Raw genomic sequence first — 69,420 nt, 5'->3', positions numbered from 1 at the left:
CAGCCTGGGCATGAGTTTTTGTTCACAAAGACCCTAAGCTGTGTTTGTGCCAGGAGTTAACGGAGTCTGCGCCTTTACCTGATGGGGTAGAGGTGGCTGGAGAAGAAGGTGAAGGAATGCGATGTTCAAGCCTTGTTGCTGATGTTCTCTGATTTCAGGATGTTAGCTGGCTGCTCCTGCTCCCCTGGGCTCCAAAGCTTTCTTAAATTGTCTTCAAAGAGGAAACAAAAATCCCTGCCTGGTACAATATTTTTGAGTCCCCAAAGCACATTTACTTCCATGATCTCATTTGATCCCTCAGCTGCCCTCCCTGTGAGCAGAGGAGGGCTCTCTCCTACTTGGCTGATGTAAAACTGAGGCTCAGAAAAGGCAAGTGACTTAAGGCCAGAGTAAGTGTGTGACCATGCTGAAGCTGGAACCCAGGTCTCCTGGCTCCCTGTCTAGTACTCTTATCACCTGGCTGCTGTTTGAGGCATGTAATAGAATGTTCTCTTTGCTGTGAATGACCGAGGACTTTTAAGCAAACAACTCTAGGCCCATAACAAAATAAAAGATGCTCAACCTCATTAGGATTCAGAGAAATGCAAATTAAGACCAGTGCCTGATACCGTTTTACACCCACTAGATTGGCAAAAAGGAGCCCTCGTGGCGCAGGGGTTAAGAGCTCAGCTGCTAACCAAAGGTGGGCAGTTTGAATCCACCAGTCACTCCTTGGAAACCCTATGGGGCAGTTCTACTCTGTCCTATAGGGTCACTATGAGTAGGAATTGACTGAACGGCAATGAGTTTGGTTTTCAGATTAGCAAAAAGGAGCCCTGGTGGCACAGTGGTTGAGCGCTCGGCTGCGAACCAAAAGGTTGGCAGTTCAAACCCACCAGCTGCTCCAAGGGAAAAAGATGTGGCAGTCTGCTTCCAAAAAGATTGCAGCCTTGGAAACCCTATGGGGCAGTTCTACTATGTCCTATAGGGTCGCTATGAGTCAGAATTGACTTGATAGCACGGGGCTAGATTAGCAAAAAATTAAGGAGCCTGACAATACCAAGTGTTGGCAAGGATATCAATCAATGGGATGCTTATAGACTGCTGGGGAATGTTTATGGGAATAACTGATTTGAAAAACAATTAACATTATCTTGTAAAGTCATTCACTTTCCCTACAACCTATCAATTCCACTTCTGCTAGTGTATACTCCCAGGCGTATATATACCATTGCACACTATTTGGACCATGTTATTGTTGTTAACTGCTGTCAAGCCGGCCCCTGACTTATGGCAACCCCAGGTTTACAGGATAGAACTGCTCATAGGGTTTTCTTGGCTGTAATCTTTATGGAAGCAGTTCACCAGGCCTTTCCTTCATGGAGCCACTGGGTAGATTCAAACCACCAACCTTTAGGTTAGCAGCAAATCACAAACTACTTGCAATATCCAGGCTCCTACTTGGACCATACTGGTTGTTAAATTTTTGAAATTTTTTTAAATTAAAAATTCTGTTGTTGTTAGTTTCCTTCAAGTCCAGTCGATTCTGACTCACGGTGACCACGTGTGTACTGAGTAGAACTGTTCCATAGGGTTTTTAATGCTGTGACCTTTTGAAAGCAGATCACCAGGGCTATCTTCTGAGGCGCCTCTGGGTGGGTTTGAACCACCAACACTTCGTAGTACTCAAGCGCTTAACCGTTTGCACCACCCAGGGACTCCATTGAAATACTTCATGCCAGTTGGTAAATAGCTACTACTCCGAGCCCTCATGTGGTCCCCTCTGCCCTGGCTGCCCCAGCCCCTCCTCTGGGGATGTTCCTCCCTAATGTCCAGCAATTAAAATGTTAATGCCTGACCTCTCAGAGTACCTTCAGGGCCATGATCAAGCTCCCCCCAACCCCCCCTCCCCCACATTCGTTCTGAATGGTCGTTGCCTTGCCTTTCAGATTGTTTTTTTTTTTGTGCACACCCAAGAGAAACTCTTGCTCACATGCACCAAGAAAAATGCACAAGTTTATTCATAGCACCAATGTTCTTAATAAAAACCACCAGCACAACGATAGCCACAATAACAAAACAACTATAAATAACCCTGTGTCCATGGACAGGAGATGCCTAACACCTGGAAGATGCTCAGTAAACAGAGAATCTGAGAAAATGAATCAGGCAAGCGATCTGAGTTTCTGGACCTGGCCTTGTTGCCTGCTTATCTCCTTCCTCGTTCCTGAAGTCCAGGCCCCACGGCCATTTCTTCCCCGAGTCTCCTTACCTCCTGACCTCCTGATTTTGCACCTGATTTGTGAGACATCTCCGAGAAGCCCCTCCAAATCTTTAAACACATAGAAGGAGACTCTACTCATTTTTTTATTAATTCATTCCTTCTTCGTATCTTTATTAAGCACTTACTATGTGCAAGGCACTGAGTGGAGCTTGGAAGAAACAGCAGTGACCAGACATGTCCTTATATTCTGGAGCTCACAACCTGCTCTGGGTGACCCAACCCTAAAATTAGGTTCCCCAGAGCAGCCAGGTGCTGAAGTGAAGACCACGTGCCTGGCTCAGTGGCTCTTCAGAGCAAAAGTGGTAAATCAAGGTGGCTGGGGCTGTAGCCACCTGGTTGGGTGTTTTGTCCCCATATGCCTCCCGTCACCTTTTGCCTGGGGAGGAATTTGTTTTTGCTCTGGGAAGAGAGGTATAGCTGAGGGTAGTTCAGTGTGCTCATTTATTTGTTTGGTTTCCTTAATTTAATCTCTTTTACAAATAAAAATAAAGATTGTATGTTTGCCTAAAGAGTGACAGGCCCCTCCTGAGAAGCTATTATGACACTTTCCAGAATTAGAATCACACGGCTACTGCCTAGCGGCTTCTGTGCCTGGAGCAAGGTCGGGGGGAGGGGGGCGCTAGGTGGGATGAGAAGCCTGACTATGTGATATTGGAAAAGTCATTTCACCTCCTCAGGCCTCATTTCCCTCCTTTGTAAAATGAGAGGGTTAAACACACTTACAGACACAACTGTCACGCTCATTATCTCATTTTGCGTTCATAATACCCTGCGTTGTTGTTGTTGTTAGTTGCCATCAAGCCGGCTCCCCACTCACGGCAACCCCATGTGTTACAGAGGACTACTGAGCTCCTTAGGGTTTTCTTGGCTGTAATCATTACAGAAGCGGTTTACCAGGCCTTTCTTCCGTGGAACCACTGGGTGGGTTCAAACTGCCAACCTTTAGGGTAGCAGCAGATCGCAAATAGCTCGTGCCACTTGGCTCCTTCAATACCCTGCAAGGGAGGCGTTTTGATTCCTATTTTATAGATGGGGAAATTGAAGCAGAAGAGACAGAAGAGTCCAGGTGACCCAACTAAGAGGCAGAGTTAAGACCCGAACCCAGGTTCCTAGCCCTTGCCTAGCGTCCTTCAGCCACACCAGGGTTTCTATGCCTGTACAACAATATGCAGATGCCTTTAAAAAGTTCTCACTCATCTGAAGAATATGTCCAGGAATCGTAGGGTTCTGTAGATCCAAACCTAAGGCTCTGCTCAGTTTGATCTAAAGCACAATCTTGGTTTGTTCAGGGTGCTGTGAAGTCATAGACTTTGCCCTGGGCCAATGTGATCATAAATACAAACACCAACATGGGTGCAGAAGTCACGTGGCCATGCTGTAAGGCAGACATTCAGATGATCCAAAAATAGAATTTTTAATGTTTTGGATTATCATTGAAATGAAGTCTTAAAGAACTTGGGGGAAACTCCCCCCACCCTCTAATCTGAGATTCTTCCATGCTGCCTCCACATTGCCTGGAAGCCCCTCCCAGTTCTAACAGTCTTTGAGTTTCCCTGGTAACCATCTGCTGGTGGAAATGACAATTAAGCTGTTCAGCTGCCTGGTTCAGTTAGTTCCCCATTACGGCTCTGCACCAGGATCAAGAAGGCCTGAATTTACCCACCTGCAGCAATATGCCGAAGAAAGAGAGAAACTCCCAAGGCTGGGAAGAATCTCAAAAAACAGAATAGAAAAAGCATAAACCTGGATGAATATCATTTATCCATCCACCACCCCCACCCACTAATCTATCCATTCTTCAAACATTCACTCCTGCCTGTTATGTTCTGGGTCCTGAATTTGGGGAAGAGAAGATGAGGTTAAAAGAGGAAGAAAAGCAAGGTTTACCATACTGTGTATGCCTGAAACGATGGACTCAAACATACCAACGATCTTGAAGAATGGCGCAGGACATTTCATTATGTTTTAATAGGGTTGCCATGAGTCAGAACCGACTCATCGGTAACTAACAACAACAACTACAGTATGTACAACGTGCTACTGTCAATAATAAGGAGTCCCTGGGTGGTGCAAACAGTTAACGCTCTCAGCTGCCAACTGAAAGGTTGAAAGTTCGAGTCCATCCAGAGGCACCTTGGAAGAAAGGCCTGGTGATCTACTTCCAAAAAATCAGCCATTGAAAACTCTATGGAGCACAGCTCTATTTTAACACACATGGGGGTGTTGTGAGTTGGCAACTGGTGGTGGATCAATGATAAGCAACGTAGCACTGCTTCCTCCTGAGATGAGAACTGGTAACCTGTAGGACAGGGTGAGGAGACTTACTCTTCTCTATATCCTTTTTGTACCTTCACAATTTTGCATCATGCCTATGTATCACATAGCTATCATCTGCTATAGAATCAGTCTCCATTTCACACAGCACCTCTGACTGCCATCCAGTGCTCTGGCCACTCAAGCAGGCTGACTCCTCAGTGGTGGCAGCAAGGGGTGATTTGGGGGCAGTAGGTGGTGTGACAGTAGAAAAGGACATTATGTTTGGTAAAGCAGAGGATCAGTGAAAGGGAGAGAAACCCTCAATGAGACAGACTGACATAATGGTCTCAACAACAGACTCAAACATACTGACAATCATGAAGATGATGCAGGACCAGGCATGATTTCATTCTGTTGTACAGAAGATCACCATGAGTCAGAGCCGACTTGATGGCAACTAATGGTAACAACAACAGTAAGTGGGGTGAAGAAGGAGACGTCTTTCAGCCCTGTTGATCGTGGGCTTGTGGCCTAGTCCCACAGGCTGCTGACCCTAGATGCCTCCACTCATGCCCCAACAGGATGCTATGACCAGAACAAGCTGCTTGAAGGTAACAGGGGCCATCCCCTTGCCATGGCCTCAAGAGACCTGCTTGTGTGGGCTGATGTGTGGTCATATAGGAGTGACAGTGACCAGGCAAGTGTGCCCTTTTCTTTTCCCAGACAAATATTTGCCTTGGAGCTGTCAGGTGCTCACCCAGGCCTGCTGCACGGGTGAATGGGCGGCTTTCAGCAGCTGTGGTGTGTGGGGTGTGCGGGGCACATCCTCCATCCTCTTCAACTCTTCTGGGGGAGCACAAATGCCAGTCCACACATGTACCAGGCTTCCGGAGTCGCTGCTCATGGGCTCAGGACCTGGGGCCATGGGTGGAGGGAGGGGTCTCTCCAGAGACCTGGTCCCACTTTAAAATAGAGGTAGAATTAGGGAGGTGTCATGGATTGAATTGTGTTCCCCCAAAATCTGTCAACTTGGCTAGGTCATGATTCCCAGTAGTGTATGATTGTCCACCATTTTGTCGTCTGATGTGATTTCCCTATGTGTTGTAAATCCTATCTCTGTGATGTTGATGAGATGGGATTAGCGACAGTCATGTAAACTCAATCTACAAGATTAATCTACAATTTAAACCAATCTCTTCTGAGATACGAGAGAGAGAAGAGAGCAGAGAGACATGGGGACCTCATACCACCAAGAAAGAAGCACCGGGAGCAGAGTGTTTCCTCTCGACCTGGGGTCCCTGCACTGAGAAGCTCCTCGAACAGGGGAAGATTGATGACAAGGACCTTCACCTAGAGCCACCAGAGAGAGAAAGCCTTCCCCTGCAGCTGGTGCCTTGAATTTTGGACTTCCTAGCCTTCTAGACTGTGAGGATATAAATTTCTCTTTGTTAAAGCCATCCACTTGTGGTATTTCTGTTATGGCAGCACTAGATAACTAAGACAGGAGGCAATATTGGGACATCCATACTGACAGGTCTCAGATGACGGCTTCTCCTCAGACTGTTCTCAGAGAATCTCCCCTCCCCTTGGGGCATCAGTACTTCCTGCCACACACTGGGGACCTTCTTCCAGCCTCGCAGCATCCCTGAGGGCTTGTCCTGTAACTCTCCCTATTTTACAGGTGAAGAAGCTGAAGCCCAGAGGCGAAGTAACTGACCCCTAAGTTCTCCCAGCCTATCAATCACTCTGCCTGAATTTCAGCCCACGTTGGCCTAGCTCTAGAGGCTGTGCTCCTAACACTACACTGTAAGGCCTCCCCAGGAGGGTACTGCCCCAGCAAAATGGCCTCAGTGCACTGAGGACTGGAATCCCTGGGTGGTGCAAACAGTTAAAACACTCGGCTGCTAACCAAAGGGTTGGAGATTTTAGTTAACCAGAGGTGCCGCAGAAGAAAGTCCTGGCCAGCTACTTCCAAATAATCAGCCATTGAAAACCCTAGGGAGCACAGTTCTTTCTTCCACAGAGCCACTGGGTGGGTTCAAACCATCAACCGTTTGGTTAATAGCCAAGTGCTTAACTGTTGTGCCACGAGGCACCTACTCTGATCCATATGGGGTCTTTATGAGTAGGAACTGACTTGACAGCAACTGGTGGTACTGAAGACTGCAGAAATCCAACCACAGAGCAAGAGATTGATGCTGTCAGTTATGTTAAAATTTAAAACCTTTGTGCATCGAAAGACTCCGTAAGTAAAGTGAAAAGACCAACCACAGTGGCAGAAGTTGGTAGCAACAAAGGATTCGAGCGCCTACAAATCAATAAGAAAGACACAAACAACCCAATGGAAACAAGGGCGGGGCATACAAAAGGCAATTAATTCACAGGAGAGGAAATCCCAATGACTAGAAATATTATGAAAGATTTCACCCCCACTGATGGGAAAAAATACCGATTAAAAACAAGAATGAGAGACATTGGTACTCGTCGAAGTGGCCAAAATTCCAAAGTCTGACAATTCCCAGAATAAGCCCAGATGTGGAATGACAGAAGCTTACCACTGCCTGAGACACAGTAAAGCAATGGTGGTGAGCTCCCCTACACCCAGGACTCCTCCCCAGGGGCGCACACAGAGCCACATACGCATAAGGATGTCCAAGGCAATGTGGTTTTTGTTGTGGAAAATTGGAAATGACTCAAATACCCATCAGCGGGGGTTGGATTAGCAAATTGTGGCACATTCCTAAAATGAAATGGATTAGAGTAGTGGAAATGTATGTGCCGGAGCTATGCACTTCAACTCAGACAAATTTCCAGCAATGTTGAATGGAAAAAAGCAAGTTGCAGAAAGTTATGTACAATGTGACGTTGCTTACAAAAACTTTAAAACCCACAGAGCACTACTTTATATATTTTATAAACGTATGCACACATAGTACAACTGTAAAAACATATAGGATGATGTACACCAACTTCGGAATGGGGTAGTGACCATCTCTGGGCAGGAGGGAGAGAAATGGGATGAGAAGCTCATCGGTTTGTAATGCCTTACTTCACAATCTGGGTCATGGTAATATGGGAGCTGTATGTATTCGTCATGGAGCCCTGGTAGTGCAGTGGTTAAGCACTAGGCTGATAACCAAAAGGTTGGTGGTTCAAACCCACCAGCTGCTGAGGGAGAAAGATGTGGCAGTCTGCTTCTGTAAAGATTACAGCCTTGGAAACCCTATGGGACAGTTCTGTCCTGTAGGGTTGCTATGAGTCGGAATTGACTCAATGGCAACGGGTTTGGGTTTTTGGTTTATGTGTTTGTCCCTGTGTTTTTCATATGCTTGAACGATTTTATAATAATAAAAACAAACAGGGAGCGGACAGTTTCCCTAAGGTCAATTGTCTCCCAGGTCACTGATCACTGTTAGAAAATTCCATCTGGAATTTGCCTCCCAGCCATTGCTCCAAATTCTGTTCCTTAAAGATCTTGTGAGAAAACCCAACCATTGGTGGCATATATCCCAATTGTCTCCTGCTGTCAGCAGGCTAATTGTGCAGGTTGGCAACTGCAGAGAGGAGGTCACATCTCCCAGCCGCCCTCCGCTGTCAACCCTTCCACACTCCTCACCACCAGCTCTGGCTAGCCCTTCTGGCCTTCTCAGCAGATAGCTGCTCACACAGCCTATTCTCATCTGTAGAAACTCCTTGACAACCCCAGGGACAAAGGAGGCTCAAAGAACACCCACTACATTCATCAGTGGAGTTTTCTTTGTTGACCCTGGAGCAGGCTCCACAAAAGATGCTCCAGGGAGGAACTGAGCTGGGAATCATCTGCTATTGACCTGCTGAGTGACTTTGGGTCAGTGACACAACCTCTCTGTGCCTTGGTGTCTCCACAGGCACACTGAGGGAGGGATGTGATCTGACATGGTGGGTCCCAGACAGGGATGTATGAGAATCAACTGGAGCACTTTTAATAATGCAGTTGCAGGGGATCCACCATCAGAATTGCCTGGAATCCATGTTTCCATTAAAACCACAGGTGATCCAATGCACAGCCAGGCTTGGGATTTACTAGACGGTCATCCCAGGTTGGACACTCATGTATGTGAGAAAACTCTGTCCACATAGCCTGATTTCCTCTCTCCACCCCCAGTGCCTTCCTGTATCCTTGTTAATCATCACCCTGAATAGTTTATGCCAAGTAGGGTGCTGGGTGAGAATGAGGGAGCAGATGAGCTTCCAGAATGCAGCCCCCCTCAGCCTCCCACTCCTTAGTAACTAGAGAGAAGCTGAGAAAGAAGGTGGGGTAGGGGCAAGTACTCGAACCCCTCCAAAGGTGGAGGAGGGTCTGGTAGTGGGGGACGCGGCCCATCTGCTGAATTCCTGCCCCTCTGTCTGCCCTGAGACCCAGCGCCTCAGCCTGGAGGCAGCTCCCTGCCTCCACCCCTACCGAGGCAGGAGTCACTGCAAAGCACAGAATTCTCGAATGTCAAAGGCAAACTGATGTTTTCCCAGTCCGCAGCCATTGACCGCCGTCTTGCCACCTGTACTATTATTTAATTGGTACTTTCTTTTACATTGACTCACTGTTTTTTGCTTGACAGCCTACTTTAGCCCATCCTAAGCAATAATATCTGCGAAATAACAGGTTTGAAGTGCTAGTTATTTTTTGTCTAATACACATTAAAATAAATACATAATGATTTCAATTTTAAAATGTCCCTCTATCTCCTGAAATCACTTTGTGCGTCACCAGAGGAACACTCCACGCTTTCGGAAATGCTGGACTCGTCTGACCCTCTTGTTCTACAGAACTGGAAACTGAGGTTCAGGGAGAGTAGGGACTTGCCAAAGGTCACACCACTAGGGTTGAGCCCCGTATTCCCCAGGCACCCTGGTGATGACCTTGACCTTCTGGGAGACCTTCCTTTGGTTGTGCACTGCCCCCTCCTGGCAGGTCCTTCTGCAGCATATGTCCTGGAAGGAGCAGCCGGGTGAGGGGCGCCTTACTGCAGGACGGAGGTGACTCGGCCCAAGGAGGGAAGCCCGGGGCAGTCAGGGAAGACGCCATTGAAGAGGTGGCATTTCCACTTGGCTTTGAAAAATGAACAGGAAAGAGTCAAACTGCAAAGAGGAAAAAAGCAATTTCTCTCCAAATGGCATGAAAGGGAGTGAGATGTTCCCGGGACCATGTGTACTTAAGTGTCAGTTGCTGGTTTGGATGATAGGAGACACAGTGGGGACAGACTGGGGCAGGCTTCCAATGGCGATTGTGGAGCTGGGACTTGAGCCTGTGGTCAGTGGGTGCTGGCGAGGTTTGACAAGCAAGGGAGTGATGTGATGTCAAATACAGTGAGTGGGCAGGAGAGCAGAGAGAACAGAGAGCAGAGGCAGCCTGGAGGGAATTGTGATGTGGCAACGGTCCAGGCAAAGAAGGCCAAGGGCCTACCTCTGCCTGTAACTCACAGGGGACCTCACCAAGTTGCTTCCTGCCTCCGGGCCTGGTTCCTTACGGGTAAGAGGGGAGAGCTGGGCTGGGTGCTCTCCAAGGACCCTTCCAGTTCTAAGATACAAAACCACATAAATAAGAAATCATGCTGGTGAGACTGTGCATTGCTACAACCCTTCTGGCAAATAATGCGGCTGCAGCTATTAAGTGAAAAATGTGCATCCCCTCTGGCCCCCTTTTTATTCCATCCTGCAGAAACCAAAGCTCCAGTTTGTAAGAAGCAGCGCTATTGTACTAGAAAAAAAAACTGGAAGTGAAGAAATAATTTGAATGTCCATCAACAGGGACACTCCAGCTCCAGGACTGGTTAAGAGCACCCTGGCAGCTGGAACCTGTCCCAACCCTGCCACTCACTAGCTGCTGGCCTGGGCCTTGACCTCTCTGAGCCTCAGTTTCCTCATTTATAAACGGAGCTGGTAAATCATTTCACATGCTTTGTAGGGTGTTGCCAGGGTTAAACTGGTTAGCGCTTGTAAGCCTTGCAGCATCATAGGCCAGCTGGTTGTAAGCATCTACAAATGTGAGCTGTTGCTATTCCTCAAAAGGGCGAGGTCCGAAGCAATGTCTCTAATAGGTTATTATGTAAAAGAAAAGTGTGTCACAGAGTTGTGTGTTTAGTATGACTGTCTTTTGTAGGAAAAAAAGAAGAGAGAAATGAAAAAGGTAAAGTAGAAGGAGAAGGAGGGACTAAAACCTTATGAAGGGTGTCGATGTTTGTATGAGCAGAGCAAACACTGGATCCAACACCAGGCCACTAAGACTGGTTGGGGCAGGGGACTGGAGTGTGGGGACGTGGCTGGGAACGGACAAGAGGGAGGGAAAGATTATCAACTTTGTCTTTATATATCTCTGAATTGTTTAACTTGTTACTTCAGGTATAGGTGGTGCAAAGAGTCAAGCACTTAACTACTAACCGAAAGGTTGGCAGTTCAAACTCGCCCAGAGGCACCTCGGAAGAAAGACCTGGCAATCTACTGAAAGTTCCCAGCCTTGAAAACCTTATGCACACAGTTCTATTCTGAAATACGTGGTGTTGCCATGAGTTGGAATCAACTTGACAGCAACTGATTTTATACTGTTATAAACTTTTAAAAACTCCAGTGAGACTGAAGAAAAAAAGACTGAAGTTGTCAATCTATGAGAGAGAGGAAGAAGGAAGCTGTGAGAAACCCATTGGCTGAAGTGACTCAGCCCAGGGAAAATAGGTTACTACACTGGATGATGGAGAGCACTTTTAGGTGCAGGGGCAAGGCGAATCTTCCCACTCAGGCCTCTCTTTTGAGAGTTCCAGTGCTGGAAAGCCTTTGTCCAACTCCTCATTTAAGAGAAGGAAACACCGAGATCCAAAGAGGGCAAGAGACTGACCCAAGGTCACACAGCAGAGCCAGGCCAAAATGTAGTTTCCTGACTCCTAGCCCAGTAGCCTCTTCCCTGCATCATGCTATCTCCCACCTACCTCTGTGCAGATTCCTGTTAGGTAGAGAGGTATAAGAACCCTGCCTGCTTAGCTTTCTTCTGACTTTTTTCATTCAAAAACATTTCCTGTGTGCCCTCACTGTGCCCTGCAGGGAAATCCAAGATGACTAAGGCATGCAGCTTGCCCAAGAGGCATTCACAGTCAAGTGGTCTGGAAGCTTCTGGCTTGTACCACTAACAAAGACATCTTTTTCTAACTGGTGGAGAAATGCTCTGAGGCTGGTTATTTTTTTTAATGTACTGTTTCGTTTGCTGCTCTCTTAATTGTTGCCATGTTATATTTTATCAGTTTAATGTTTTAATTTTGTGCTTGGGCCCAGAGGCAATTCAGTGAAGGCTATGATTTGGAAAATCAAGGAAATAAAGAAATTGTCCACATAAGAGGCAGCCTCCCAGGAGCCAAGGACAAAGCTTAAGTGCCGAAAATGAGTTTTATTAGGAACAAAACAAAAACAAACAACCTGTTGCCAGACAGAGGGTATTAGACCTTTTTTTTTAATTTAATACCAGTTCTCTATTTCTTCCAAGGTCAGCCAAGGACACATGACCCAGTTTCTTCACTGCCTTCCTGAAGCTTTCCACATTCCTGCTTTCAGGACTATATAGTGAGCGCCCTCCTGGTGTGCCCTCCTCTCATCTTCAGACAAGGTCATAACCACCCAGTCGCGCGTTTGGCCAATATTTAGCCAATATTGCAGGCACTGTGCTCGAAACCAGTTTCCATTGAGTCAACTCCAACTCATGGCGACCCCATGTGTGTCAGAGTAGAAGATGCTCCATAGGATTTTCAATGACTGATTTTTCAGAAGTAGATCGCCAGGCCTTTCTTCCAAGGTGCCTCTGGGTGGACTTGAACCACTAACTTTTTGGTTAGCAGCCAAGCACGCTGATGTTTGCACCACCCAGGGCTAGGGGGTAGGGATAATGCAGCCAACACACAGATACAAGTCGGCCTTCAGAAAGGAAGTTTACCTTCCACTAAGGCATGCATTCTCAACAGGGAAGATAACACCCCATGGGGGTGAAAATTGGTTCTTAAGGGGTGAAAAAATTTTTAAGCTATTGCAATGGTTTATATGTCTTCACCTTGTTTATGATCTCAGTGAGTGGCCCATGCAGCCACTCAAGCAGAAACCTGGGCATCATCACCAATTCTAGCTGCCAGCCCTCCGTGACCTCAGTCTTTGGTTCTGGGCGTCATGGTGGCCCAGTCCACAAAGCCTTCCACTGTTGCCCTGAAAATTGACCCCATCTACCTTCAATTCCTTTCCTATCCAGCCTAGATCCTGGAGTCCAGCAATTCAGTATCTCTTTTGCTAACACTTTAGACCTCTATGCCTTTTTCTCCAGCCATTTAGCAAAACTCTAGGCCTGGAAAAGCCCCACTAAGTAAGTACCTTCCACTTGCCTGCATCTGGGCAGCTGAGCCTTGCTGAAAGAAATCACTCAGCAAGATAGGGTTCACATAAATGAATGACCACTGGCCCCAACTAGGTTGTTAACACTACCAGGCAGTTGTGTTTTTTGTGGGCAAGTTGCTTCTCAACTCTGAATGATCACTCTCCTCCTTCCTTCAAACTCCTCACCACCTCTTCTTCACTCTCAGCAGAAGACCTTGCCACCCACTTTGCAGAAAAAATAGAAGCTAAAGATGAAATCTCCCTTAGCATCCCACAGCAAACCTACATCTACATCTGCACCGTCCTCTCTTTGTTCCCTCTTTTGGTTCTGCAGAAGTCATCCCTCCTCCTCTCCAAGACCAACCCTCCGCCTACACGCCTGATCCCATCCCCTCACACACGCTGGTGAAGACTGCTCCATGATTAACTCCCCTATTTCTCACACCCTTGATTAATCTCCCCTTGATCTGCCATCGGAAACCCTGGTGGTTAAGAGCTATGGCTGCTAGCCAAAAGGTCGGCAGTTTGAATCTACCAGGCACTTCTTGGAAACCCTGTGGGGCAGTTCTACTCTGTCTTGTAGGGTCACTATGAGTCGGAATCGACTTGACGGCAATGGAGTTTGCATCTGCCATCAGTTTTAAACGGACTCCAGTCTCTTCCACCTTAAAACACACCACCCTCCAACACACACATTGACCACGTCATCTCTCTCCTCCCCTTCACACAAATACACACACACACACACACACATGCAAACAAAAGACCCACTGCCTCCTTCATCTCCCCTCCACTCATCAGACCACAGCATCGGACTCTCACTCTCATCACTCAACAGAAATGACACTCTCTCAGGTCACCAACAGAGTCCCTGGGTAGTGCAAACGATTAATGCACTTGGCGGCTAACCAAAAGGTTGGTGTTTCAAGTGCATCCAGAGGCACCTCAGAAGAAAGGCCTGGCAATCTACTTGTGAAAAATAAGCCAATGAAGCACAGCTCTACTCTGACACACATGTGGTCACCATAAGTCGGAGTCAACTCATCTGCAACTGGTTTTAAGGCCATCAGCAATCTCCATGCCTGTCATGAAATTGAGCCCATTGCTCATTCTTCACCGAGTCATCCTTCTCTTACCTCTCTGGCTGCTCATTCTCAGTCTTTGCAGGCATACCCCCCTTTTGTTGCTGTTGTTGTTAGCTGCCAAGTTGGCCCCTGACTTACAGTGATCCCACGCACAACAGAAGGAAACTCTGCCTGGTCCTGTGCCATGATTAGTTGCAGATCAAACCATTGTGATCCATAAGATTTTCATTGGCTGACTTTTGGACATAGATTGCCAGGCCTCTCTTCCTTGTCCATCTTTACTCTGGAAGCTTTGCTGACACCTGTTCAGCATCATAGCAACACACAAGCCTCCACTGCCAGACAGGTGGTGGTTGCGCATCAGGTGCATTGGCCGGGAATCGAACCTGGGTCTCCCGCATGGAAAGCAAGAGAATTCTACCACTTAACCATCAGCATGACCCCATATCTCCCTTTACACAGACCTAACGCGTGGGAGTGCCTCAAAGCTCCACCTTGGGCCACCTTGTCTTCTCTCTCCACCTTCATCTCCCTGAACAATCTTGTCCTCACCCACAACCTCAATTATCATCTCTCTGTGGACAACTTCCCACCTTCATCTCTAGCCCAGACCCCTATGCTGAGTCCAGAGCCAGGTTTCCACATTCCTACTCAGCGTCCACACTTTGGGTCTCAATGGCGTTTCAAGCTCAACATGTCTAAAGTAGAGCTTACACTTTTTGCCTCCTCCTTCACTATCTCCCCTCCATGCTCAATGCTCTCACCCCAGTCCTCTTTCAGTTTTTCCTATCTTGATGAAAGTTACTGTCCACTTGTCTGCACAGAACTCAGAGTCCATCCTGACTCCCTCTCCTTCACCCTCCCATTCCAGCACATCTCTATGATGATTTTACTTGCTGAATAACTCTAGGAACCTTCCACTGCTCTCCACTTCCACTGCCATCCCTGCATCCCCCACTTTGGCCACCATTATATCCCCTCTGGATGCCTTCCTAACTGGTCTTCCCTCATTTACTTGGATACTTACTACTCAACTCTCTACTGGGCATTTACACTGGTCACCCTTAATGTGGCCGGTCCTTAATGTGGAACCTGCCCTCTGCCCACCTTCTGCACTCCCCAAGCTACAAAGGCCTTCCCTTACCTCTCTGCTCAGCTCTACCTCCTGCCTCAGACCCTTTGCACAGGTATTTCCCTCTGCTCAGGATTCTTCCCTCCACCTTCCCCTAGACACAGTTCAGATTTCCTCACAAACACCATTTCCTCAGGGAACCATTCCCGAACCCCCAGGAAAAGGTAGAGCCCTCCTTCCTGTTAAATGCTTTCACAATAATAGGTAACACACATACAGTGTTTATTATTAGGAGTTCTAAGCATTTCTGCTTAGTATTCAATTACCCCTCATGAGAACCCTATGAGGTAGAAATTATAATTATCTCCATTTTACGGGTGAAGAAACTGAGGCACAGAGAAGTTATATCACTTGCTCAAGGTCACCTAGCTAATAAGAGGCAAAGCCAGAATTTTAGCCCAGGAGTTGTGATCCCAGTAGCTTTGAAACATTCTGCTATTCCATAAGAAAATGTTATCTTTTTCCTTCCTGCACTTAACCAGTGTTTATAACAGTGTATTTGTATGACTATTTAACATCCGTTTCCCCACTAGACTGTAAGCTCTATAGGGGTAGAGACTGTTTCACCCCCAACAACAGGTGCTCAACAAGTATTTGTTAAATGGCTGAAAGTAGATTAGTCTTCTCCCTCTTCCTCACTCAGCACACCCAGTCAGCTACCTGGGCCTTTTCATATTCCTTCCTGGAGGAGGGTTTCCTAACCCTAGGAAGTTAAGGTATGTGCTTATCCTTGTCCTGAAATTGGGTGGAAAATTCAATGTGTCTGTACACACGCAAAATTTTCTAGAGCAAGGGCTGTGGTTTATGCTGTCATCAGATTCTCAAAGGGGCCCAAGAGATTAAGACCAGCTGAATTAGATATTCCCCAGCCCAGCTCATCCTCTCCCTGCCACCCTACCCTCAACACTAAACAGCCCACATCTAGTTTTGCTCCCCACAAGTCCATCTTGCATGCTTTGGTTATGGCAGTCTTTTCACAACGAAAGCCCGTGTCACACTCTTGCATAAAGCCAGCCAGAGGCTGTCTATTGTCCTTGGAACAAAGCCTAAACTGCTGGAAGTGGAGAGATTCTTGTAGGCCCTGTCTACTTCTCCTCCTGTGTCCTTAGTTGTTCCTCTTCCCCCCAACTCTACAGCCCAGCAGCACAGAATGCAGTTGTGTGCTCTGGGTTCCCAGCCTACACGGGGGGGTTTTTCCTGCCTATACTCATGCGTTGCCCTCTTCTTGGGATGCCAATCCTCTGTACCTAGAAATTCCTACTCCACCTTTAAGATTCAGTTAAACGTCTCTTTTGGGTTGGATGCCCCTCCTCCGTGTTCCCACAGGCTGTGCCTGTCCCTGACAATTGCACATAAAGCATCGAACTATAGTTGCTTGGTTACCGACTGTCTCTCTGACCCCTGCAAGCTTTGAGGGCTGCCGCCACGTCTTATTCGTCTTTTTATTCCCCTAGCTTAGCCCAAGGTACGGTACTTAATAAGGATTTGTTCAATAAGTAAATTAATTAATGAATAAACTAATGACAAACAGTGCCTGGTTCGTGGATCCTAAAAAAAAATGCGTGAAAAGAGTCAGTGAGCGGGCAACTGGAAGTTTGGGTCTAGAAAAGATGCAGACTAGGGCGTTCAGAGATGAATAAAACCCAGTTGCAGCGGTCAGACAAATCGCTTCAAGGAAGAAGTCTAAATAAAGGATTCCGAAGGAGTCATTCATATCATGGCTGGCCCAGGGGGCGGGGCCAGGTCAAATCCCTCCCATCCCCCCCTCCAATGGGAGATCTTGTTGACCTCTAAGCCTCCGCCCCTTTCGCCCGCCAGGACCGGAGCCGCCGCTCAAGGATAAAAGACTACATTTCCCGGAGTGCCGTGTGGCCGTGGCGAAGGAGGAGCCGGAAGTGGGGCGCGCGAGGTCTAAGGGCACGAGGGAAGTGGCGGGCGGGGACGGGGAGGGGGGCGTGCAGGTGAGCTGACGGGCTGGGGGTTGCCGGCATGGCCGAGGCCAGGAAGCGGCGGGAGCTGCTTCCCCTGATCTACCAGCATCTTTTACAAGCGGGCTATGTTCGCGCAGCGCGGGAAGTGAAGGAGCAGAGCGGCCAGGTGAGTGTGCGAGTGTCGTGTGCGAGGCCCACGTGCAGGATCCGGAGAGCAGCACCCGTGCCCCTTCCCGCAGGCGACATGACGGGTGCCCGGAGCCAGATTTTCCTGTTCTCAGGGGCGCGGGCCGGGGGAGCCCGAGTAGCTACAACCTCAACCCTCGCTGCAGCTCTCATTGTCTGTGGGCCTCAGTTTCCCCATCTGTGCAGTGGGCGGGCCGGGACCTGTGATCTGACGCTTAGGGCTTTTGTAATTCCCGCGCCCCTCACCTCTGCTCCCTTCCTGGAAGCAGCAGGTTAAAGTTTCTTAAGTCTCGGGCCACGTGGCCCCGCGCGGCACCCTGGGGCAAGTAGGTTGCCACGGGTTTGAGGGGCGGATTTCGACCAGCTCCGGGAGGGACCGCCAAGAGGAGGGCCCCCTTAGTTGAGCGGGGACTCAAACCTTTAGAGAGCCTCTGTACTGAGTCGGACAGCTTTGGGATTAGAATTTGTAGCGCAGTCTTTTCTACGTCATTCATTCAGCAACTGTTAATCAGGTGGTAGAATGGTAATCTCGGTTCTTCAGCCTTCTTGCGGAGTTTACAGTCTAGTAGAGGAGAGGGACATAAATCACAAAAGTAACTATAAACTTTACACTACATGAAGTGCCAAGGAGAGGCACAGGGTGCTAAAACAGTGTATGCCAGATTGTCCTTGTTACAAGAGATACCTGAGACTGCTTCCCTCAGGAAGTGACTGTTGATTTGAAATCCGAAGGAGGAAAGTGGATATTCCAGGCAGAGGTCCAAATACCCTGTGGTAGAAGGGAGCTTGTTTTTGTACATACTGGCCTCAGGAAAGGTCCTTGAGGCTGGAGCATGGAGGACCAGGGCAGTAGAGGTCCCCAAGGAGACAACAGAGGGAGGCAGGGGCTGGCCCAAGCAGGTCTTGTAGTTAGTTTGGTCTTAAGCCGAAAAAGCAGTGGGAAGCCACTGGAAGGTTTTAAACTGGTGATTGAGAGGGACTGATTAGTCAGTATCCCGGGCCTCCTGAAGAGATCAAAGGGTGATGGGCCCTGAGATGTTATCTATGTTTTTCCCAGCCCTCCCTGGGCTTTGGAGCACATGCCTAGGAAAATTGTCCTGCCCTCATGGAATCTACATTCAAGCAAATGACAAATATAAAAAGTAAGTTAGTGGTGCAGTGTGTCATGTGATGATAGGTGCTGGCTATAAAAATTAAGCAGCCAGGGGGATTAAGGAGTGTCAGGGGTACAATTGTAAATTGAGTAGTCTAGGAAGCCTCACTGAAAAGGTGACATTTTGGGCAGAGACATAAAGGAAATGATGGAGTGAGCTATGCAGTTAGCAGGAGAGAGAGCATTCCAGACCCTGCTGGGGGTGGAGTAGGGGATGGCCTGCCACGTTTAAGGGACAGTGAGGAGGCCTGTGTGTTTCGCTGGGAGCAGAGTGATGCTAATGCTTGATATTTCAGGTTTATGGAAAGTCTTCGTTATCTAGGGCTGCTGTAACAAATACCACAAGTGGGTGGCTTTAACAAACAGAAATTTATCATCTCACAGTTTAGGAGGCTAGAAGTCCGAATTCAGAGCGCCAGCTCTAGGAGAAGGCTTCCTCTTTCTGTTGGCTCTGGAGGAAGGTCTGTGTCTCTTTTGGGCTTCTGTCCTTCCCTCGATGATCTTCGTGTGTCTTGGCATCTATCTTGCCCCACCTCTGCTTCTTTCCCTTGCTTGTTTAATCACTTTTATATCTCAAAAGAGATCAATTTAAGACACACCATAGACTAGTCCTGCCTCATTAACTTAACAAAGACAGCCCATCCCAACTGGGATTATAACCACAGGCATAAAAGTTAGGATTTACAATACGTATTTTTGGGGGACACAATTCAAGCCATAACATGGAAGGAACCTGAAGTTTGAAAAGGTTAGCCCAGGGTTACCTAGCCAGGTAACAGAAGACCTTTGACTCAAACCCAGGCCTGCTTGACCCTGAAAGCACACTGTTGGCCTTACTGCCCTGCTCCCTGAGCTCTCTGCCCTCACCCCACATTGTTCACTCAGCTTCCTTGGGGTACCTGAAACTTGAGGTGCTTGGCATTTCCAGAGAGAGTCGGCCTCCTGTCCTCAGTTCCAAACGCCTGGATTCCACCTGGTGTTCTCTGCTTCCACCGAGACACTGACACCAGTTGGGCCCAGCCTCTTCCAGTGAAGCAGTAGACTTAGGTTGTGCCCCTGGAATGCCTTGGGTGTCTGGACTGTGGTTTGTACTGTCCTGGGGAGATCCATCAGCCAAACCTTTCAAGGCCTCTTGAAAGGTCAAGGGTGGAAAAAGCCCCATCTCATGGCCTCTGAGGGTGGAGAGTACCTGAGAGGCCAGAAGCTGGGTGAATGCTAGCCTGGAACATTCCAGCTCCAGCCTCTCAAAGATGCCTCTCACCAACATGTCTGAAAAGGTTTTACCTGGAATTGCTTGCCGTGATTGTTTCTGGATGGTTTTGGATGGACTGGTAGGGCTAAACAGGCATGTTTCCCAGAGCAAAAAGACCCCCTTCTCAGCCACCTATCTGTGCATGTCATGAGGTCAAGAATAGCTGGGCCCAGGGAAGGCCCTTCCTGTGCTGGGGGGTTAATTGCTGCCTCTCTTTATTTCTCTGCAGAAAAGTTTCCCAACTCAGCCGGTAACTCTTCTGGACATCTACACACACTGGCAACAGTGAGTCTGGTGGGGCTGGGGGTGGAGTAGGGACACCCCAAGCAATCAGCTTGTAATGAGCCAGGATGCTAACCTGGTCTAAGATGTGTCCCTAAGCCCACTGTGGACGTAGCCCCCTGGAAACCAGGTCACATGGATGGGTATTACTGGGCGGCATCTGGGTATGGTAGGGGACTTTGAGAGCTGTGGTCTCTTAAGGACAAAAACTTCTCAGCAGCTTGTCATTCATTTGATCAGCTTTTACTAAGCACCTACTGAATGCCAGGCCCTGTTCTAAGTATGGAGATACTGTGATGAGTGAGACAGACGTGGTCCCTTGTTTCCGGGAACTGACATTGTAGTCAGGGAGGTAAACATGAGTCAGAGAATGAAATATAAAATTACAGTGGTTGTAAGGATTACAAAAGGGAGTTATCTGGTGCCCAAACCACATACATGGGCCAGCCTGGCCTTGTATGGGGTTTGGGACGGGGTGGGGGGCTTCCCTGAAGTGACTTTTGACTTGAGAGCTAAAGGAAGTGGAGGAGTGAACTAGGCAGTAGGTGTGGAAAGGTGGGAAGGGTGCACTTGGCATTGGGAACTGCGGTGCCAATTGATGCCTGTGGCTGGGAGACTGTACAGGTAAGGCTGGGGGGCAGCAGGGCCCACCCCATACCAGGCCTGGCAATCCATGGTGAGGGGAGGCTTTACCTCAGGAGTAGCAGGGAGCCATGGAAGGGGAGGCAAGGTGGGATGTAATCAGACTGGCACTTCGGCTGCAGCAGGAAGAGACTGGTTGGGAACTGTGATGACATCCACGCAAGAGGCGGTGGGGCTTGACACAGGGATATGAGGGTGGAGAGAAGCGGACAGCGGATTCGAGCAATGTGAGGAGGTGAAACCAGAATCTGCGAGTGGGTTAGAGAGGAGGTGTCAGGTTGACTCCCTATTGTCTGGCTTGTGCACCTGAATGGAAGGTGGGTCTGTGCATGGAGCTGGAAGGGAACCCCGTTTGGAGGGAAAGATTAAAGGACATGCTGAGTTGAAGTACCTATGAAACATGAAAATTTTTTCAGGGAAGAAGAAATAATCCAAGGGTGTATCAACAGAGGAATAATTTGAGAATGAAGGAGGGGTTAATAAATATTCTCTCCCATGCACTGGCCTGACCACAGCTGACTAGGGATTGAAAGTCCTGTAGTCATGTCGCATGAAGAATGGGGGAGAATATTGAACTGTCTAGGATGGAAAAGAGATGGCAAAGGGGCAGGTGAGAGGGGTGAGGGACCAATGTCTGCACATCTTGGAGGACAAAGGGAGTAGTGCGTTCTCTGGGGCCCCAGCAGGCAAAGGTGGGACCCATATGTACCTGCTTTAGGAAAATAGGTTTCAGCTTCTAAATGCAAGCACTTGATCATCAAAGTGATCCAAAAATGAGGTAGGCTATAGTGGGAGTGGTGAGCCTGAGTCATCAGGGGTGTGTAAGCAAAGGTAAGAATATTGTAGAAGGTGTTCCATCCTCCAATGGAGAGCTAAAAACAAAAAAAACCCATTGCCATTGAGTCAGTTCCAACTCAGCAACCCTATAGGACAGAGTAGAACTGCCCCATAGGGTTTCCAAGGAGCGGCTGGTGGATTCAAACTGCTGACCTTTTGGTTAGCAGCCTAACACTTAACCATTGTGCCACCACGGCTCCAATGGAGAGTTAAGGTCATTGATAAACCTGCTAGCCCTCAGGGTCTTGGTTTTCTTCTGCTGCTAAGTAAAGCTCGGAGCACAGGGCATACCCGGCACTTCCTCTCTCTTGCCCTCTCTCACTCACAGCACTTCCTTCCTCAGAGAGATGCTTCAGCAAGCTGCACCTCACACCCGCTCCTGCCATTAGTCCCTTCTATGAGGGTGGGGTGCTGCGTGGGACGAGAACCTTACACCCACCAGAGGTGGCCTAACCTAGTAATCCCCGGCAAGGTTCAAACCCAGCAAAATGCCTTCTTGGCCTCCCTGGATTGTATCTGCATCTGCATGATGAAGATAGTAGTAATTATCTCACTGCCTTGTGAGAATTAAACAATCTGTATGAAGTATTTATTGAGCGCCTTGTACAAGCCAGGCACTGTTCTATAAGATGAGAATAGAGCTGAGAACAAACCAGAGAAAAATCCTTGCCCTTGTGGAACTTAACATTCTACTGGGTGAGGGGGAAGAAGCAGAATAAGTTGATACATGTAATAAATGAAACCTGTTTTTAGCAGAAAATTCCTGACAAGTGGCCTTCCTGGGGATGAGGTCCCAGGTAGCCTGTCATCCCAGACTGTGGCAAAGCAGTGGCTACTCCAGCCAGAAAACCTGGGGCAGATGGTGTTTCCCTTAGGTGGGAGTCAGGAGACTCAGTGATCCAGGACCTATCCCACTGATGTCCCAAACTTACTCTGACCCTGGACAAGTCACTTTGTCCTTCATTTTTGAGATGTGTGCTAGGCACTGAGGATAGAAAAGGTTCCTACTAGCCCTCCTCCTTCCCTCTCCAGGCCTCGCTGTGCAGTTGGGGAGTCTGGCAGAAAGTAACTAAAATAACATGAGATAAAAGTACTCTGAAGAAAATGAAAATGAAACAGGGTGCTGGGGTAGAGACTGACTTGGGGGAAGTGTGATCAGGGAGGGCCTCCGAGGAGCCTGTCGTGGGGGTGAGACCTGAAGGACAAGGACCTGGGCAGAGGCTTCCAGGAAGTGGTGCAGCAAGTCCTGAAGGAGGAAGGGGCCTGGCCCATAGTGCTTACTGACTTAGCTGCTGGTATTACAGTGAAACCTATGAGAGTCAGAACACGACGAGACTGCCTTGTTTTTCCAGGTCTCTAGGGCTGCTGTGAGTCGGAATCGACTCGACGGCAACAGGTTTGCTTTTGGTTTCTCTCTCCTTATAGTGGAAAATATGTGAGTTTTCCTTCTCTGACAGGTTTCCGCCTTACACAGCTTCTGGCTTTTGGTTGTATTGCCTGTATTATAGAACATTATCAACCATTCATGATTATTTTGAAGACTTGTAGAGGATTTTAAAAACACTTGATGAGATGAGTGGAAATGCAGAGTATGAAATTTTACCTACACTGTGTTTTCGTCACCGTTTGAACTCTCTGTGCTCGTTTCCTTTGGGGGTGGGAGGATGTGGGAAGGTCTTCCTTTTCAAATCCCCTGGAGTTGTCATGTCACCCAGTTGGTACAGCGAATCACCCTTGTCCCGCAGAACCTCAGAGGTCGGCCAGAAGCGGAAGGCAGAGGGTGATGCAGCACTGCAGGCCAAGAAGACCCGCGTGTCGGACCCCATTAGCAGCTCCGAGAGCTCAGAAGATGAGGAGGAGGCAGAAGCCGAGACCACCAATGCCAAGAAGAGTAAGAGCAGTGTGCTGGGTGCTGTTGGGGGACCTGGGCCTCCCGGTCAAGTCCCTATCATTGGTGCTTGGAGGAGCTCAGCCCAGGACCCTCCACCTTTTGGGGACATACTATGGGATGGGATTGAATTGTTCCGGGAGTGAGTCACCTGCAGCTTCTTCTTCAGTGAGCTCTGAGAGGACCGCGACCTTTTAGGGGAAGATTTGGAGGGCTTCTTGTTGTGTCTGTTTATTCCAGTATTTATTTGTGTGCTGGATGGGCATGGTGTTAGGGCTAGGGAGCCAGTGGTGTGCAGAAACAGATGGGCCCTGACAGTCTAGATTTGGTTACCTCCAGTCACCCCTGCCCACGGGGCCCAGGAGCTGCATTTTCACAAATCCCCATGTGTTTCTGATAAAGGCGGAAAGAATCATATTTTCAGAAGTACTGCTAGTGAAGAGGGCTGGCGGGCACCTCTTCTCTGGGGGCTGCTTTGACAGTCGCTGATCTTCCTGGTTTTCTGGAAGCGTACAAGTTAGCACCAGGCTGAACTGAACACTCGGATATCAGAGTTGGCAGGGGTAACTCGATGAAAGCCTTTACAGCCCCTTCTCCCTGCCCCTGATTCCCAGGGCCCCTTCTGCTTCACCCAAGAATGGTCATAACTCTAGAGCTGGTCTCTTCTCTGCATTGTGTTTTTATTTTTGTTTACACAGAAGATGATTTCTTAATTTTAAAATATATTTTTGGATTATAAACAAGTATAGAATTCATTGGAGTCCCTGGATGCTGCAAACTGAAAGATTGGCAGTTCAGATCCACCCAAAAGCACTTCAGAAGAAAGACCTGGTGATCTACTTCCAAAAAATCAGCCACTGACAACCTTATGGAGCACAGTTCTATTCTGGCACACTTGAGGTCGCCACGAGTCGGAATCGACTCACAGCAACTGGTAATAGAATTCATCATAGAATATTTAAAAAGGACTTTTTTAAAAGGCCAGGAAAAAATTACCCATATTCTTGCCACCTACAATTTGGCAAATTATTCTTCTAGTTTATTTTCCTGAGCATGTTTTCAAAGATATTTGAAATCGTACTGGACATACATTTTATATCTTGCCTAATATTTTTAAAGTATAAATGCAAAACAAGTGTAGGAACTTGGAGGAGTACAGAAGCACATAGAAGAAAAATTGAAGATTTCCTAATCTGCCCCACTCCCCTTTCATTCCCTAAATGCATCTCCTGGTGGGGAGCCTTTGCATCTATAGTAATAACCTATATCCATCTATCCATACATACATTTTAAACAAAAATTGTTAAATTTTATACTGACTGGCTGTTTAACATTAATCAATTTCTTAAACCTGTGATAATGGTATTGTAGTTACACTTTTTTGAACGGAGTCCTTCTCATTGAGAAAAACATACTGGAGGATTTGTGGGCAACATGATATGATGTCTGGCATTTTCTTCACAATAACACATATGGGGAGAGGCGGATGAGAGGGTAGATGAAATAAGATTGGCCATAAGTTGATAGTGGTGGAAGCGGTGTGGTTCAGTGTACTTTCTCTGTACTTATAAATGTGTTTAAATTTTTCCATAATTAAAAAAGAGAGAGAGAGATGGCGTTAAATACCAGGAAAAGAATTGGATCATGCAGTCTATCTCCATAATATCCTTCTTATTTAACAGCATACCTTTGACATCTTCCCCTCCTGAGATCTGAGGGGACAATACCCTTTTATAAAAGCACCGTGAATCTATACATCTCAGCATCTGACTGGGTCCAATTCTCATGGTTCAGCTACCTCTCCACTAAGAACCTGTTGAAATTCTGGGCAGCTCTCTGGACCTCGGACTAACTAACTGATCACTGCTTCTGGCTTTCTGAGTGACTTTCAGGGCTATGGTGTGGTGGCCTGTGTGAAAGGCACCCTCAGAGTTGTGTGGTGCCTTCATGGTAGTACATGGCGGGATCTTGAGCCAGTCCTTTTCTTCTTGGGGTCTCGATGCCTTGTGCCACAGGGGAGTTGGGAGTCCACCACGGATGTGAGCATTCACCCTGCCACTTTCCTGTCGCTCCTGGAAGACGTGGCTAATGCATCATAGAACTCCTTCCCATAAGTCTGGGCTCAGCCTCAGACCCTCGTCCCAGCACCAGGCAGCCAACATCAGTCACACTGTTACCAGTTGCCATCGAGTCATTTCTGACTCATGGCAACTCCATGTGTGTCAGAGCAGAACTGTGCTCCAGTAGATCACCAGGCCTTTCTTTCAAGGCACCTCTGGCGGACTTGAACCTCCAGCCTTTCGATTAGCAGCCAAGCATGTTAACTATTTGTACTACCCAGGGACTTTAATCAAACTGTTAGGTGATATGTAACCTATTGGCTGTTCTTAAGAGAAAAGAAATCTCACCTAGTTCATCCAGCAGGTGTTTGTGTCTTGCAGCCCCAAGATTAGTGTCTACCAACAACTCAGTCATGGGGACGGATTTGCCATCAAGCATGAAAGAACAAGCCAAGGTGAGTGGGACTGCCTTCCAAGCTGTGTCTGTGGGAGTTGAAATGCCTTGTAGGGGAAACCCCTTATGTCAGAGAAGGATAAAGTTGTGGGCAGTCTCCCGACCTGGATTCCAGTCTCAGTCTCTGTGTTACCAGCTGTGTGATCCTGGGTAAATCCCTTTGCCTCTCTGGGCCTGAGTTCCCTTCTACATAAGATGGGGAAGCTGCCTACTGCAATGGGCCACTGGCAAATTTAAAAAAACAAAAAACCAAGCCCCTTACCGTCAAGTCAATTCCAGCTCATAGCAACCCTATGGGACAGAGTAGAACTGCCCCATAGGGCTTCCAAGGCTGTAATCTTTACAGAAACAGACTGCCACATCTTTCTCTCACAGAGTGGCTGGTAGGTTCAAACTGTTGACCTTTCGGTTAGCAGCCAAATACTTAACCACGGTGCCACCAGAACTCCTTAATGTATAAAAGTAGTTAAGAAATAATGATAATACCCTCAACAAACTGCCACTTACCACTTAGCAAGTGTCCCAAGACCTGTAACTCAGTTCTCTCAACAACTCTGAGCCAAGGGACAATTTTTAGTATCACTTTAAAGATGAGGAAATAGACTCTGGGAGGCCGAGCAAATTGCCCCAACTCACATGGCCTGGCAGTGGTAGGTAGCACTGGTTTCAGACCCAGGCAGTCTGCACTCTTTACCCACCATGCCATACCCAGATGTGTATGTCACTATTGTTCTCTGTAGGCAAAGACCAAGAAAGCCAGCAAGATGATGAACTCCTTACCACACCCTGCCTCTGGGAAGACAGTGGCCCACCTCCTCTCTGGGAAATCACCCAAGAAGTTGGCAGTGCCCTTGGCAAATACCACCTTGGTCTCAGAGACTGAGGAGGAGGGCAGTGTCCCGGCTGTCAGAGCCACTGCCAAGCCTGGTGAGAAGCCCCTACCTCTATGAACCAAGTCCCCAGGGTTTGTTCTGGAGGGACAGGTCTAGGCACTGCTTTATTAAGCCCTGGAAAATTATGTAATTCAAAGGTTTATCTCTGACAGCGAGAACCCCATGCCTCAGGCCATTTCCCCATCCCCAGGATGAGGGAGGGACAGCTGCAGGGGCACCTCAGGCTTTGCCAAGGGAGTTTGAGCAGCCTGGGTGGGTGATTGGAGCAATTTTTGGTTTATTACCATCAGGTGGCTTCAGGGCAGGGCTTCGAACCAGCTCCGCCTGCTTTAGTCATGGCCAACGAAGCAAAACCAAATCACCCAATTTTTTAAAATGCAGGTGGAGTGGAATGGGAAAAATTATGGGTCAAAGCCCTGCTAGAAACTTAATCTCTAATCTCCCTCTTAGAAAGCAAGAGCAGTGTGCACGTTGCATAGCAGCTATATCTATTGACTGATTGAGATGGAAACGGTTGCCCTGCTCAGAGATGCCGGCAGACTGCGCCACTTTGAATGTGTGTCACTCTCCCCCGTCTTGGCAATAATACAGTCTCCCAAATCAGGCCCCTGAAAGGGCTCAGTACGCCTCTTCTGAGTCTCCCATTCCAGGGCTTCAGCTCATAATTTTTCCAATTTCACTTCACACAAATTTTAAAATTTTAAGCCTGTTCCGATTTTGCTTCGTTGGCCATGACTGAACCGGTTCGAAGCCCTGGTTCAGGGGCCACTGTGGAGGCTTAGGGTCTGAACAAGAGGCCTGGTGTTTGCCCTGCCCGCTTCAGTGGACCACAGTAGGGGGTGGAGATTTTATAAACCGTCAGATCCTGGTGCACATGTGTTGGGACCTATCATATGAGAGCCCACACCAGGGCTTCGGAGGTGTGGAGGAGATCAGGGATCATGGTGGTACCCACCTTGGATGTGGGACTTGGAGAAAGGATGAATCTGCAGCTCTGTACATGTGAGAAGTGAGCACTCAGCATCTGCCTTTGATTAGCAGTTGGCATGAGGGGGTGCTGGGGAGGGCCAGGTGAATGTGGAAAGGATGACCCACAGCTCTCTCCCTGTTCATGCCGCAGGGGTGGTGGACCAAGCCAACAGCTCCAGCGAGGACACCTCCAGCTCAAGTGACGAGACAGATGTGGAGGTAATTGCTACCCATCCTCAGGAGTTGCCCTTTTCAAACCTCTGATCCTCCCAGGACTGTGGCTGGGACTTCGAAGACCTGTGGGACCTGATTAATTCAGCAACTGTGTGGGGGGACTGGGAGCTGGAGTGGCTGAGGCTTGGGGAGGGGAGGGATGGGAGCAGGTGTTGCTTGTTGCCCTCTGAGTGGGAGAAAGTCTAGGGCTGTGGGAGAGAGATGCTGTCCTGCCTGAGAGACTAGGGAAGACTTCCTGGGAGGGGGCACTGGAGTAGGCCTTGGGAGCACAGTGGGATTCACCAGGAAGAGGTGGAGGGAACGGTGTTCCATCTGGGAAGAACTGCACAAGGAAAGGCCCCAAGGGCAGAGTGCTGTCATGTACAGTCAGGGGTAAGCTGGGTGAGGCTGCTGAGATGGATCTGGGCCCACTGGTGAATGCCAGGCCTAGGTACGTGGCCAGAGTTGGGCAGGACTCTTGGTGTGTGGCCTTGTTTCACTGCTGACCTGTGACCTGGGAGAGGTACTCACAGGTCATTCCTTATTTTGCACCTCCCAAGTGCCAGTTCTCAGGAATACAGTGTGAGCAAAATGAGTGGGTTACTGCTACCACAGGGAAGTGAGGGGGTCCCTCGGCCTTTTATCTGTAATGGTGATGGATGCTTTGGAGAGCAAATAGACAGCAACATGAGCCTGACATAGATGGATAGGTGTCAACAGGGGGAGAGATTGAGGGCTGGAAAGAGCATTGAGCGTTCCAGGCAGAAGGGATGACGTGCAGAGGGAGAGGCAAAGAGAGTTTGGTCCTTTCAAGGAGCGTATCTCCCTTGTTAACTAGGGGGGGAAATGCTACAGGATGAGGCCCAGAGATAGGCAAGGGCCAGATCTGATGCCTGACCATGGGGACCACCGTAAGTAGCTTGGGTTTTATTCCAGGAGCTGTGAGAAGCTGTTGAAGGATTTCAGGCACAGGGCCTAATTTATGTTTCAGAAAGATCTCTGGTTGCGGCCTGGATTGGAGAACCAAACCAAACCCACTGCTGTCTAGTTGGTTCTGACTCATAGCAACCCTATAGGACAGAGTAGAACTGCCCCATAGGGTTTCCAAGGCTGTAAATCTTTACAGGAGCAGACTGCCACATCTTTCTCCCACAGACCAGCTGGTGGATTTGAACCGCCGATCTTTCGGTTAGCAGCTGAGCGCTTAACCACTAAACCACCAGGGCTCCTTGATTGGAGGACAGTGCAGACTAAAAGCAGTGAGACCGTTTAGGGGTCTGTTGGAACACTACAGGCAAGAGGTCCTGGTGGCCAGGACTAGGGTGCCCCAGTTGCAAAAATGTTTTAGAGGGAGAACAGCAGGATTCCAGGATGGACTGATCTGGTGCCCAGGGTACTTCCCATCTCACCCAGTGACCCTGTGAAGATGGAGCCCTCACCCCGTCTGCTCCAGGCCTGGCTGTGGGCTGCTCCCCACATTCCATCCTCACCTTTAGACCCTAGATGCAGCCCGCCATAAGGACGCCTCTGGCTCCTATCACTCCAGGCCCTGCCAAGGGGAAGGAGGCCACTCCTGCCCCTGAGAAACCAGTAGCCAAACACACAGCCTCAGTGGGCCAGAGGCCAGTGCAAGGCTCCGACAGCTTTGCGGAAGATCGTGAGATTGAGGAAACCCAGGGTCAGGTGAGGGTAACTGAAGACGAGGTGGAGATAGGGACCGACTGCCTCGGAAATGCCAGGATTGTAGAAGTTACAAAAGAGCTAAAAGGGGCATATGAGTTTATCTAGAAACTGAGGCTGAGAAGAAAGGCATTTACCCAAGGCAGCTCAGCAAGCCAGTGGCAGGACTGGACTGCTGGCCCTCAGGCCTGTGCCCCACAGCTGCTTGACACCAACCATGACCAGCTGCTTTAATGTTTAAGGGGCAGACAAAGATAAGCTGTCCTGGTTGAAGAAGGCTGCCCCTCTGCACTGGACCCTATGTGTGCCGTGTGGGAGAGGAGCTAGTGGTTGAGAATTCTGCTCCCAACACCAGACAGACATGGGTCCAAACCATGGCTCTGCCCCTTAGTTTCGATCTTGAGTGATTTAACCTCTCTGAGCTTCTTGCCCTTTTCTGGCAAATGGGTATAAAGATCATATTTGTCTCAGAGAGTTGTTTGAAAATTAAATGATGTGGGGACGGGGCTTTGTAAACTGTGAAGCACCTTATACACTAAGAGGTAAAAGTTATTATTCACTGTCTACTCCCATCCTCTTGTTCTAGGCAAAACCCTTGGCAAAAACCCGTCCTGCCAGAGCCCCGCCAGTCCTTTCCAAGGAGTCTCCAGGGAGAAGGGCAGCCCCAGCCCCTGGGAAGGTGGGAGATGTGACAGCCCAAGTTAGAGGAGGCCCCTTAGCCCCAGCCAGCAGGGCTAAGAAGCCTGAAGAGGAGTCAGAGAGCAGTGAGGAGGAGTCTGAGAGTGAGGAGGAGGCCCCTGTGGAGACCCCCAGCCAGGTAGGTCCTGAGGAAGGCTGCCCGTCAGGGGCCCCTGTGGTCCCCCAGCAACCTGGGAGTGCTCCCACCAGAGAAGACTCAGCCTGGAGTTTTAAAAGGAGGAGGGGAGAGAGATGAAGCTGAGAAGCAGGGGCACCTGGGCTAGCTTGTTCAGCCTCCTGTGGAAATTGCCTGTCTTGCCCAAGCAGCACCCTGGAATGGCTGCTTCCCAGAGGATGCATCCTGCGTCCAACTCTGTCAGTACTTCTCCCATTTGCCTCCGCTTTCCTGTCTAAAATGGACTGGTGACCTCATCCCAGCTAGTCCTGTCTTGAAGGGTCTTTAGAAGTTGTTTTAATTTCTGGTCCTCTGGCCTTCGGGCCAAAGCAGACCTAGAGCAGGCAGGGAATCCAATTACCTTATGTCTGCTGGGACCTACCCACATGCCTCCAGGGCTGCAGCCCCCAAGGCAAGGCCAGAGGGGCTGGAAAGCCATTGGAACCAGAGAACAGGGAGGAGGAAGAATGGGACTGCAGTGGGTAAAAGGCAGCCCTGTGTTGACCACGGTGAGGCCTGACAGGGAAGGAGTGCCGACCCATATCCAGGCCTGGGGCAGGACAAAATGCAGAGTGGTCAGAGGCCTTACTGAGAAGGAGGCATTTGAGTAAAGACCTGAAGAAGAGGGAGGGAACATGTGGACATGTGGAGGAAGGTCATTGCAGGCAGAGACAACAGCAAGTGCAAAGGCCTTGGGGTGGGAGCGACAAATCAGAGCGTGCAGGCCCTATCCACAGAGGGCAGCTGCTTCTCGGCTCAGGTCAGTTTTGCTGTGCCCAAGGGCTGCCCAGTGTTGTGAAGTCTTTATTTTTCGGGAGCCAGTATGTAAACTTTTATATAAAATTTACTTTCTCCATGTTAGCTCAAAAAAACTGAGGTGCAAGCTAAATACAGTATGTTTGGAATAGTCTGCATCCTCTGCACAGGAGGTTTCTAAGAGGGGAAGTGATCAGAGCTGCTGATACTCTGTGGTAATCAGCCCAGGGCTGAGTAGCCATGACCCTTCTAGGGAAGACAGGGTCTGCAGCTGCCCTGCCAAAGCCCCAAGGTCAGGAGCAGAGCCTGAGAGCAGCAAGGAGTCAGTGAGTGGATTAGTGAGGAGGCCCGGGCCATGGGGTTGAAGACCAGCTTCCAGGGTCCTCCTGCCCTCTGTGCAGAAAGCCCAGCGAGGGCCTCACTCTGCACCTGCTTTTCAGACTGCCCCTCCCTTTGTCACATCCAGAGTTCCTCCCTCTGAGCCTTTGCACCCTTCCTTTCTCCTCTAAGCTCAGTCAGCTATGCCCTGGGGGCCGGCGCTGAGGCTCCAGTAGTGGGTTGGCCAGTTGCAGTGCCCATGCTCACAGAGCTCCCAGCTGGTGGGGAGATGGGCTGTAACAACCGTGTGCTGGGTGGCTGAGGGGACCAGCCAGGGAGGACTGCATGAAGAAGTGGTGTCTGTACTGAAACCCGGGAGATGAGGAGGCAGCAGCCAGGTGAAACTGGGGTGGGGATGAGGGTGTGAAGGCCCTAGAAGTGAGGGAGTGTGAAGCTATTTGATTCTGAGGAACCAGGCCAGTTGGCTGGAGCACTGGTCAGGATGGGGGGTAGGAGTGAGATGAGGCCAGAGAGGGAGGCGGGGGGGTCTTGGGAAGGCATCACCAGAGGGTTTTCAGAAGGGGGAGAACAAACTGCCCTTTCTCTTTACTAGGTGAAGGCCTCAGGGAAAATTTTACAGGTCGGAGCTGCCTCAGCCCCTGCCAAGGGCCCCCCTGGGAAAGGGGCTGCCACAGCACCCCCTGTAAAGGCTGGAGCCACCCAGGCCAAGGCAGGGAAGCCAGAGCAGCCCTCAGAGAGCAGCAGTGAGGAGGAGTCGGACAGTGAGGAGGAGACACCTGCAACCATGGCCCCACTGCAGGTGAGGAGACCCCCTGCAGCCAGGGCCCCTCCCCAGAAGGCCTTCTGAGGACTTGTTGTTCCACTCTGTGCAGGCCCCAGCCCCTTACCCCCGTCTCTGTGTGGCTCCTTCTCTGGTCTCTTCTGTGGCTGTGCTCATCCACCCTTTGGTGATTCTGTCCCTCTCCAGGTGAAGCCCCCTGGGAAAGCCCCCCAGGTCAGAGCTGCCTCAGCCCCTGCCAAGGGGTCCCCTGTTAAAGGGGCTGCCCCTGCACCCCCTGGGAAGACAGGGCCTGTAGCCACTCAGACAGGAAAGCCGGAGGAGGACTCGGAGAGCAGCAGCGAAGAGGAGTCGGATAGTGGGGAGCAGACACCTGCAGCCAAGAACCTAACTGTGAGCGTGGCTCAGGTGAGGCTGGAGAACACCCTACGTGGCCCTGTGCCCTGCCTAGAAAGGCCTCCTGTGGGCTTGTCATTCCCTGTCATACCTCGAGCCCTGTGAGGCTGCATTTGCCCTCCTCACCACCTGCGTCTTCGCACACATTCCCTCTGGGGACCTCCTCGCCTGATGCTGTCCTTTGTTAATCCCAGGCAAAACCCTCTGGGAAAATGCCCCAGGTCAGACCCACCTCAGTCCTGGGCACGGGGCCTTCAGGGAAAGGGGCCGTCCTCACACCCCCTGGGAAGGCAGCACCCGTAGCACCCCAGGCCGAGGTGGGGAAGACAGAGGAGGACTCAGAGAGCAGCAGCGAGGAGGAGTCGGACAGTGAAGGGGAGGCACCGGCAGCTGTGACCCCGGTCCAGGTGAGGCCCGCCCTGGAAGGCTGCCTGCAGGCTCGCCTGTCTCCAGTGCCGGGAGGCCTGCGCTCTGCCCTGGCCCTCTCTTCACACTGCAGTTCTCGTTGCCTTAGTCTCATGTTTCTCTGCATGTCCCCACTCTGGGCTCCCTCCCCTGATCCTGAGTCTCCTACTCCAGGCAAAGCTCTCGGGGAAAACTGTCCAGGTCAAGCCTGCCTCGGGTCCCACCAAAGGGCCCTTGGGAAAAGGGGCTACCTCAGCACCTCCTCAGAAGGCAGGGCCTGTAGTTACCCAGGTCAAGGCTGAGAGACCCAAGGAAGACTCAGAGAGCAGTGAGGAGTCTGAGAGTGAGGAGGAGGCACCAGCAGCCATGACTTCAGCTCAGGTGAGGCCTCGGCTGGACGCTGAACTGCCCCCGCCCTGTCAACTCGGCAGGGCACTATGCTGCTCTTCAGTCAGACCTTGGGTTCTGGGCTTATGGGGAGGGACAGGAGTGGGGCTCCCTGCTAGAATAGGTAGGGACTCTGAATCCAGGATCCTTCTCCAGCCTCTGTCTTCTGTGTCCCCTCAGACAAAACCAGCCATAAAAATTCCCCAGACCAAGGCCTCTCCAAGGAAAAGCACCCCCATCACCCCCACCTCTGCCAAGCTCCCCCCAGTGCAAGTGGGCACCCCAGCCCCCTGGAAAGCAGGCACAGTAACTTCTCCAGCCTGCACAGCATCCCCAGCTATGGCCAGGGGTGCCCAGAGGTCAGAGAAGGAGTCTTCAAGCAGCGAGGGGTCAGAGAGTGAGGAGGAGGAGACAGTTCCTGCGGCAACAGTGGAACAGGTGAGGCTTTCTGTTTGCTTGGCTGCCCTCACGGCTGGTCCCCCGTGGCCCTTTGTGCTCCTGTGAGACACCTCTCTTCCTCTTGTCATTCCAGGCAAAGTCTGTGGGGAAAAGCCTCCATGGAAAAGCTGCCTCGGCCCCTGCCAAGGCACCCTCAGTGCCTGGGACCACCCCAGTACTCCCTGGGAAGGCTGGGCTTGCAGCCGCCCAGGTCAAAACTGAGATGTATGAAGACTCGGACAGCAGTGAGGAGGAATCAGACAGTGAGGAGACACCTGTGGCCGTGAGTCCAGCACAGGTGAAGCCTAGCAGGAGACTCCCATCCCTCCCACGTCTGTGCCCGGGCAGGGCTGAGGATGGGCTTGTCTGAGTCTGCTTTTGCCTCTGGGAGTACAGAAGCTAAAGCTCAGGGGCAGCCTCAACTCAGCCTCATTCCCCGCTTCTCACTCTCACTCTCTGCCCGTTAGAGCTCCAGGATCTCCTTTGTGGCCTTTTAAGCTCCACTGAGGTTCCCTATGCCTTCCACAAGCTATATTGTACTCTCCGGGTCTGGGGCTCCCGTGGCCCGGCCCGCAGAGCTCCCAGCCTAAATCAGGGGGACATGGACACGTACACAGGCTATTCCAGCATGGTATGAGAAGGGTGAGGAAAGAGAGTGTGTACCTGGGCTAGCAGAGCATGGCAGGTGATATCATCTAGAGGGTTTTCAGGAGGGAAGGCCTCTTGGACGAAATGGCATCTAAACTGGGCTGGAAGAGCTGGCCGGGTGGAGTGGAAGTGTAGAATGTTCCAGGCACAGAAACCAGCCTATGCAAAGGTCAGGGGCTGGGAAGGTGCCTGGCTCAGGTGAGTTGCCACAAGCAGCACATTATGGTAGGATCACTGGGGGAAATGGTGAAGTAGCAAGGAACGGCAAGAGGTTTAGAGCCAGACCACCTGGGTTCAAGTCCCAGCTCCATGTCCTAGCTGGTCTCAGGTAAGTGATACAATCCATTGTTGCCTCGTTTGCTCTTCTATAAAATGGAAATCGATCCTCACAGTGTTGGGAGAGAATTTAAGGAGCTCTGCCCTCTTCCAGCAAGCTCTGTCACCGTGAGGTGAGCCAGGCCAGTGTGGAACAGAATCGAGAGTCAGATCTCCCAGCCTGGAAGAGATGGGAGAGGTGGGGATAGCTCCCTCTCTGCACTCACCCACCCACAGTTTATTTTTTGTCACTTTTTTTTTTTTTTTTTTTTTTTTTCAGTAACCGCTCAGAAATTAGTCATTTTTCTTCTGTACCAGAGCACATATTTCTAGCGGAATTTTTTGTCCCCCTCACTGTTGGCTCGTGTGCTCCACGGTCCTAGTATTGCTCTACTAAAGTTTTAAACTATGCCTGCGCCCCTTCCTGAGACGCTACAGGCTCCTCTTCCCTTTCTTTAAGCCATAGACATGTTCCAGACCCCAAGGCTTATTTTCATTTTACAGAGCATTTAAATATTTGTCTTTCCCTCTGAGTCTCCCACCTGTACTATGAGGAGGATGATTCATTTGCTTTGGTGTCTGGGGGAGGAAATTAGAGCCCAGAGGGTTGTTTGGCAACTTGCTCCAACTCAGCCAGCCAGTGAGGGTCAAAGTTGGGCCTGTGCCCCCAGGTGCCTGCCTTTGCCTTTCCCACTTCCTTCTGCCGTATCTTGGCCAAAACTTCCTCTAGCCAGGGAGATGATTATGCGTTTGGGCCTTACTTTCTCTCAGGGTGAAAAGTAGAGCTGCTGATCCCTCTCTAGGGGCCTAGCTTTTTAGCCAGATGCCCCCTCAGAAGAGGTGCCTTTCCTAGCTTCAAGAGGCTGGAAGAGCCTCTACTAAAACAGGCTGGACTGATAGGAGGAGTCTTGTTGACCACCTTCTTTTCTTTGCCTTCATCTGTAAAATAAGGATAGTAACTATGCTTCTGTTGTGGGGTTATTATGTGGATTAAATGAGATAATACTTTCATGGCCTCATCCTCAGTGTGGTTGTAACCACTAACTGGGTCCCACACTGTGCTCAGCATTGCCAGGGTCAGAAGCAAGTCAGATGGGGCCAGTGATCTACTCAGGGATACCCAGCCAGCTCAAAGTAAACCATCATTTAGGAATTGAGGTTCAAAGCAAGCGAATTTTTAAAAAGTAGCAAAGACTAAGGATTAGTGTGCCAGAGAGTCAGGAGAGAGATTATTCAGGATATAAATACCATAGGAAGATAGCCCTAGTGTGAGAAGGGCATGAGAGATGCTTAGTTAGTGTTTGGTGAATGACTGAATGAACGTTGGAGTGCCGTCTGGGCCTGACTTTGTGTTGTGTGTTGATCGTACATCCTGTGACTTAAACTTCCTCATTAGTCCTAGTGGCTTTGTAGATTCCTTAGAAATTTCTGCATATAGATCATGTTGTCTGTGATAAAAAGACAGTTTGACCTTTTCCTTTCCCCTTTGGGTCTCTCTTACTTTTTATTTTTCTTTTGCCTTACTGTCCTGGCTAGAACCTCTGGTACAGTGTTGAATGGTATTGGTGACAGTGACATCCTTGCCTTGTTTCTGATCTTAAGTGGGAAGCATTCAGTCTTTCACCATTAAGTGTGATGTTAGCTGTAACTTTTCATAGATGCCTTTATCAGGTGGAGGAAGTTCCCTTCTGTTCCTAGTTTGTTGAGCGTTCTTATCATATGAATGGGGGTTGGATTTTGTCAAATGCTTTTTCTGTGTCTATCAAGATGATCATATGATTTTTGTCCTTTATTAATATAATGATGATTAATATGATGACATTGATTTTTCAGGTATTAAGTCAACCTTTTATTCTTGGAATAAACCGCCGTGGTCATGGTGTATACCCTTTTTATTTGTTGCTGGATTTGATTTCCTCATTTGTTTAAAAAAAATTTGTGTTTGTAAGGAATATTGGTATGTAGTTTTCTTTTGATGTCTTTGTCTGGCTTTGATATCTGGGTGATAACTGGCCTCATAAAATGACTTGGGAAGTATTCCCTATTCCTCTGGTTTCTGAAAGAGTTTGTGTAGGGTTGGTATTATTTCTTTCTTAAATGTTTGATAAAATTCACCAGTGAAGCCATATAAGCCTGGCCTTTTTTTGTGTGGGGGAAGATTTTTAATTACTTGATAAAATTCTTTAATTGATATTGGTCTATTCAGATTTTTATTTCTTCTTGAGTCAGTTTTGTAATATGTGTCTTTTTAGGAATATGTTTCATCTAAGTTGTCTAATTTGTTGGCATAAAGGTGTTCATAATATTCTCTTATAATCAATCCTTTTAACTTCCATAAGGTCTGTAGTGATGTCCCTCGTTCTTGCCTGTCTTTTGGTAATTTGTGTCTTCTTTTTCTTGGTCAGTCTAGTTAAAGATTTATCAATTTTGTTCTTGTCAAAGAACCGGCTTTTGATTTCATTGATTTTCTCTGTTGTTTTCCTGTTTTCTATTTCATTGGTTTCCACTCTGACCTTTGTTATTTCTTCCTTATTTTGAGTTTGGTTTGTTCTTTTTCTAGCTTCTTGAGGTTGAATCTTTGACTGTTGGTTTTAGCTTTTTCTAAGGTAAATATTTAAAGCTGTAACTTTCCCTCTAAGGACTGCGTTAACTTCATCCCATGAATTTTGAAATGTTGTATTTTCATTTTCATTCTTTGACTCATTGATTATTTAGAAGGGGTTAATTTTCATGTATTTGGTGGCATTCCCAGATTTCTGCATGTTTTTGATAAACAATGACTCATGGCGACCCCATGTGTCTCAGAGTAGAGCTACATTCCATTATGATGGGTTTTCGATGGCTGATTTTTTCAGAAGTAGATCAACAGTCCTTTCTTCCATGGCGCCCCTGGGTGGATTTGAATTGCCAACCATTCGGTTAGGAGCTGAGCTCTTAATCGTTTGCACCACCCAGGGACTCCTCAATAACACTGTAGGCGAGCCTTATATTCCCATTTTACAGAGGAGGAAACAGGCCAGTGAGGTCAAGTGACTTGCTTAGGCTCGCATCACTATTAAATGGAGGATCCAGAATGCAAAGTCAGGCATTCTGACTCCAGAATCAGTGTTCTTAACTAACTGCTCTCCTGGCACTCACCTTCTTCCTTCTGTAATCCCCTTTTCTCCTTCCAGGTGAAGGCCTCAGTGAAAGCTCCTCAGACCAAAGCCAAACCAGCTGCTCCCAGAGTGTCTTCAGTCAAAGGGTCAGCAGCATCAACTTCTGGAAAAGTGATCACTGCAGGTGTTCAAGCCAAATTGGCATCCCCGGCCAAGGCAAGTGGGGCCAAAGCCACAAGAGAGTTGGGGCAGAGAGGAAGACAACCGAGCAGTGCCCCCAGCCCAGATAAGGGTCCTACACAGGTGGGAGGGACCTCCCCCTAATTGTGCCATGGGTGGGAGCTTAACCTCAAAGGAACCATGCTGTTCACTTCTTCTCTGACACTGTTACCTCCTTGCAATTCAGCTAAAGCCGCCAGTGAGAACCCCCCAAAGTAGTGTCATCTCGCTGCAGGGCCAGGTGTCTGTGCCAGCTGTGGGGAAGGCAGTGGCTGTAGCAGCCCAGGCCAAGACGGGGGCAGTCAGGAGGCCCCAGGAGGAGGACTCAGAGAGCAGTGAGGAGGAGTCAGACAGTGAGGAGGAGGCGCCAGCTCAGGTGAGGCCCAGGGGAAGGGTGGAGGGCAGCCTTGGGCTTCCCTACTGGCAGACTGCTTCCACTTTGGTGCCAGGAGCCCCAGTTGTGCCTCAGGCTGCAGCTCCTGCCCACAGTTCACTGCCTTTGCCCCATCGTTCTCCTGTGTCTCCGCATACACCCACCCTCTGAATTCCTTCCCCTGATTCTGTCCCTCTCGCTCTAGGTGAAGCCCTCAGGGAAGGCTTCCCAGGTCAAAGCTGCCTCAGCCTCCACCAAGGGGTCCCCAGGGAAAGGGGCTCCCCCGGCTCCCCCTGGAAAGACAGGGCCTGCAGCCATCCAGGCAGGGAAGCCGGAGGAGGACTTAGAGAGCAGCAGCGAGGAGGAGTCAGACAGCGAGGAGGAGACGTCAGCAGCTGTGATGCCTGCCCAGGTGAGGCCTAATGAGGAAGCAGCTACACATGCCAGGTCTCCCAGCCACCTGCACCTGCTCTTCCTTGGTCAGAACTTGCAATCAGGGCCAGGTAGGAAAGGAAGACCACCGATTAAGGCTTTGACTGCAGGATCTCTTCCCCCAGCTGCTGTCCTCCATGTATCCTTAGGTAAAAACTGTTGTGAAAACCCCCCAAACCAAAGCCTCCCTAATGAAAGGTGTCATGGGCACTCCCATGTCTACCAAGGCCTCCACAGCACGAGCAGACACACAAGCCCTCTGGAAAGCTAAGCCAGCAACTCCCACCAAGGCAAACCAGACCAAGAATCCAAAGATGTCACAGTTAGAGAGTGACAGGCAGGCTCAGTCTGTGGTACAGTACCTGAGGCCCTGGGAAAGTGGAGGAGGTCACATCCCTCACCTGGGCAGGTACATCTCCCTAGGGAGAACTCGTCTGGCTAATTGTGAAGATGACTCTAGGGAATGGGAAGAGAAGGAATGAGAAGCCGTCTTTGATCAGGACCATTTTCCCTCTGTTTGCAGAGGGCAGCATGGTGGCTATGTCCTGCAGAAGTCCAGGGTGACAGACTCCAGTACGTGTAGGGCTCAAGCATGTAATGGAAAAAGTTGACATAAGCCAGGTGGAGGTGATAGATGGCAGTTGACATTCAGCCTTGGTGTCAGAAGAGACAGTAGGGAGTAGTGGCAACTAGGGCAAACTGAAGAGCCCTTGCCCCGTCTAGAAGGACAGCCCCGTCAGCTGCAGGTGATCATGACCTTGTGGAAATGCACCTCGATGTGGCCAGGTCTTCAGTTTCTTAAGAGGAGCTGGAAATCCACATGCAATCCTCTCTTAGGTTTCTGTTTTAAATTGGTTACTGTATCAGGATGTCCTAGGCTGCGGGAGAAAGCCCAATTCAGAAGAGCTAGAATAATAAGGGGATTGACTATCTCACCCAGAGTAGGGTGGCTGTTGTTGTTATGTGTTGTCGAGTCGGTTCCAACTCATAGCGACCCCGTAAAGGGCTGTAAAGGTGGTTAGTTCAGCAGTTCAGTATCACTGGTTACCTGGATTTCTTCCCCCTTTATGTTCTACCAGCCTCATTGTCACAGGAGGGCTGCAGTAGCTCCTAGAGAGCTAGGAAATCCCCCAGCCGACTTCCACTTAGGTCTTCTTGGCCAGACTTAGGGCATATGCTCCCCCTGCAGAGCCAGTCAGTGAGGAGGGGCTTGGCATTCCCGTGATTGGCTGGAAGAAGGGTGTCATCTTCCCCAAAGCATATAAACCAAACCAAAAAACCAGTAGCTGTCAAATTGACACCAACTCATGGCGACCCCATATGTGTCAAAGTAGAACTGTGCTCCATAGGGTTTTCAGTGGCTGATTTTTCGGAAGTAGATCGCCAGGCCTTTCCTTTGAGGTGCCTCTGGGTGGATTCAGACCTTCAACCTCTCAGTTAGCAGCCGAGCATGTTAACAGTTTGAACCACGCAGGGACTCCTCTCACCAAGCCAGCCCTCTCATTTATGCTTGGCCTGGCAGGAGAGGATGGCAGCCATTGGGGTGCTGTTAGCCAGGAGTGTCACAACCAGGTGTGAGCTGTGCTTGGGCCACTGGCTCACTCCTGCACCCTTGTCCCAGGCTGTTGTCACCTCTCCTTCAGACCCCTGGCCAGTGGTGCTCCAGCCCTCAAGTTCTAGTTGCATCTGAGTCATACGTCCCTTCCAAGTTCAGAGTCAGCTCTGGAGAGAGCATAGTGGGGGTGGAGTCCTGTGTTTCCAGGGGCTCTGGGGTATGCCAGGCCAGCAGCTGCCCTCTGGGTGCAGGAAGGGAGAGTCAGAGCCTGTGAGGGTCAATACTCACTGGCTGCATTTCCCTGCCCTGGCCCCTAGGAGTGAGCCCCAGGCTTCCTGGTCCCTCAGCTAACGTCCTCCACACCCCCATGTGCTTGTTCAGATCTTGTCGCCTCGGAAGGAGGATAACTGCAAACCTGCCAGAAGCAAGACCCTGGCCCCAGCATCCCCAGAGAAGAAGGCAGAGGGATCCTCGGAGAGCAGCGAGGAGGAGCTGCCATCAGGCCAGGTAAGCCATGCCAGGGTCAGCGGGCCTCTCAGGGGTGAGGGCAAACAACCCACCATGGAGAACATCGCCTCGCTCCTTACATTTAAACAGCACTTCACAGTTTCCAGAGCTCGTTCCTGTATTTAAGCCGTTCCTCTTTACAGTAACCCTGTGAGGTAGGGAGCAGAGCGTAGTTGAACACATAGGCTTCAGAGCCAGACAGCATAGGGTCAAATCCTGGCTCTAACACTCCAGTTCCATGTCCCTGGTCAGACACTGTGACTATTCTGAGGCTCAGCTGTTTCAGCTGTAAAACAGGGAATAATGGTGCCTCTCTCTTGCTGTGCACAGTCCCCTACCCAATACGTGGGGCCTGTTCTTAACAGGAGAGCAGGTAGTATTGTCCCAGTCGACAAGAATCAAGGCCCTAATAGTTGGCGTGGTTTTCCCAAATTCTCATAACGCGTAAGAGGCTGCGAAAGGGCCCATACACTGGTCCCTGGCTCCTTGTGTGTCCCTGTTTAGGACTGGGTGCCTTCTCTGCAGGGTGCATCAGGACTCTGTGGGCCTCACCTGAGACCTTTGCTCAAGATCCTGTGACACACCTTCCCTTTGCCCTGCTGCATCAGGAGCTTAAAGCTCCAGAGGCCCAAGTCAGCCAGGCTAGTATGGCCCTGGCTTCTGTGTGAACCTCAGGCCATCCCGGCGGCGGCACTGCCCTTTGTCCTCCTCAGTCTCAGGCCCCTGGAATCTTCTGCCAGGTTCCTTAGAGTGCTGTTCCCCTCCCAGGGCCTAACCAAAGATGCTGGTATCCTGCCGCCCACCCAGGCTGGTGGGGGCCTTTAACTGTCTCCTCTTACATATCCCATGTTATGTCCTTATTCTTCATTTCTCGGGGGCGGACAACTGCTGCTTGTAGCTTTCCAGTGATGGGGCGTTCATTGCCTTTCTCTTCTCAATAGAGTGTTGTTGTTGTGTGCCGTTGAGTCGATTCTAACTCATAGCAACCCTACATGACAGAGTAGAACTGCCCATAAGGTTTCCTAGGCTATCATCTCTATGGGAGAAGATTGCCAGGTCTTTTCTCCTGTGAAGCTGCTGGTGGGTTCTAACCACTGACCTTTCAGTTAGCAGCCGAGTGCTTTACTATTGCACCACCAGTGCTCCTTCTCAATAGCACCGATTACAAAAATAATAATGAACAACTATAGCTAATGCTGTCGGTCACTTACTGTGTGCCAGTCACTGTGCTAAGCCCTGTACTTGCACCGTTCTGTTTAATCCTCACAACGACCCTATGAGGATAGGTCTTTTTGTTATTCTCATCCCAAGGAGGAGGGAGTGAGGCTCAGAGAAGCTGAGTGGACTGTCCCAGCATCACACAGCCAGCAGGTGGGCAGACCTGGTGTGTGAACCCAGGCAGACCACTCTGACCCGCCACCCAGCAGTCCCCCGACATCGGGGACTTTGTGTCCTGGGCAAGAAAGAACACAAGCAGGGGCTTGGGCCTCGCCCTCTTTGTGGCGCCCTCTCTGAGTGGGATCTAAACAGCTGGGAGGGAGGGGGCTGCTTCGTCTTTCTCTGCGGGGGCGGACTAACACAATTAAAATGAACATCATGCTTAAACTGAGCCGTTTAATTGGTACGTTAGTCCTGAAGATTCTGGAGTCCCTATTAAAAATGAAGAAGAAAATTGGCAGTGTGCGCATTCCCCCAGGAAGATTCAGGGAAGATGGACTCAGCCTGGGGCCGCTGCAGCCTCCGCCTAGCTGGGGGATTTTTAGCTCCTTAATCCCCAGCTCGCTAATTATGATTATTACGGTTATTATGCATTTATTTAGCACTTGTCTGTTGACAAGTTTCATTCCCTGTTTTTATTATTAGCCCATCGATGCCAGGGTGGTGGGCAGAGTCCCAGGCTGAGAGACAGGGAAGGGGATTGTGGCTCCGTTCCCAGGCCCCCTCACTGCGCCTCAGTCTCCTCACCTGCAGGATGGGGCCCACTGTCCTACACTGAGAGACACTTAGGAGGTTCGTCTGTGGCTCAGCCCTGTTAGTGCGGAGCATAAACCTCAGGCCATTCAGCAGGGGGGAATACCAGCTGGTAATACCAGCCCGGCCTCACTCACTGGAGGGCTTCTGGTGCACTCTGGAAACTGCAAAGCACAGTACACACAAGGGTGCCAAAGGAAGACTTCCTTCTGGGGGGAGGTCAGAGAAAACCAGCCTGAGGCTGAAACAGTGAAACCGTCCATCGCCTGGACAACACTGGGCAGTGCAGCCTCAGAATCCAGGGACCGCGCCCTGTCTCCAGGGCCCAGTGCTTCCGAACCAACCCCGGGGGCAATGCGCCAACCACCCACTGGGCCAGCTGAGCTCAGCACAACCTTGCTTCATTCCAGCCAGTGTGGGCAGAGTAGGGGTGAGGGGGCTGCTGACCACAGGCCAGGGACACAGACAAAGACACCCAAGGTGATAGAGCCCCAAAGGGCAGTACTTCTCCAAGAGACTCCCTCACAACTGCCTGGGGGCTGGTTAACATATCCTGGGTCAGCCCCACCCCAGAGGGCTGAGACTGTATCCCCCAGTATCCTTGTACACCAGGGTTTGAGAAGGCTACCATGAGTACCCTTCTCCAGCACCCACCATAGGACAAGTGGCCTCACCAGGGTTCCCAGCAGACTGGTGTCAGAGCCAGGACTAGAAGTGAGCTCTCCAGGCCCGAGGCACAAGCTTCTTCCAGGATCAAACATGCTAGGCCCCAATTTCACACCCCAATTTAGTTTCTTACAGGTCCCCTCCTTCTCTCAGACTCGACCCGAAGCTCTGACAGCAGGGCCTGTGTTTCAGCCTCAGGCTGGTTTTCTCTGACTTCCCCCCCGAAGGAAGTCTTCCTTTGGCACCCTTGTGTGTACTGTGCTTTGCAGTTTCCAGAGTGCACCAGAACCCCTCCAGTGAGTGAGACCGGGCTGGTATTACCAGTGCTCCATTCAGCAGGGGGGAAACTGAGGCTTAAGCTCAGGGGTGTGAGCACACAGTGAAGTTGTGGCAGAGGTGGGATCAGAATGGATCTCCCCATTCCTTGGGCAGCACAGCCTACCTTCTTAGCTCTGCAGACTCTCATTGCACTCCTGCCCCCAACAGTATTCCTTGGTGGTCCCCTCTGCAGCAGGCCCCATGCACCACCCCCCTCTCACAGCCCAGAGGCCAGGGTGGAATGGCGTGGGCAGGTGGAGCTAGGAGGAGGAGGCATTTGCTGCTGAGCTGCTTTTAACATCCCGAGACGCTATTGTTTGCCTCGGTGGGTTCGTTGCCTCTTTGGTCCCCGACAATCTGTTCCTCTGTCTTCTCACATATATATAGATCCCCCCTCCCTCAGCTGTAAGCCTCCTCCCACTTCCCATCCTTCTCTCTTTCATCATGCGGGAAGGAAGGCTCTGGAAGTGGCAGATCAGAGCAGCCATGGGGGAGGTGGTTTGACAGAGATAGGAAGGGCGTAAGCCCAGCAGAGCTCCCGCCCTCAAGCCAGCACCATTTCTTTCCCTTCTGCTTTACCTCTGTCGGCACAGCACCCTGGGGGGCAGGGAGGCAGAAGGTGGGCAGGACGATGTAGAGGACAGAGATTTGGGTTCCACTTCTGACCCCGCCCCTCTTGACCTCAGGTAGCACCCTTATTTTCTGGACCCACCTTTCCCCACTGGCCAGAGAGGGAGCAAAACTCACTCCCAGATCTGACGCTGGGGACTGGAAAGTAGACTTCCCTGACTCTCATTAGCTGGGCTTTTTTGGAAGGAGGCTGTGAGCGTAAAGGAAACACCAAGGGGCCCTACTATGCAGTGGGCACATCACTGGAGCCGGCTTCTACCGGCCTGGCCTGCAGGATACCAGGGAGTTGCTGCTGCTGCTTTTTATTTTGATGTTTTATTGGAAAATTGAAAACGTACTCAAAGACAGAATAATATAACAATCCCCCATGTACCATACCAGCCTCGACAATTATCAACCTGTGACCAGGCCCATTTCATCCAAACCCCCCTGCTCAGTCCCCGGCACCCCCGGGATTACTTTGAAGACAGTCCCAGGCCTGTCCTCAGCATCCACCAGGATTTCAGTCGTGCAGTTCTAAATGAGGAGAACGTGCCACTTTTTTTTTGTGAAGCATAACCACAATACGGTCACACCAAAAAAACTTGACGGTACTTTCTTAACATCACCTACCCAGTCCTTGTTCCCATTTCTTAGATGATAATTTTTATACTTAATGTTTTCAAATGGGGATCCAGGTAAGGGCCACACAGTGCCTTGGGTTATTAGTCTCTCAAGTCTGTTAATCTCTTGCTTCCCACCCTGTCCCCTGCAGTTTATCTGTCACTGGGGGCAACATCCTGGGCCTCACCCCAGGACGCTGCGTGAGAATCTCTGGGGTGAGAACTAGATGGCTGCCAACACTGACCTGTCTGACTGGGGCCACAGTAAATGATTCTGGTTAGACTGGGAGAAGAATGCAGAACAAAACTCAAATTCTTAAAAATGGCCAGACTAACTGGACCACCTGAGACCAGAGGACTCCCTGAGACTGTCACCCTGAGACTCTTTAAACCTTGAGCCCAGACTGTCCCCTGAGATCACCTTCTAACCAAAAAGCAGAGTGACACACAAAATAAAGGATATTACCCGTTAGATCGGTACTTTACTGAAACACATCTGTAGGAGCCCAAGAGGTCAACATTTAATCCGAAGCAAAGATGAGAAGATAAGGGGGCAGGGAAACTAGAGTACTAGAAATGGAACAACCAGAGTACAGTTAAAGAGAATATGGACAACACAATGTGAAAAACGTAACTAATGTCATTGATCAGTTTGTATGGAAATTGTCAAAGAAGAACCTAATTTGCTGTGTAAACTCACCAAAAACACAATAAAATATTATTTTTTAAAAAAGAAAGACTCTGGGGTGGGTCAGCCAGGTTGGTAACAGCTCCCTGGGTGAATCTTATACTACCACCAGTCAAGGCGAAAAACTCCTCCAAGCAGGCCTGCCCAGAGGGTGTCTGTCTCTGCAGACAAGCAAGAGCCCTGAATTGGGGTTCTGGCCCTGGCTCCACTTCCACTGGGCTGTGTGAGCTTGGCCAATCTCTTCCTCTCTGGAGTTCCAGTTTTCCCATCTGTGTAACAGAGCTGGTACTGCTGATCTTAGGGGTTCACTGTGAGGGTAGATGGGCCCCTGTGAGCTGTGAAGTGCTGTAATGGGGCTTGGCAGGTGGGTGGCATGGGAGGGGGCTGGGAATGCCCTGGGCAGCTAGAATGGCCTTTGACTTTGTTCAGCTGCCCCGAGCTCTTTGGACCCCTTGCCTTGTAAAACCTTCCCCCACCCTCACCTCCCCTTCCCTGGCCAAGCCTTTAATCACTGCGGGGGTGTGTTTTGTTTTTGTTTTTCAAGGTGATTAAACCCCCTCTGATTTTTGTCGACCCTAATCGTAGTCCGGCTGGCCCAGCTGCTACCCCCGTGCCAGCCCAGGCTGTGAGCGCCCCAAGGAAGGCCCAGGCCTCGGAGAGCACAGCCAGGAGCTCCTCCGAGAGCGAGGATGAGGATGTGATCCCTGCTACCCAGTGCTCCACTCCTCCTGGTGAGGGCGGCCCACAGTGCGGTGCTTCACTGCCGGAGGCCCAGAGGGAGAGGGCCTGGCCCCAGTCACACAGCAAGTTTTTGGCCAGGAGGGGCTTAGGCCAGGTCTCAGCCTGTGCTACTTTGTCAGATGCAGGGCTGGCTCAGATGCACAGCTCTGAAGAAACGCTTCCCAGAATTTCTCTGTGGAGGCTCTCGGGTAGAACCCCAACCAGTAGCTGGAAGCTACAGGCACCAGGTTTTTGCACAGTCTAAGGAAGAGCTTTCTAACAACTGACTGAACACGAAGTGGGCTGTCAGGGTGGTAGTGACCTTCCCGTCACTGTGGCATGTAAAGGCGGTTAGTTAGTCCCTAAGCAGAGATATCATAGGAGAGGATTACATGTATCAGTGGGAGACAAGACCAGATCTGGGCTTTCTTCAGCTTCTGAGAACCAGTGATTTTACCAGTGGTAGCAGAAAAACGGTTGTTACTATTATTGTTATTATTATGGTTTTTATGAGGAAATACTACTTGATCTTGGTAGGACCATTAAGAAATACGTATTTGCACACACACACACACACACAGAATATCACCTGTAATCCTACCACCTAGAATAATTACTATTAGCATCTTAGAACGGTTTAACTTTACAGAAACCTAAGGTGTTTTTACAGTGAGATCACACGTCATAGTGTTCTGTGATCTTCACTTGCTGTGTTGTGAACGTTGTTCTTTTGGTCATGACATCTTTACTTACAGTGTGGTTTCTCCTGGCTACAAAGTAGATGGAAGCTACAGGAACCAGGTTTTTGCACAGTCTAAGGAGGAGCTTTCTAACAGCCGACTGAACGTGAAGTGGGCTGTCAGGGTGGTAGTGAGCTTTGGGTGGACCTTAGTTTATTTAACCAGTACCTTATTGGAGGCAGCTGAGGGGTGTTCTTTGCTGTTATAGACAGTGCTGCAATGAACATCCATACCTGAGCCTTTGCACATGGCCATGATGATTCTCCTGAGGGACTGATTAAAGTATAGGGAGGGGTGAGGAGAAAGCCTGGGTCACAGCCCCAGCAGCTGTTGAATCGCCCTGCACCTTGGTTTCCTCATCTGTAAAATGGAGATGATGATAACTGTCAGGAAAGCTTGGGCATGGGGATTAAACAAGTTTCACCTGCGTAAGTGTTGAGCCCAGTGCCAGGCCCCAGGAAGGGCTGAAATGGATATTACAGCTGCTGAGGAGGCCCTGGGGCTTCTGTGCCCTGACATGTCCCCTTCCCACCCCATTTCAGTCATTAGAACCAACGTGGTAGCCAGCAGCAGCGAGGAATCCAGAAGAGTGGCAGAAGGCGAGCAGCAGAAGGCGCCAGCCACTCAGGTACCCGGGGGCAGGGCAAGGCTGTGAGGGCCGCGGGGGCTCCCCGCTCTGCCCAGCCTTATGTGCGGCACGCTGTCTACCACCCACCCAGAGGTAGCCACCTGATGCCATGCTCCCTTCTGCTCAAGTTGTCAGGGAGAGTAATAGGGAACACGGCATCCTTGACTCTCCCATCGGTTTCCCAGCGTGGTTGGGCTCTGATGTAGTTTTCCTCCCTCTTGGTTTTGAAATGCCCCAACAAAAGGTGTCCTTTTGGTTATTCATGATAGTGACTTAGCATTCTTTCCAGCCATCACCATTTTCAGTGCATATTTATTTGATCCTTGTCTGAATCTAAAAGCTGGGCAAGGTAGGATAACAGCTCATTGTTCAGATGATAAAACAGCCTCCCCAGAGAGGGTTGTACTCTTCTGGTCAAATCATGTCTGTTTTCTGTCCCACTGAAAGGGAGAAGTGCACCGCCTTCCCCCCACCCCAAAACCCCGCCGGCTTTTGAGCGTCCAGGAGAGAGCTGGGCGGCTGTAGGGGGAGTCAGGCACCTCTAGCTCAGAGGGGCTGGTGCACCACCCATTTGCTGGGCTCCCATGAGCTAAGCGTGGGTGCTGGGAGGGTGGCCAGGCCATGGTCACTGCCCCAGAAACCTGCATCCATCGGGCCCTTCACCCAACAGGTAGTGCTGAGACTCTGCTTGGTGCCAGCAGAAGGCAGGCTGGGTCCCTGTCCTTGTTAAGGATGAGCGAGGAGGTAGCCATTTAACAAGAAAACCAAAAAAACATACAGTACTTGCCAACTGTGGTAAGTGCTTTGAAGGAAACAGATAGCGAATAATGAGGTGACCCCAGGCCAGGCTCCATCCACTTGGTGGCCATTCCCCAGGTCAGGATTTCGGGCCCTTTCTTTTCTCAGTGGCCCTGGGCAAGGGTTCCTGGTAGGCAAGATCCTGTTAATAAGGCACCACGGTAGTCCCTGTAGGGTGCTTTAGAAAGGATGGGCCTCCCTGAGGAGGTGACATGGAAGCAGGAGAGGCAGCTGGCCACAGGACAAGCTAGAGGCATGCCAGGCAAGCCTGAGAACCGGCAGCACAAAGGGGCAAAGGGACCAAGAGCTGGGGTGAAGTAGCAGGGGGCTAGGGGCCACAGCACGCAGGCCTGGCCTGAAGGGCAGTGGGAGGCCTGGAGGTTTTTGGCAAGGCTTAGTCATGCCCAGTTTCATGTTTAAGTTCTCTCTCTGGCTGCTGGTGGGTGTAGAAAGCAGGAGTGGCAACAGGGAGACTTTAGGAGGGCGTTGCAGCCACCAGGCTAGAAGCTTGTCCCTAATGGAGGCACAGATTGAGCGGTGGGGTGTGCTGAGCTGATTCCCTCCCCTGGGCTGCCGGTTGCCTTTACACCCTTTGAGGAGGAACATGATTAACTCATAACCTGGAGCCCGGCACCCAGTTTCCACCCAGGTGGTGACATTTCCCCTTTGCCTACCTCGCAGCCCCCTGCCCCAGCCCAGTGGCTTTTCCTGCCTGGGTCCCCTCCCACCCCAGCCAGGCAGGATCTGACCAGGGTGTGGCACAGATGGCATCCCCAGAACCCGGGAGTCTCAGGGTTGCCTCTTGCTGTTCATAGGTGACGAAGAACCCAGCTTCCCTCCCACTGACCCAGGCTGCACTGAAGGTCCTCGCCCAGAAGGCCAATGAGGCCCAGTCTCCCACTGCCAGGACCCAGACTTCAAGTGGGGTGAGCTTGGGGAGCAGGCAGTTTCACAGACAAGTCAGGTCCGTGGCTGGGGAAGCAGATCAGGAATAGGGGAGCAGGGGACCAAGACCACCAGCTCTGCTCCCAGAGGCAAGGCTATGGTCATTTCTGGGCCCACCCTGGAGGAGTACATGATTAAAATCCACAGTGTGTGAGGGAGAGCACAGGCACGGGCTTCATCCCAGCGCCACCATTCACCTGCCCTATGACCTCGGCACACACGTTGACCTCTCTGGGTCTCAGATACCCAATCTGTAAGAAGGAATAACAGCATGCATTTTAGAGAGTTGTGAAAGGGACCAAATGAGGCTGTGTGTGAAGGGCCTAACACAGTGCCTGAAGTGTTCAGTAAGCACCAGCTCTTCTTTCCCCTGATGTTTTTCTTCCATTCTTTCTCCTTGTACCAAATTAGGTTGGCAGTGCTCTAGGAAAGCCCCCTGGGCTGAGTCCCCAGAGCAGCCCGGTCCAAGCCAGAGGAACCAACAAGCTCAGAAACCCTAAGCTTCCCGAGGCCCAGCCAGCTGCAGCCACTCCCTCGAGACGCCCCAAAGCCAAAGCCTCTGGGACTTCAGAGGACAGCAGTGACAGCTCCTCAGGGAGTGAGCAGGATGTTGAGGGTGCCCAGAGGGCCAAGTCGGCACACAGGCCAGGTGAGGGGGCCAGGAGGGAAGGCTAAAGTGGGCCTGGAAGGGGCTGACAGGTGGCCCTGGGCTCCAGCCTCAGCTCTTTTACCTTGACTTGCTCTGAGACCTTGGCCCAGTCATCCCACACTGGGCCTCGGTTTCCTTACCTGTACAGCCCCGTGAGGGAACAGCTGAAGTCTTGGGCAGGAGGGTGAGGCATATACAGAGGGGGCAGAGTCCACCTTGGACTCCCAGCAGAATGCCTGTGCTTCTCCAGTAGGTCCAGTTCCCACCGGGAAGGAGACCTTGGTGGAAGAAACCACAGAGTCCAGTGAGGATGAGGTCGTGGAGCCTTCCCAGGTAACCGCAAGGGGGAGGACTGGCCACCTCGGGGTCTTGGGCCCAGAGCCCCAGGCCAGGCTCTGTCCACCCAGTGTGGTCTCAGGCTGAGGCCATCCCCAGGTCAGTGGTCTGGGCCCGTTCTTTTCCCAAGGGCTCTGGGTATGGGTTCCTGATGGGCAAGATCCTGTCTGCGAGGCACCAGAGTTATCCTGGTTCCCCAGGTGTGGCCCCACTTCAGTCTGTACACAAGGCTGAACTTGGTTTAGGTAACACCCAAACAAAAGCATTCTTTTTATTTTATTTTAACAAATGGGATTTCTTTTAAGATTACCATCTGTACATAGCAAGTGCTAGTGATTTTCCATCTGTATTAAATGTGTCTGTCTAAAATGTGTATTAACTGAAAGAGTGTAGGAGATAACCCCAAAGGGCTGATGTGTGGGCTGGTAAGCCTGGGCCTCCCTGGGCCTCCGTGCCCATCCGCTCTGCCCCAACAGTCTTCCGCACAGCAGACCACATGCTCAGGGGCTGGGTGGGGCAGGGTCCGGACCTCTTTCACATTGGGCTTCTTCAGTCTCTCCTCTCAGGTTATGTGACCACTCGGTTGACCCCGGCCAGTTCCAAGGCTTCAAAGGCCACTCCCAGGCCAGACCCCAAACCCTCAGTATCCTCTCCTCCGGCCACCAAAGATGCCCTGGATGGCAAGCTGGAGGCAGAACCCCAACAAGCAGTTGCCACCACGTCTGCTAAAACAGGTGAGTCAAGGACTGCAGGAGGGACATAGCAGGACACAGAGGGACATTCCCAACATGGTCCTGTTTGCCACCAGGGCCTTGCTGAGTGGGGCCTTGTGCTCCTGTTATCAGACCTGAGGTGCTCATCAATGTGTATGTGGGGCCCACCCCCAGGAGCGTGACTCTGTGGTCTGGGACAGCCCTGGAGGATGCTGATGACCCCTGCATTAGCAGAGGCAGCACCCTTTGGCTTATGGAGGAGGCCTTGGCTCTCTGAACTGTCCATATTGGCATTTCTTCCCAGATGGTGGTTGATCTGGGCTCTTGGTGTGGGGTGTAGGGACTTAGAGGGTAGCTCAGACAAGTCTGGGAGCCATGTTTGGAGGAGTCTCCAACACCTGGAGAAGATCCCAGAGCCATGGCCTGGCCCCCTGGGCCTAATGCGTCGTAACCATACAAGGCAGGGTTGACCTGCCCAGTCTGTGTCAAGGCGTGGTGCACACGGACAGTAGAAGCACCGGGGTTAGGATGCAGACCAGAGTGCACGGGAGGCTGTTCAAGATTGCGGGTCACCCCGCCCAGGACTTCAGCCATCCCTGAGCCTGTCAGAGCTAAGGGGACAACTCCTCAGCTGGGCACCCCAGGACAGCTCTCAGGGTTCCCCAGCCTTGGTGGTCTAGGGTATTTATAGGCAAGAAGCACAGAGATAGGCAGTGGGGGAAGGGGTTACCAGGTGGGCCTTGCCCTCCTCAGTTTCCCTCTCTAGCCAGCTCCTGTCCTTGCAAAGAATCACCAAAGGACTGAATTGGGCCGTATCTGCAGGAACAGGCTCCCAGAACCCCTCGGCTTGGCCTGCCCAGCCCACCTCACCAAGCCCACCACAGCTCTGGAGCCAGAGACCCCACACTGGGGCTGGGGGCACTGTCTGGGGCCCATTGTACACTGCAGGGAGCAGCCCCCAGCCTTGTGACATGGAAGAGTCCCCCGCTGGGCTCCTCAGGGTGGACACTCCAGGGCCACACCACTAGCCCATCTTCCAGAGCCCAGCATATGGAAGGCCCAGTATGGACGAGAGTCTCCCGAGTCACCTAGGAATAGGTGGCATCGGACACTAACCGCAGTCCCAGCCCACCCATGCGCCTCTACGGCAGCCTGCCTGGTGCCGGCTCAGGAGAGGAGTCACCGCTCACTGACTCCCCTAGGTCTCTTCTCTCTGTCAGGGGCGGGTGCAACAGGGAGACATTTTAGAGGGGGCTGTGTAAGGTTTTTTTTACACATGTAGTCAGCACACAATTATCAAAGGAGCGCAGAGGCGTGGAAAATTCTAAACAAAGGCCGCACCAGAAGTCGCTCTGGCAGGCAGCCAGCCTGCTCAGTCAGTGCCACATGCGTGAGCGCCTTACTCGCAGCCCCCCAAAGCCACCCGGAGCCTGGGCCAGCAGGGGCCACGGGCACGCCGTGTGCAGGGGAACGTGAGCTGAGTGTCTGCGGGGCCTTCACTTCTATTAAAAATCTAGGATTTGTAATAGGAAGACCTGCTATTCATCCAACCCCTCGTTTTACAGACGGTGAACCTGAGGCCCTGGTAGGAGCCAGGTCCTGGTCAGAGTCACATTGCAAGTTGTTGGTGAACCCAGGACTCCTTCCCTCCCAGCTCAGGACTCCTGTCTAGATGGTGCCTTCTCCCTCCCGTCAGCCTTTTGCTGACAGATCTCAGGCCATTTTGTTAGCATTCTGGAGTTATTTTCCATCTCCAACCCCAACTTGAGTGGAGTTTAGTGTAAGGAGACAAAGAAAAGAGCTCTGAATTAGAAATGACGTTGGGACGTGACATGAGTAGAAAGGTGTGAGCAGAGTGACCACCGGGCCTCGCTTTCCCCATCTGTACTGCGTACGAGCAGGTGGATTCCGTCCTCAGACCCCCTTGGCTCTCACATACCATGAGAGATCTGCCCCCCAGATCTGTGACCCTGAGTCCTCTCTCCACAGGCAAAAGAGAGGCCACCTCAGGCACCAAGCCTCGAAAGCCTCGGAAGCCTAAGAAGGGGGCCGTGAGCCCCCAAGCTTCACCGCTGGCTCTGCAGAGCGACATCGCCCAGCGCCTCCTGAGTGAGCCCTGGCCCCTGAGTGAGGCCCAGGTGCAGGTCTCAGTGGCAAAGGTCCTGGCGGAACTACTGGAGCAGGAGAGGAAGAAGGCTGCAGATGCCGCCAAGGAGAGCAGCAAGAAGGCCCGGGTGGGCCTCAAGCGGAAGCTGTCAGGAGACCAGCCCGCTGCTGAGACCCCTAAGAGCAAGAAGAAAAAGAAGCTGGCGGCCGAGGGTGGTGGGGAGGTTGCTCCTTCCCTAGAGAAGGCCCCCAAGGCTCCCAAGGGAAAATCAAAGAGAGACAAAGCGAGTGGTGACATCAAAGAGAAGAAGGGGAAGGGGTCTCCTGGCTCCCGAGAGGCCGGTGAGAAGCCAGAAGGGGGTCTGGGAGTGGTGAAGGTGGACGGTGGAGACCAAAGCAACCCAAAGAGCAAGAAAGAGAAGAAATCCGACAAGAGTAAGTGACTGGCTGCGGCCCAGAGCTGGTTTCCCCATGCGCACGCTGAGGGGTGGTGGGTGTCACGCTGGGGCGGGAGGGACCCTTGGCCAGTACCTAATCTTACCCCTCCTGTGTAGAAGGGAGAAGCTGGAACTGGTTTGCCCAGGACCATGGGGGCAGATAGCAGCAAAATGAGAACTGGATTCTGGAGACCCGGGCCAGGTGCTGGTGCTCACTTTGGGTGGCCAGAACCACACGCTCTTAGCTTTGGGCCTCTCAGGGGTCTGAGCTCAGGGTCCAGCCTTAGCAGGGACAGGGAACAATGGCTTCTTCCCCCCAACCCAAGTCAGCAGATCTTGTAGGAGACCTTTCTCCAGCTGGCTTCCTGGGTACTGAATGGCCAGGGAACCAGAGGACCTGGTGTTCACCCCAGCCCCATCCTCTGTAGGCATCCATTTCCCCACCATTGTCACGTTGTTCGCTGCCCTCATGTCGGCCCCTAACTCATGGAGACCCCATGCACAACGGACCAAAACACTGCCCAGCCCTGTGCCATCCTCATGATTAGTTGCTGATCAGACCATTGTGATCCAGAGGATTTCCGTTGGCTGATTTTCAGATGTAGATTGCCAGGCCTTTCTTCCTAGTCCATTTTAGCCTGGAAGCTTTGCAGAAACCAGTTCAGCATCATAGTAATACACCACATGTGGTGCCTTGGCCAGGAATTGAACTTAGTCTTCCATGTGGCAGGATAGAATTCTACCACTGAACTACCACTGGCCTCACGTTCATCATAGCTGCCCCTTAAGGAGCTCTGTGCTGCATTCTGCATACAGTAGGCCCTCATTTCACCCTTATACCAGCCCTGTGCAGTAGGTGCTGTTCATTCCCATTTTACAGACAGAAAACTGAGGCTCAGGGTCATGGAGTTTGTAACAGGTGGAGCCAGATTCAGACTCAGGCAGTCGTGTCAGGCACCTCCCTGCGTGTTGGGACCGAGGTGAATGAGACCTGATAGATGCCTAAAGAACCAGCTCCCTCCAGAGCCAGTGCAGGCTCGCCCACAGAGCAGGGCATGCAGGCTACTACCCAGAGCGATTTGTCTGGTTACACTGGGTTTCCATTTACAGCAGGATAAAAAGCGTCCTTTATAATAGGTGTGTAGATGCTTTTAGGAAACCCTGGTGGCGTAGTGGTTAAGAGCTACAGCTACCAACCAAGAGGTCAGCAGTTCAAATCCTCTAGGCGCTCCTTGGAAACCCTGTGGGGCAGTTCTACTCTGTCCTATAGGGTCACTATGGGTCGGAGTCGACTTGGCAGCAATGGATTTTTTTAGATGCTTTTAAAAATGAGTTAACTGAAGGAAAAATAGTCCAGGTGGTCTGCGGATGGAACAGGAGTCTTGAGGCAGCTTGCAGGCCAGGATGGGTGGTCACAAAGGCCCACCCGCAGGCCTGTGTTTGGTGGCTCGCCATGGGTGGTGGGGGGAGTTGGAGACCCAGCAACAGGAGTGAGTTCTGGGTCCCTGGAGCCCCGCCCCTGTGTGTCTCCCAACAGTGACCCTACTAAAGAGTAACACCTGCCGTTCAGGAAGGTTACTCTTTCTTTCTTCCCTCAGAAAAAAAAGACAAGGAAAAAAAGGAAAAGAAGAAGAAAACAAAAAAGGCCTCAACCAAAGACCCTGACTCACCATCCCAGAAGAAAAAGAAAAAAAAGGTAGAGTGACTTCCTGAGGGGTCTCAAGCCAGACAGGGGGCCCAAACCCAGTCCCCAGGGTGAATGTTGTCAGCTCCATCCCACACGTGTCAGGCTGAGTCCTGGGCATGGGACAAGAAGGCCCCCCTTCCATTCTCGGGGTACAAAATGGGGCTTGTGAGCGGGACACATGAAGGAAGAGCCGAGAGGGCATGCCCCCCCACCCCGCCCCGAGGAGGCCCAGGTCTTGCGTATGGTGGGCTATGGAGTGACCCCATCCTGTCTGAGGTAGAAAGATGTTCTTAGGGATTGCTGGTGAAAGAAGGAAGGGCAGGCAGAGGGAGAGCAGGTAGGCCATTGCAGGTTTCCAGGTGAGGAAACATTACTGAGGATGTGTCTGCCCAGCTGGTAGGGCATCTCCACCAAAAAACACATCCTCTGCTTAACGATGTCAAGGCTGACCACCAGAACAAGGCTGTCCTTACAGTCTGGGCCTCAGCACCTTATACTCAGATGTGTCCTTGCTGTGGCCAGCAGGGGCCTCAGCTGAGTTTAGGAAAGCTGAACATCCTGCTGCTACAAAGCCCTGGGTTTCTTTCTTGAGGGCACAGTGTGGAGTTCTGCCCTCAGGGATCCCTCCATACCCAGTGTCTGTTCTAGGGGAGCCACGAATCCTCAGTAGGGAACCACCATGTCCACGGGTGGGGGCAGCAGTGGGTAGGGAGAGGTTTCAGTTACAAGAGCCTCTCGCCTTTCTCCCCCTACAGAAGAAGACAGCAGAGCCGACAGCAGAGCAGACCGTCTGAGGGGCACAGAGTGGCAGGTACATCCTGGCCCGGGAAGCCCTCACCAACCATCTGCACCCCGGGTGGGGTGGGAGGGCAGCAGAATCAGAAGGATCCAGAAAAGTGATGGAGATGCTGATAGCGAGCACTCCTGGTGCAGCTGCTGTGCGTGCCCTGAGTGGTGGGCGCTGGAGGGGTGCCTGTTTATGGATGAACAGGAGGCTTGAGGTCGGACGCAGCTTGTTCTCACCCTCACTACATGTCCAGTTCCTTTTCCTTATGATCTGTAACTTTGACGCTTTCCTCCTGGGAAGGAAGATGGTTTGCTCGAGACAAGCCATCCCAATTAATCTGTGCTTCCCCATAGAGGAACAGTTCTGCTGGGTGGTAGGAAAGGGTTAACTGTCTGAGTGAGTCACCCAACCTCTCTAAGCCTCCATCTGCTTGTCTGGAAATGGCGGTAACACAGAACTTCCCTGCTACGATGGAGGTGAGAATTAAATGAAGTTAAGCACTTAGCCCAATTCCCAGGACACGGGAAGTGCTGATAAATGTCACTGTGGTTAGTGGACGCCCCTCTGCGTCTGAGACGCCAGCTTCTGGTTTGAGTTTGTTCTACTTCGTGGAGAGAGAATTCAGGAAATCTTACGTCCGGATATGCTTCCTCTCCCCAGGAACTTCTTAGCCAAGTGGTGACCATTCCCACGCCTCTGGCCTCTACCCACCATGGGTTGGAACTGAATTTTAACTTCCCCTCCGTCCCCAGAAGAAACCAGGACTGCCCGCAGCCCAGTGTGCTGGCCGGGCCGGTGAGCCCTGCAGAGAAGCTGGCCCAGGAGGAAGTGAGCCAGCGCCTGGGGCCTCCCCTCACCCCCGCCCTCCCCAAGTGCACAAGACATCTCTCCAGACACAGGACGCTCATAGAGATGTGTACAGTATATATATATTTTTTTAACTGACCTGCCCCTCCCCGCTCAGGCCCAACATGCCCGAAGGCCGCTGGACCTCCCACCACTTTGCCCTGCAGGACCCAGGAGGCCCAGCATGTGGCTTGGCCCATGCCACTTGGTCTCCAGCTGATGCTGAGGCTTTATCCTCCTTTTGTCAGTTTCTCCCAGTTTTGTTTTTTTTTTTTTAACAACTCAAAAAATAAAAGGTTTGAAGGAAAGATACAAGTTCCAGTGCATCTGGGGCAAATGCTCGTGCAGTTGATTTATTCTTGGCAAGGAGAGTCTGGCTGACACTTAGAGGTGAACGAACTGACATCCAGAATTCACTCTCGACTGTCGAGGCTCTGGGATACTGGGGTGGGCGGGGTACACGGTGCTGGAGGAAGCAATCTGTGCCGTAGAGACACAGCAAAGTACCCTGGGAGCTGGGGCAGCACAGAATTGGGTGGGGAGGGCTTCCTGGAGGAGGTGGCATCTAAGCTAAGGGAGAGCTTAAGGATGATCGGGGTTGGTTTCCAGGCGCTAGAGTCGGTCATGCACAGAAATGGAAGGGGGCCTTATGAGCTACCTTTTGGAGTTAGGACTTGAGCTGGGAGCAGAGGAAGTGACATTGTCATGTGTGCAGGGTGTCTTGGGGTATGTACATGGTGGGGAATAGCTGTGAGCAGACCCAGTAGAAGCAGGAAAACCAGTTAAGCATGAGTTACCCTCACATCCAGGTAAGGAAGGTTCTGTGGTGGTGAAGGCAAAATGTGGATGAAGTCAGAAGACATCTAGGGGGGTTATGTGTTCAGGATGTGGTGATGGTCTGGGTGTGGACTGAGGGAGGGAAAAGCTGTCTCCCACTGCTCCAACCCAGAGATCCAAAGGCCGCTTCCCTGGGATAGCGCTTAGGTCCAGAACAGTGTGGAGCACAAGAAGGCTTGGAGCTTTCTCTCTGAGGCCTTGGCCTCCTGCTGGATACAGCAGGAGGCAGTGGAGGAAAAGAAAGCACTGGGCTGGAGGTGGAGACCCAGGCTGGCATCCAGCTGAACCCTTAACTCAGAACCCTTGGGCAAGACCCTTCCTTTCCTCTCTCCTGTGAGTGTACCGGTCTAGGACGTGGGCTGCAGAGTGGGGTCCTGAGTGGGCTCTGTTGACTCACAGCAAGTCTTTAAATTAAAAACGGAGAGATCTCACTGAGTCGTCTCCATTTCTGGCTCTTGAAAAGTCAAGAAATCTGGCAGCAGGGGCCTCCACTTTCTTCTGGCACCAACCAGCTAAGTAGGGTCAGCCCTTTAGGTAGGTCAGGGATGCCCCAGCTGTCCACAGCCCACCCCTGTTGTCCCTGACACGGGTTCCATGTCAGTCATCAACTCTTGTCACACTCGTACTGTTCTTGGTGCAGAAGTGAGAACGGTAATGTGAGAAAATGAAGCTGGACCATGAGGACTTTGTGCTCAAAGAATGAATGGGCAAGAGTCTGTTTCTTAATAATGAGCGTTTCTGTGTGTTACACATGCAGACCAAGTGTGTCTGCAAAGCATACACCCCCGCCCCCATGCCCACCGGCATTTGTGTGGGGGCTCCCTGGACTGGATTCTCCCGCCCAGGTAACGGTTCAAGGTTCATAGCCCTGAGAAGTAGGACCTCCTTGGGATAAAGGGCTGGATCCCAACAGAGCCAGAGCCAGACGTGTTCCACTACTCACTACCTTTTATTCTTACATGAGCCAGGCCGAGGCTGAGGACAAGCTTGGTGTGCGCTGAACACAGGGCAGTGGAGTTGGCAGAGAGTGAGGAGGGGTTGTGGGTGGAAAGGCTGGCTTCCTGGGTGAGTGGTGCTGGGGAAAGGGAAGAGAGTGGCTCGTCCCCAGGCAAATAGGCTAGAGAAGCCGAGACTAGAGGTCAGGTAGGAGAGGAGGATGGCAAAGGTGCCCAAGGCTGGGGGTGGGGTAGTCCTCTCTCCCTGCGCGTTTCCCTTCACTGCAGGCCTGGATCTTGGAGTCCCATGTTGAGGCTGCTGTGGTGTCAAGAAAGGGGTCAGCCTAGCTTTTGGCCCACCTCAGGCCTAGGCCAGTTGGTGGGTGGGGATTGGGCAGCATGGCTGCCAAGCGCCCTCCTGCGTCGATGGTCTGTGCTGTTCTGACGATTGTCGTGTCCAAGGATGATGGAGAGCCAGGTGCCAGGTCTCTGATGGGATGAGGTGCAGGGCCAGAGACGGAAAGGGACACAAGGGAAGGGGGAGGGGGGCTCAGACCGGGGGGTGCGGGGGGAGCAAGAAAGCTGTGGCCATGTAGGGATGGCTGGTGTCAGAAGCTGCCTCTGCTGTGCTTAAATGAAGACTACGGAGAGAAGCAGAAGATTGAGGTTAGGTCACCTGTGGCACCTGCCCTTCCCAGCATCCTGGGGCCTCAGAGCAGCTGAGGAATCTCCACCATTTACTGCCCCCTGCTCTGGTACAAGTACTCATACCCCTACACAGAGCCAATCCTGTCCATCTGTGAAGTGACGTCCCAGGGATGCTGGGCATGACCCAGGGTCATGCATGCTGGGCACCCACCCACAAGGGAGCAGGCCTGGCCAGGGTTGAGTTGCTGGGGATAGGACAGACCTCCTCTATGGGGCCCTTACCTTCACCCACACCCTGCTTGGTCAGGCCCAGCCCGGAGGTCAGGTCCTCCAATTCCAGTGGCTCTGCAAAGGAGCAGCAAATGCATTTGTTGTTTGTAGCCCCGCCGTTACCTTTCCCCACCCGTCAGTGAGGTGCCTGTAGGCAGTCCCCAGACTAGCCACTGCCTAGCGCCTGGGAAAGCAGGAGCTGCGGGGACGGCTGCTTGCTGCATGGCTGTGAGCATCAGTGAGGGGGCATGCCTGCAGGCTTGGGAGCAAAACCCAGGCAGGAGAGTGATGAAATGAGAAAATGCAGGTTTCCTGGATGCATAAATGGATAGTGAATGGATGGCTTGAAATATCAGAAGAAAGGAAGGACTGGTAAGTGGAGGGAAAGGAAGAAAGAAACGAACAAATGAATGAATGAGTGTGGGTATGAGGAGAGAAATAATAGATGGAGGGACAGACGAGTGGGTGAATGAAGGGGTAGACGCATGACTGAGAGGCTGCCCCCAAGAGCTGTCATCCTGAGGTCCTGGCCCCAGGTACTCCAGGAGGACCTCTTGCCCCTCAACTGCACCAGCCTTCCTGGTCCTATGACACTCCCTGGCACGGTGGCCACCGCTTACCACTGCAGTTGTGGTGCCCGCGGCTCCTGGTGTGGGGGACCTCGGTGCCGTTGGGGAAGACGCACCAGCAGTAGCCGATGCTCCCATAGCACTGGAGCGGCATATAGTTGCCGTTCTCGTCGCACTTGGGCCTGAACATGCCCGGGTGGATGGCAGGGATGCGGCTGACCTCTTCCTGGCACTTGGTCAGTGCTGAAGAGACAGGCATGGTGAAGACACAGTGGGTGAGTGGGCTCTGGGCTGGGCTCTCAGCGCTGCCAGACACCGATACACCATTGCTGTATGCCTTCTGCCCAAGTGGCTGCACTCACTCTACCCATTGCACAGATGTGAAAACTGATGCCTGGACCAATAAGGTCCCAGATCAAAGAGGATGTGAATAACTGTGGCTAATTCATCCGAGAACTTTCCAGTTTCTCCTGAGACTCTCTCAGTGCCTATTAAGGTTTGGAATAGCACCTGTAATTCTGGTTTCTAGAGAATAGCAATGGGCCCTTTGGTAAGTCTGAGCTTCCTGTATTCAAGTAGAAATGGGGTTACCATTTGTTAGGGATGTTGTAGAGGAGATTCAAGCGTCAGGGAGATAGAAGTTGGCTGAGGTGGCATCTAAGGTGCTTTCTAGATTTAAAGATCTATGAATGTATGATGGAGAAATCTGAGGCTCAGAGTAGGGTCCGGCAGTGACCATGCACGGCAGGAAACAAGCGCAGAGGAAAGACACTTGCCCAAATGTGCACAGCCAATTAGAGACAGCACCAGATGATGATGCGGCCCTCTTCAAGGCTTTACAGCTAAAATATCCTGGTTTAAATTTAAAATATCCTGAAACTGCAAGGCCCCCTTGTGCGGCACTCACTGGCTGCAACCCGGGGGAGGTCCCCTCTGAAGAGCGGGGATTGTAAGCCCCTCCTGCCCCCTCACTGGAAATTTTGGAGAACAGGGCAGCAAAGGCCCTTATGATGATTCTTGGTGTGTTTTGATTTGTTTGCTCCAAGCCCCCTTGCACAGTGCCATCCTCCACAGTGGAGGTCACTTCCTGAAGGGAGGCCTCTACCTAGGGCCCTCATAGTGTGAAACAACAGACCCACAGGCAAGATGAAGCCTAGGGGGCAGCCCAGTCAGAAGAAACAGACAGGAGAGACAGGAAGTGAGAATCAAGAGAAGCTGGGGGTCCCTGTGGTCCTCAGATCAGAGAGTGCTCAAGGCGCAAAACTGGGCAGCTCCAGGAGAGCCTGAGGGAGCCCCCAGGGCCCTGGCACCCCAAAGCACTCTCTCACTGTACCTTTTGTTGGAGCCTCAGTGGGCTTCTCCTCCATGGAGTTCTTGCTCATTTCAAACAAGAGCCACTGATGCATCCAGTTCTCGAAGACCTAATGGGGACAAAGGGAGGCAGGAGTGGGGGGAAGGAGTGTGAGGCGCACTAGGTGTCTCTAAGCCCCGCCCTGCCTAGTTTTACCCTTGGGGACAGGGACACCCAGGAGTCCAGCCACAGCCTGGTTCCCCCTTAAAGGCCCCAGGGCTTTGTCAAGTGGTCCCTCAACTCCGAGTATTTTACAGTGTTCAGGCCTTTGTAAGTGGTGGTAAGCCTCCTCCAGCTTCCTGAGAATGACCTCCCTAGCCCACCCCTCAGCTCATCTCTTCTCAGCCCTGCCAGAGACCTCCAGGGAAGAAGGTCTAGCACAGGGAAAGCTGCTGACCTTCCAGTCCAGGCCGTCCATGGTGTCCTTAAGGTGCTTCAGGTTCTCTGGGAAGCTGCCCTTCAGCTGCGGGTACACTTTCAAGGGGTCAGTCCTCTGTAGGTAGCAGGGCAGGAAGGAAGGTTAAAAAGAGCTCCCTGGCAGGCAAGGTGAAATATGCAGCCCATGTTCCCCTGGTCTTCTATTCTAAGGGATGGACCCAAGCTGCACCAAGCCTGGACATTTGACTGAAGCCGTGATGGGAGGATGGGAGAGAGGATAAGGACAGTCTAGTTGTACAAGATCCCAGAGCTGGATATTGGGAGACCTGGGTTGCAGGCCCAGGTCTGCCAATACTCATCCCCCACCTCCGGTCTTCTACTACCTGTAGACTCCTATCATCTTTCAAGTGTCACCTCCTCCAGGAAGACTTCCTTAACCACCTCGAGCTAGATTGGGTCCCCTGCACTTCCCCAATCATTGTCTCCCACGTTAGCCTGAGATCCCCATGGAATCAGCGGCTGAATCCAGTTACTCCCCACTGTGTACCCAGAGCCTTAAACAGTGGCCGGCACAGAGCAGACGTACAGCAAAAGTTGGGAAGGAGAAAAGGAGTATCTGAGCAAGTCACATCAGGGCTTTGGGCCACCGTTTCTCCAACTCAAAAATGGAGGGAGGCTGGACTACACAGAACATTTAAGGGCCACGCCTGTGTTCCTTCGACAATCTGGCGAGTATGTGTGTATGTCTGCTGTGAGCCAGGCATGGTGCAGGCCCTTGGAGCACGGCCATGCCAGGGTCTTCTACCAGCAGGCAAGGACACCTGAATGGCCCCACTTACCAGGAGCATATGCATGACGTGGTCCTGGGGCATGTTGCCGTACTTGGTGGCATTCCGCATGGGCTGTGGAAGGAAGGAACAGAGGGTTACCAGCACTGGCCCCCAGAGGAGGATACTGAGGGCCCCAGTGACCTGGAGTGGGAGTCAGCAGCTATGGTTTGTGTAGAAGTCTGGAGTCCCAGGTGCTCAATAGGCCCATCTCTGCCATCTCCAAACGTGAGCTCCTAAACAAGTCACTTTAGCTTCCCTGCCTCAATGTCCTCACTGGTCAAATTGGCATAAACTTTCCTGCCCAGGGCTTTGTCAACAGCAAACAGTTTTGTGAACAGAAACATTATTGATATACAGCATCAAGTGGTTTGAGAATGTGAGGGGACTGTAAGATACCACGGGAAATGAGAAGCACTTTGTAAGCTGTAGAGGGCTATGCCTTCCTCCCCAGGAATGGTCTCAAGAAGCTCTTTCCTCCCCAACCCCGGAGAGCCCTCTTCTTCCTGAGGGGGGCCCTGCTCCTCCCCATCAGTCAGGACCCCCTCCCACCCTACGCTTTTCATGGGTCAGCTGCCTTCCGCTCCACCCAGGCTGGGAAACATTTCCCTTCCTCTGCCCAGGGTTGTCCTTACCCCCTGGGACAGGCCTTCCATGGGCAGTGCCCGCATCAGCATGGGGGTAGCCATCCGCATCTTGTTCACAGGCATGGCCGCTGTGGGGACAGGGCGAGTGGCATGAGTGTGGTCCCAGTGCCCAGGGAGGGGGGGAATCAGAGCCCAGGACTAACACCTCAAACCGAAGTGCGGAGGGGCTGGAATTCCCGACCAGAGGGAGAGGGAACGGATGTCTCAGAGGTGAGGGAGGAGGGGGGCAGGGTGGAGGTGGGCACCCACGCTTGGGAAGCTTCATGCGCAGGCTCTCCAGCTGCAGACCCTGGGTGGTAAACGTCAGCTTGTCCAGCCGGCCCTGCTGCTGGTACAGGAAGTAGGCGGTGGTGGCCTGGCCTGCCAGGAGCAGAGCCACCAGGACAGAGAAGCCAGTGTAGAGGGCCCCACGGCTGCATTTGCTGTTGGGGAAGAGGAAGAACAGGGTCAGAACAGAGGCCAGTGAGGCGGCTGTGTCCAGGGATGGCTGGGAGTGAAGAAATATTCCTTCATCGCCATCAGCTTCCGAAGCCCCCTAAATGCACACTCTGAACACAAATGGTAAACTGGCTGGGGAGATGCAGCTTGAAGACATTCCCTAGGCCTCTACTCCCAACCAGTGCTTCCCTGAAGTCCTCCCGGAGCTGCCCTTGGCCTTGACTGAGTGCGAAGAGCCAAGCGGCACTGTCTGACCCTGACAAGTCGCTCACCTTCTCTGTCCCACCTTGGTGTCCCACCTCTGCAATGAAGGATTGAGGTGGAGGATCTCTCCAGGTGACCTAAGGCTGCCCTCAAGGGGAAGGGGGCTGTCATCCCCCTGCCCTGCAGTAAAATTAGAGTTAAAGAGAAAAGGGGAAGAAGTGAGGTGGGACAGCAGAGAAGTGGCCCACGTGAAAAAGAGAAGTGGGGCTATGACATTTTAGGAGTGGATGAGAGGGTGGACAAGTACCAGGCCCCTCTCTGCAAGAGTCCCTGCCAGTCTTTGGGTCTCACTTCCCTCATCTATCACATGGGGACCTCTCATCTCAGCAATTCTAGGTTTGCGTGGTTTTCTTCTTTGAAGCAAGATCTAACTGTGACCACAGAAGTATCCCATGGTCATATCCACCCAGGGGGAATTTCAACAAGAGAATAGGTCCCTGAGCCTGTGTGACCTGGGTGGATGTCTCTTGTTCTCTGGACTGGCCAGACCTAGGCAGCCCTTGCAGCGGTGGGCCTTGGATGTGTTTTGGGGTGCATGCGCTGGGTGTTACAGGTGGGGGGGTGTACGGATCCTGCCTCAGGTCCCTGAGAGTTCCTGCACTGACCCATTCCAGAGGTGAGGCTACTAGGGTCCCACTGGAAACTGTCAGGATGAGACGGCACCCTGCTTATTCCAGCAACTAAACCCATTGCTATTGAGTGGATTCCAACTCATACAGCAACTAAAAAGACCAAAACAAAACAAAAATCCATTGCTGTCGAGTTAGCAAGGATAAAAACCAGTAAACCAGTTGCTGTCGAGTCGATTCCAACTCATAGTGACCCTATGTGTGTCAGAGGAGAACTATGCTCCACAGAATTTTCAATGGTTGGTTTTTCAGAAGTAGATCGTCAGGCCTTTCTTCCAAGGCGCTGGTGGGTGGACCTGAACCTCCAACCTTTCAGTTAGTAGCCAAGCATGTTAATTATTTGAGCCACCAGGGACTCCCAACTAGCAAAGATAGTTTAAGATACTCCAAGAGACCCTTCTGCCTAGCAACTCATGACGTCACAGGCATAGCTCATTCTCATTGGCTGCCCAGACCTCCATGATGTCTGGCCCAAGGCCCAGCACAAAGGAGAGTTATTCTGAAAAGGGAGAGAAGCAGAACCCCTGTGTGGGGAAGGGAGAGAACCGGACGGGAGAGAAAAATAAGTTCCACTTCTTGGCATGCCAAAGGAACAGGGCTTGCCTGGCCTCTAAAGGTGGTGAAAAGTCCACCCAGGTCTTCATTCTCGCTGGCTCCCAGCCGCATTGCTTCTACGTGCTCATCCCTTCTGTAACCCCACACCTAGTTCTAGTCCCAGCGCTACCCCTGACTGTGAACTTGGGGAAGTCCCTGCCCCTCTCTGGAGCTCGGCTTCTCATAAAGCCTCAGAATTTAGAAGGAGTCCTGGTGGCGCATTGGTTAAGTGCTCAGCTGCTAAACAAAAGGTCGGCAGTTAGAACCCACTAGCCCACTTCTCAGAGCCCTGCTGGTGCAGTGGTTAAGAGCCACAGCTGCTAACCACAGGTCGGCAGTTCAAATCCACCAGCCACTCCTTGGAAACTCTATAAGGGGTAGTTCTGCTCTGTCCTATAGGGTCGCTATGAGTAGGGAGCGACTCGACATCGATGTGAAGAATTTAGAGATCCTATTGAAGATGAGACCACATACCCTGCATTGGAAACCTGCTTCTGCCATTTCCTCAGCTGTGAGACCATGGACAAGTCTCTTAACCTCACTGAGGTAAGAGGACTTATTCACAGGGTTTTATTTTAAATACAATAATGAGGGTAAAGCTCGTGGCTCTGTACCTAGCACATACTTAGCACTTCATAAATAACACTATTACTACTCTCAGGGTTAACAGCTAACTTTTAACATCTGGCTTACTTCCTCTTTATGCATCTTGAATGCCTGTCCCCTGGCCCTGGAAGAGTGCCAAGCCTTGTCACCCCCTCCCTTTATTTCCTCCGTGTCACTGCCTCCTTCTTGAATAAAGAAAACAATTAGTCAAAGTCAAGAGCCAATCAGAACCAGCAAGAATCGTGATGCAAACGTTGCCAGGCAGAAGTGCTCACAGAAGGTTCCAAACAGGCTCAAGTCTGGAATGGCCCCTTGAGCACACAGGGTCAGGCTGGTTTTTAGAAGCAGTAACTGAACTAATGTGAAAATCAGACAAGAATTTGGCAAGGAGACATTGTTTCTCAACACCGAGCCCACCCTGGGTCTGCAACTGCCTGGATGGCCTGAGCTCAGGTGTCCTACCTCCCCTCTCTGCAAATCATGCCTCGAGAAGCGAGCTGTTTAGCGAGAGCTCAGATGGTAAAACGAGCTCAGTGTGTCCTGGGTTCAAACTCTGTCTCTGACACTCAGTAGCTGTGATAACTTAGGTAAGTCACTTACTAATAAGTTTCAATTTCCTCTTCTGTAAAAATGGGGAAAATGAAAATCATAAATATTCCTAGGGTTCCTATCATCAGGTTACTGTGAGGATCAGGGTTGTGTTTAGCCTTGAGTTATGTGTCAACACAGAACTAATCATTATAATAATAAAGTCACTTTATAATAAAGTCACTAACCGTGACTGAGGACTTAGCATGTATCAGATACACAATGAACAGCAACTATTAGTATGGCTATCATCATGATCATTATTATTATTATAACTGAGACCCAGAGGGAAGCAGTGATTTATCCAAGGTCACGCATGACAGTAGCAGAACCTGGACTCCTAGCCGTGGGATTCCCCAGGATTTTCAGAGGCCGCTGCTCTAACTGTCTATATCTGGTTACATGGTCCCCCAGAACCCAGTTCCTTGTGACATCTCTGAGCGTCTCTTCCAAACCCCTTTCTACCTGGCAACAGCTGACATCACATTTGGCTGGGTGTCCCCATAGATCGCAAATAACTTTTTAGAGATTAGAGGGGGTGGAGGGTTGGGGTCGCTACACTCTGTCTCCCCCTCCCCCCTTTTCAGGGAAGCACACGGGTGAAGCCATCTTGGGGCTGGGAGAGGGGGCCTGAGGATAGCTGTGTTGGCCTCTTGCTGCAGAGGAGAGGGGCACAGTCCACATTAACCCTGGGCCCCTTCCAGAAATTTAGCCAGAGCTCCTCCCTCCTTTGTAGACCCCCTCCCAACATCTCTCAATCCCTCCTGTGATTACAGGCGTCTCCATCTATACTACAGACGCCTGCAACTATAGTTCCCTTCGTACAAACATGTATACCATACAAGGTAATCAAGAGAAAACTTCTCTGTAATGAGCGGCTTCTGCCATGCTCTTTGAGAAACTGTTTATCCATCCAGGAGTCACAACACTTTCAAAATCTGGTCCAAAGTTTCTAACCTAGGGTTCATGACCCAGCTTTGGCGGGGGAGGGGGCAAGGGAATGGGGGGGGGTGGTCTGCAAAGTCCCTGGCATCCTCTGCGACATGGTGTGAAATTGCTTTTCTCTAGGGAGGGAGTCCAGGGCTCTCTTCTGACTTTCAGAAGGGAGGTCCAGGCCGCAAAGAAGGTTCCAAACCCCTCATTTTACAGAATAAGAAACTGAGGCCTAGAGCCAGCCAGAGACTTGCAGAAAGTCTGTGTTAGAGGCAGAGCCTGAATCTGCCCCTCCTGTACTCCCAGTCCAGGGCTCCTTCGGGACAACCGCACACCTGTGCAGTCGGGGACTTGTGTGCTCTCTCCTGTGCTCACACTTACCTCTCTGGGCCTTGGGGGCGCTGGCCCAGGATGGGCAGCTGCTCATGGTTGGAGATGAGGTCGCGCTGGTCTTCCATGGCCCTGGCCTCTGGTCTTCCCTCGGGGTTCTTGTTCTGCTGCTGCTGCTGCTGCTGCTGTCACTTCCTCAGCCTGCGTGTCTGAGACCCACAACCCCCGGCTCACCTCTTGAAGCTGGTGCTGAGGAGAAATCTGATTCGTCCACAGGAGGCCACTCCGCCCACCTGGGAGAAGTGGAAGTGAAAGCCACAAAGCTGGAAATACCCCGCTTGGGCAGGGGCAGGATGGGGACAGCGGGGCTCCTCAGGCAGGTAGAAGGGCCAACGCCTTTCCATTGGCTCCCAGGGCCCTCATCATTTGTTTCTAGGCAGACCTCTAAATTCACAGGGCTCTTTGGATGGTTGAAGAAACAGGCAAATGTCCATTCTCTAGACAGGAAATCACTCCGAAGCAGAAAATACTTTTGTTTGTCTCCCCCTTTCACCCATAGATGAGAGGCTGCTCACCAATCTGTGACCTTAGCAAGTCACTTCTTCTCTGGCCTCAGTTGTGTGGTCTCAAAAATGCAGGAGGAAGGCTGGATTCAGTGTTCCCTCTGCTCCCTTTGAACTGGAACTTTCATGAACCTAAGAGGTCATGGTTCTAAGGCAGGGTACTACCAATCGCCACTTACAGTAATAACCATCACTTACTAAGGCCTCCTTTGTGCCAGGCACTGTGCTGCTAATCGTTTGGCATGATGTTTTCACATGATGTTCACAGCAACCTTTTGAGGAGGGTTTTATTTCATTATGTGCATTACAGGTAGGGACACTAAATTGTGTGGTTTGAATTCAGAAGCGTGGGGGCCTCTGCAAGGGGGGCGTGTGGAAGGGACAGGGGGAGGGTGCCTAGGGAGATTTATCTGTGTTGGCAAGGTTTTGTTTCTTAATCTCCTTGGCTTGTATACCACATTTGTTTTACTAATCTTTGTCTTCTGTTTGTTTTTAAACTACCATTCATAATTTTTTTTTTTTTTAATTTAAAGGTTCTGCGGTTCTCAGATTCAGTAAGTTTTGGATTTCAAGAGTCAAGGTTAATGTTCTGCTCAGGGTCACAATAGTTGGCCCTGGATAGAATGGGAGAAAAATATGGAGCAGAACTCAAATTCTTATTTAAAAGAAAAAAAAAGCTACAAAAAAAAAACCAG

The 69,420-nt window shown here is 51.2% G+C and overlaps 2 protein-coding genes across 4 annotated transcripts; one reads left to right on the top strand and one right to left on the bottom strand.

The window, feature by feature from the left end:
- The first annotated feature begins 17,083 nt into the window (after positions 1-17,083).
- Positions 17,084-57,345, top strand: TCOF1 (treacle ribosome biogenesis factor 1). Its single transcript, XM_023739147.1, has 24 exons — positions 17,084-17,209; positions 19,864-19,919; positions 23,141-23,286; positions 25,725-25,798; positions 26,538-26,724; positions 27,811-27,878; positions 30,139-30,369; positions 32,093-32,299; positions 32,468-32,686; positions 32,869-33,081; positions 33,254-33,460; positions 33,647-33,904; positions 33,999-34,202; positions 38,041-38,181; positions 38,372-38,560; positions 38,763-38,969; positions 40,926-41,051; positions 49,628-49,738; positions 50,169-50,406; positions 50,660-50,739; positions 51,296-51,476; positions 53,445-53,996; positions 55,597-55,694; positions 56,441-57,345. The coding sequence occupies exons 1-24, from the start codon at positions 17,102-17,104 to the stop codon at positions 56,477-56,479; spliced, it is 4,140 nt and encodes a 1,379-aa protein (XP_023594915.1). The 5' UTR covers positions 17,084-17,101; the 3' UTR covers positions 56,480-57,345.
- Positions 57,346-59,088: 1,743 nt separating this feature from the next.
- CD74 (CD74 molecule) lies at positions 59,089-68,494 on the bottom strand. 3 transcript variants are annotated; one of them, XM_023739144.1, is made up of 8 exons: positions 68,214-68,494; positions 64,030-64,202; positions 63,769-63,848; positions 63,146-63,208; positions 62,326-62,421; positions 61,911-61,998; positions 60,021-60,083; positions 59,089-59,731 (listed from the first exon to the last, which is right to left on the bottom strand). In XM_023739144.1, the coding sequence occupies exons 1-8, from the start codon at positions 68,288-68,290 to the stop codon at positions 59,721-59,723; spliced, it is 651 nt and encodes a 216-aa protein (XP_023594912.1). In that variant the 5' UTR covers positions 68,291-68,494; the 3' UTR covers positions 59,089-59,720. The 3 variants fall into 3 exon arrangements, with proteins under 3 accessions (XP_023594912.1, XP_023594913.1, XP_023594914.1); XM_023739145.1 differs by lacking the exon at positions 60,021-60,083 and having other exon boundaries at positions 68,214-68,493; XM_023739146.1 differs by lacking the exons at positions 59,089-59,731; positions 60,021-60,083 and adding an exon at positions 60,113-60,820 and having other exon boundaries at positions 68,214-68,305.
- Positions 68,495-69,420: the final 926 nt, after the last annotated feature.

Source organism: Trichechus manatus, unplaced genomic scaffold (genome assembly GCF_000243295.1).
Source record: "Trichechus manatus latirostris isolate Lorelei unplaced genomic scaffold, TriManLat1.0 scaffold00130, whole genome shotgun sequence".
NCBI classification, from domain to species: Eukaryota; Metazoa; Chordata; class Mammalia; order Sirenia; family Trichechidae; genus Trichechus; species Trichechus manatus.
This window is presented reverse-complemented; position numbering and strand designations above follow the sequence as displayed.

Excerpts from the sequence above, each read along its gene's own strand:
- TCOF1 (XM_023739147.1), top strand. The coding sequence starts at position 17,102 with ATGGCCGAGGCCAGGAAGCGGCGGGAGCTGCTTCCCCTGATCTACCAG. Across the intron at positions 50,407-50,659 it reads CAAGTCGGCACACAGGCCAG|GTCCAGTTCCCACCGGGAAG; the intron begins GTGAGGGGGCCA and ends CTTCTCCAGTAG. Across the intron at positions 55,695-56,440 it reads AGAAGAAAAAGAAAAAAAAG|AAGAAGACAGCAGAGCCGAC; the intron begins GTAGAGTGACTT and ends CTCCCCCTACAG.
- CD74 (XM_023739146.1), bottom strand. The coding sequence starts at position 68,290 with ATGGAAGACCAGCGCGACCTCATCTCCAACCATGAGCAGCTGCCCATC. Across the intron at positions 64,203-68,213 it reads CGCCCCCAAGGCCCAGAGAG|CAAATGCAGCCGTGGGGCCC; the intron begins GTAAGTGTGAGC and ends CTTCCCCAACAG. Across the intron at positions 63,209-63,768 it reads TGGAAGGCCTGTCCCAGGGG|CCCATGCGGAATGCCACCAA; the intron begins GTAAGGACAACC and ends TTCCTTCCACAG.